The sequence below is a fragment of the Panulirus ornatus genome, chromosome 1 (assembly GCF_036320965.1).
Source record: "Panulirus ornatus isolate Po-2019 chromosome 1, ASM3632096v1, whole genome shotgun sequence".
Taxonomy (NCBI): domain Eukaryota; kingdom Metazoa; phylum Arthropoda; class Malacostraca; order Decapoda; family Palinuridae; genus Panulirus; species Panulirus ornatus.
The window spans coordinates 52602011-52674099 of NC_092224.1; the positions used below are offsets into that span (position 1 = coordinate 52602011).

General features: G+C 41.7%; 1 long non-coding RNA gene across 2 annotated transcripts; it reads left to right on the forward strand.

Moving 5' to 3' along the window:
- The first annotated feature begins 6475 nt into the window (after positions 1–6475).
- Positions 6476–59666, forward strand: LOC139748977 (uncharacterized). Of its 2 annotated transcripts, none has more exons than XR_011712853.1 (3): positions 6476–6587; positions 54504–54696; positions 59516–59666. It is a non-coding gene; the product is annotated as an uncharacterized lncRNA (long non-coding RNA). The 2 variants fall into 2 exon arrangements; XR_011712855.1 differs by lacking the exon at positions 6476–6587 and adding an exon at positions 17706–17735.
- Positions 59667–72089: the final 12423 nt, after the last annotated feature.

A 72089-nucleotide genomic window follows, 5' to 3' on the forward strand; every position in this document is an offset into this window, starting at 1 on the left:
CCTCTACCACTTCTGAAACCACACTGCTCTTCCCCAATCTGATGCTCTGTACATGCCTTCACCCTCTCAATCAATATCCTCCCATATAATTTGCCAGGAATACTCAACAAACTTATACCTCTGTAATTTGAGCACTCACTCTTATCCCCTTTGCCTTTGTACAATGGCACTATGCACGCATTCCGCCAATCCTCAGGCACCTCACCATGAGTCATACATACATTAAATAACCTTACCAACCAGTCAACAATACAGTCACCCCCCTTTTTTAATAAATTCCACTGCAATACCATCCAAACCTCCTTGTATTTTTTAACTTTCTAAAATGGGAAACAGAAGAAGGAGTCACGCGGGGAGTGCTCATCCTCCTCGAAGGCTCAGACTGGGGTGTCTAAATGTGTGTGGATGTAACCAAGATGTGAAAAAAAAAAAAAAAAAGGAGAGATAGGTAGTATGTTTGAGGAAAGGAACCTAGATGTTTTGGCTCTGAGTGAAACTAAGCTCAAGGGTAAAGGGGAAGAATGGTTTGGGAATGTCTGGGGAGTAAAGTCAGGGGTTAGTGAGAGGACAAGAGCAAGGGAAGGAGTAGCAGTACTCCTGAAAAAGGAGTTGTGGGAGTATGTGATAGAATGTAAGAAAGTAAATTCTCGATTAATATGGGTAAAACTGAAAGTTGATGGAGAGAGATGGGTGATTATTGGTGCATATGCACCCGGGCATGAGAAGAAAGATCATGAGAGGCAAGTGTTTTGGGAGCAGCTGAATGAGTGTTTGTGGTTTTGATGCACAAGACCGGGTCATAATGATGGGTGATTTGAATGCAAAGGTGAGTAATGTGGCAGTTGAGGGAATAATTGGCATACATGGAGTGTTCATTGTTGTAAATGGAAATGGTGAAGAGCTTGTAGATTTATGTGCTGAAAAAGGACTGGTGATTGGCAATACCTGGTTTAAAAAGCGAGATATACATAAGTATACGTATGTAAGTAGGAGAGATGGCCAGAGAGCGTTATTGGATTACGTGTTAATTGGCAGGCGCGCGAAAGAGAGACTTTTGGATGTTAATGTGCTGAGAGGTGCAACTGGAGGGATATCTGATCATTATCTTGTGGAGGCGAAGGTGAAGATTTGTGGGGGTTTTCAGAAAAGAAGAGAGAATGTTGGGGTGAAGAGAGTGGTGAGAGTAAGTGAGCTTGGGAAGGAGACTTGTGTGAGGAAGTACCAGGAGAGACTGAGTACAGAATGGAAAAAGGTGAGAACAATGGAAGTAAGGGGAGTGGGGGAGGAATGGGATGTATTTAGGGAATCAGTGATGGATTGCGCAAAAGATGCTTGTGGCATGAGAAGCGTGGGAGGTGGGTTAATTAGAAAAGGTAGTGAGTGGTGGGATGAAGAAGTAAGATTATTAGTGAAAGAGAAGAGAGAGGCATTTGGACGATTTTTGCAGGGAAAAAATGCAAATGAGTGGAAGAGGTATAAAAGAAAGAGGCAGGAGGTCAAGAGAAAGGTGCAAGAGCTGAAAAAGAGGGCAAATGAGAGTTGGGGTGAGAGAGTATCATTAAATTTTAGGGAGAATAAAAAGATGTTTTGGAAGGAGGTAAATAAAGTGCGTAAGACAAGGGAGCAAATGGGAACTTCAGTGAAGGGCGCAAATGGGGAGGTGATAACAAGTAGTGGTGATGTGAGAAGGAGATGGAGTGAGTATTTTGAAGGTTTGTTGAATGTGTTTGATGATAGAGTGGCAGATATAGGGTATTTTGGTCGAGGTGGTGTGCAAAGTGAGAGGGTTAGGGAAAATGATTTGGTAAATAGAGAAGAGGTAGTAAAAGCTTTGCGGAAGATGAAAGCCGGCAAGGAAGCGGGTTTGGATGGTATTGCAGTGGAGTTTATCAAAAAAGTGGGTGACTGTATTGTTGACTGGTTGGTAAGGTTATTTAATGTATGTATGACTCATGGTGAGGTGCCTGAGGATTGGCGGAATGCTTGCATAGTGCCATTGTACAAAGGCAAAGGTGATAAGAGTGAGTGCTCAATTACAGAGGTATAAGTTTGTTGAGTATTCCTGGTAAATTATATGGGAGGGTATTGATTGAGAGGGTGAAAGCATGTACAGAGAATCAGATTGGGGAAGAGCAGTGTGGTTTCAGAAGAGGTAGAGGATGTGTGGATCAGGTGTTTGCTTGAAAAATGTATGTGAGAAATACTTAGAAAAATAAATGGTTTTGTATGTAGCATTTATGGATCTGGAGAAGGCATATGATAGATTGATAGAGATGCTCTGTGGAAGGTTTTAAGAATATATGGTGTGGGAGGCAGGTTGTTAGAAGCAGTGAAAAGTTTTTATCGAGGATGTAAGGCATGTGTACGTATAGGAAGAGAGGAAAGTGATTGGTTCTCAGTGAATGTAGGTTTGCGGCGGGGGTGTGTGATGTCTCCATGGTTGTTTAATTTGTTTATGGATGGGGTTGTTACGGAGGTAAATGCAAGAGTTTTGGAAAGAGGGGCAAGTATGCAGTCTGTTGTGGATGAGAGAGCTTGGGAAGTGAGTCAGTTGTTGTTCGCTGATGATACAGCGCTGGTGGCTGATTCATGTAAGACACTGCATAAGCTGGTGACTGAGTTTGGTAAAGTGTGTGAAAGAAGAAAGTTAAGAGTGAATGTGAATAAGAGCAAGGTTATTAGGTACAGTAGGGTTGAGGGTCAAGTCAATTGGGAGGTAAGTTTGAATGGAGAAAAACTGGAGGAAGTAAAGTGTTTTAGATATCTGGGAGTGGATCTGGCAGCGGATGGAACCATGGAAGCGGAAGTGAATCATAGGGTGGGGGAGGGGGCGAAAATTCTGGGAGCCTTGAAGAATGTTTGGAAGTCGAGAACATTATCTCGAAAAGCAAAAATGGGTATGTTTGAAGGAATAGTGGTTCCAACAATGTTGTATGGTTGCGAGGCGTGGGCTATGGATAGTGTTGTGCGCAGGAGGGTGGTTGTGCTGGAAATGAGATGTTTGAGGACAATATGTGGTGTGAGGTGGTTTGATCGAGTAAGTAACGTAAGGGTAAGAGAGATGTGTGGAAATAAAAAGATTTTGGTTGAGAGAGCAGAAGAGGGTGTTTTGAAATGGTTTGGTCACATGGAGAGAATGAGTGAGGAAAGATTGACCAAGAGGATATATGTGTCAGAAGTGGAGGGGACGAGGAGAAGTGGGAGACCAAATTGGAGGTGGAAAGATGGAGTGAAAAAGATTTTGAGTGATCGGGGCCTGAACATGCAGGAGGGTGAAAGGCGTGCAAGGAATAGAGTGAACTGGAACGATGTGGTATACCGGGGTCGACGTGCTGTCAATGGATTGAACCAGGGCATGTGAAGCGTCTGGGGTAAAACATGGAAAGCTGTGTGGGGTCTGGATGTGGAAAGGGAGCTGTGGTTTCGGTGCATTGATTCATGACAACTAGAGACTGAGTGTGAACGAATGTGGCCTTTGGTGTCTTTTCCTAGCGCTACCTTGCACACATGAGAGGGGAGGGGGTTGTTATTCCATGTGTGGCGAGGTGGCGATGGCAGCATATAAAGGCAGACAGTATGAATTATGTACATGTGTATATATGTATATGTCTGTGTGTGTATATATATGTGTACATTGAGATGTATATGTATGTATATTTGCGTGTGTGGACGTGTATGTATATACATGTGTATATGGGCGGGTTGGGCCATTCTTTCGTCTGTTTCCTTGCGCTAACTCGCTAACGCGGGAGACAGCGACAAAGCAAAATATATATATATATATATATATATATATATATATATATATATATATATATATATATATATATATATATATATTTATATATATATATATATATATATATATATATATATATATATATATATATATATATATATATATATATATATATATATATATATATATATATATATATATATATATATATATATGTATATATATATACCCCTGGGGATAGGGGATTAAGAATACTTCCCACGTATTCCCTGCGTGTCGTAGAAGGCGACTAAAAGGGGAGGGAGCGGGGGGCTGGAAATCCTCCCCTCTCGTTTTTTTTTTTTCCAAAAGAAGGAACAGAGGGGGCCAGTGAGGATACTCCAAAAAAGGCTCAGTCCTCTGTTCTTAACGCTACCTCGCTAATGCGGGAAATGGCGAATAGTTTAAAAGAAAAAGAAAGAAAAAAAAGAAATATATATATATATATATATATATATATATATATATATATATATATATATATATATGTATATATCTTTTTCTCCCTAAAATTTAATGATACTCTCTCACCCCAACTCTCATTTGCCCTTTTTTTCACCTCTTGCACCTTTCTCTTGACCTCCTGTCTCTTTCTTTTATACATCTCCCACTCAATTGCATTTTTCCCTGCAAAAATCGTCCAAATGCCTCTCTCTTCTCTTTCACTAATACTCTTACTTCTTCATCCCACCACTCACTACCCTTTCTAATCAACCCACCTCCCACTCTTCTCATGCCACAAGCAGCTTTTGCGCAATCCATCACTGATTCCCTAAATACATCCCATTCCTCCCCCTCTCCCCTTACTTCCATTGTTCTCACCTTTTTCCATTCTGTACTCAGTCTCTCCTGGTACTTCCTCACACAGGTCTCCTTCCCAAGCTCACTTACTCTCACCACCCTCTGCACCCCAACATTCACTCTTCTTTTCTGAAAACCCATACAAATCTTCACCTTATATATATATATATATATATATATATATATATATATATATATATATATATATATATATATATATATATATATATATATATATATACCCGTAGAGTAAAGAAGTCCCTGAGAGAACTCCTGCCAGGCCGGGTCTCTCATCGCCTGTCTTTCCTGCAGTAGCTCCACAGATCCTCAGTAATTCCTTACCGCTGCTGCTGCCGAACCAAGGGATCCGGCAATGCCACATTACACGCGACCCCGGCAATGCTCATTCCTTCTACAGCTGCACTATGGGTCGCAAACATGTCTGTAGCAGCACTATGTGAATCCTGCTTCACTTCTCATCCTATTCTTGTTCCAGCTGTAGCACTCCCCTATTGGCGGCGCATTCCTATGAACACCCCAGTACAGCCTTGTGTTACACACCCTTTTGTGCTCCTCTCCCAGCCCTAACTTTACGAAAGTGTGTTGACTGTTACATGACAGACATCAGAGATAGCCTAACTGTAGTACCTTACGGATGTTTGTTTCACATATGAAGTCTGAGAGAAGAATACCATAAACATGAGTAATACATCACTGCTAAACTCATAAGTAAAGAGAGTGTTGTTCATAGGTAAGCTGCTACTGCGGCAGCAGAAGTTAGGCTGGATTCCCGTAGTGCAGCAGCGACTGCAGGAGAGATGAATCATTGTTGGGTCTCTTAGTGCTGTACTTAGGGGGAGGATTGGCGCTGATGTGGTCTCGTAGTTGTTTGTGCTAGAGGTTATAGGGGGATGGGGCATTGCCCAGATCCCGTTACTGATCTACAATTGCTACAGCACGGAAGGGGGCGTTGCTGGGGCCCCATGGCGCTGCTGCAGGAAGGACAATATGTGGCCAACGTCACATTGTGGCTCAAGACAGTAGCTGAAAGGTTGATTCTCACAGCAACAGCGCCTAGTATATGCTTCTTTATCAGAAGTTTTGAAAGTCGAAGATTTTGAAAGGGGTTTAGAGGAGTGTACTTGGGAGTGTGATTTGGAACAGAAAACTAGGGAAAGAGGACGAAAGGAGCAGAGCAACGGGTGCTGGAGCTCAATTCAGGTGCCCCATCATGACTCCGATCCAGGCCCTTCATAACAAGTACCCCTCATGATGGCAGTCCAGGTGGACGATGAATGAGGACCAGAAGGACTTTTGGAGCGACACTCGCTGAACCCGACTGACTGAAGGGTAGATAATGTTTTCTGTAACAGTCCTCAGTAATGAGACTTGGTAATCTAATATGAAGTTATGACGTCAGCGCCGATCCTATAGTTTATTTTGTTCCAGTCATCAACTAGACAACGTTGAACAGTTCTCCACCATGATTTGGACTCACAGTGCTACAGTTGTGTAACTTTCCCATGCCAGTCACGTGAGACAACGAGCTGCTTAGTCACTTCAGTTGGTCACATGACATCTTGTTACTCATCCTCGACTCCGGACGCAAGGCTGGCCGGCCGTCGGCCTCACCAAGGCAGCACACGCGTAATGCTCGGAATGATACAAAATCAGGCTATATTTACTATCTAAATCTTTTGTTATATTACGTGCATTTTTAGTACATCTTCTCGCACAATTCCCGTTTTTCACACTTGCATGAGCGGCATGATCATAAGATAATTGTTACGTCACGTCATGACGGGGATAAGAATCAAATCATAAGACGTAACATTGCCAACATGGTGTTATGCAACCACCGAGTCAGGGTCAGGCAGTGTCTGCACACCCGCCTTGATGCCGTGCAGTGGACAGCCATGTGAATCATCAGTTGCCCCGACCACTGCTTTGCTGGCCTCCGCGAGGGTCCTCATTTATAAGCCTCAGTCGGCTATCATTCAACAAAAAAGTAAGTGTGATACATGATGATAAGCTTTAAAACCTGTTATCTTATCAGAACAGAAAATCTAAACACCCGTCATTAGTTTTTTGTATACAATGGCCCAGCCAAACTATCGGTTCGACGGTCAATTTGCTGGTTATGAGCATTTGCTACATGGCATCGCCAACCTCACCATGTGTACAGTCAGTCCTAACCTGCCAGGAGGTAGAACGTGAGATACGTAAAGTGACAATAAAATACGGAATATATCTTAGCGCAAGTGAGCTATTTTCAGGAAAAATAGGAAATTAAATGGTGTAACAATGATAGAAATAGTGTTACATTTCAGGTGATAGAAAATTACATTGAAAATACAAGTGGTTAGTTTGTGTTCGTGAACTCACATATCTGGCTCATGTAGTGATGATGCAAACTGCAATATTCAGGTTTGTGTGGGACCAGGTCAAAGTGATCTGTGGCTTGGGAACATTAGTTGTTCCAGCGATGAATATCGTCAATTATACCTGTAGCTTTACTCAGCTGCCAGACAGTGAACTCACAGTGATTCATGGTTTGAAATGATAGAAAACAATTTGTAAAACAAGAATGAACACCGAAGATAGTTTATATGAACAAATGGTAAAGAAAAGGAAGGGAATAATTATAATGTATTTGGTGAATATCAAGATGAAAATATCGTTGTGTAAAGTGATGATAAGTGGCGTCAGTGTAACAGAGACTTTGGAAGGATATATATTATCTGAATATAGTCTGATTACTACAAAAATATGTCGGAGCGGTTCCCCGAGTCACTGCATATCCCACCAGCTGCCGGGCGGCGGAAGGTGATGTATTTATTTATCAATCCATTTACTGGTCGGGTTTCTTCAAGGTTTAGGTACGATGACCGGACGTCCCGCCTTCAGCTACATATTCCTGCTTCAGTCCCGCTCTTCCCTGCAAATTTTAAGGGACATGAAAATCTCCGGCTTTATGAGTTAATGAACTTAAATATCCCGCTTTATCAAAACAACTGCCTTTAAAGCATGTGATTGCATGGATCTTTTGCCGCTGTGTTGTAAGTATAAGTAAATATCAATAGTGTGTGATTTGAATTTATAGATAATGTCTGTTGATAATGGTAAGAAGAATAATGTCATAGCCAAATTATATTTTGATACCCCGCCTATATCATCAAGGCCATAAATTGATTCATCGTATTATCAAAGATGAGTTTGTGCTTTAAGAATTTAGCTTAACACTGTCTCAAAAAATCATCACCCGCGTCCACTGACCACTGTACTGTGAAATTGTTATGTATTGGTTTCCGTTCATGGGACAAATACTGGTCAAATTACCATAACCGACGAAATATACAATAAATTTGGTTTATTCAAAAAGGATGTTTTTAATGTCATCAACATTTTTGACATTTAGATTTTTTCCACTTATTGTTCTTTCTATATATATTTTTCCTCTTTAAGGTTAAACCTTATTACAATACATTATGCAAGCACCTTGACCATACCCTAGTAGCTTATTGCAAATTTTATGAAAATTTACACAAGGCTTATATATATATATATATATATATATATATATATATATATATATATATATATATATATATATATATATATATATAGATAGATAGATAGATAGATATTTTCCGCTGTCTCCCTCGTTTGCGAGGTAGCGCAAGGAAACAGACGAAAGAAATGGCCCAGCCCACCCCCATACACATGTATATACATACGTCCACACACGCAAATATACATACCTACACAGCTTTCCATGGTTTACCTCAGACGCTTCACATGCCCTGATTCAATCCACTGACAGCACGTCAACCCCGGTATACCACATCGATCCAATTCACTCTATTCCTTTCCTTCCTTTCACCCTCCTGCATGTTCAGGCCCCGATCACACAAAATCTTTTTCACTCCATCTTTCCACCTCCAATTTGGTCTCCCACTTCTCCTCGTTCCCTCCACCTCCGACACATATATCCTCTTGGTCAATCTTTCCTCACTCATTCTCTCCATGTGCCCAAACCATTTCAAAACACCCTCTTCTGCTCTCTCAACCACGCTCTTTTTATTTCCACACATCTCTCTTACCCTTACGTTACTTACGCGATCAATCCACCTCACACCACACATTGTCCTCAAACATTTCATTTCCAGCACATCCATCCTCCTGCGCACAATTCTATCCATAGCCCACGCCTCGCAACCATACAACATTGTTGGAACCACTATTCCTTCAAACATACCCATTTTTGCTTTCCGAGATAATGTTCTCGACTTCCACACATTCTTCAAGGCTCCCAGAATTTTCGCCCCCTCCCCCACCCTATGATCCACTTCCGCTTCCATGGTTCCATCCGCTGCCAGATCCACTCCCAGATATCTAAAACACTTTACTTCCTCCAGTTTTTCTCCATTCAAACTTACCTCCCAATTGACTTGACCCTCAACCCTACTGTACCTAATAACCTTGCTCTTATTCACATTTACTCTTAACTTTCTTCTTTCACACACTTTACCAAACTCAGTCACCAGCTTCTGCAGTTTCTCACATGAATCAGCCACCAGCGCTGTATCATCAGCAAACAACAACTGACTCACTTCCCAAGCTTTCTCATCCCCAACAGACTTCATACTTGCCCCTCTTTCCAAAACTCTTGCATTCACCTCCATAACAACCCCATCCATAAACAAATTAAACAACCATGGAGACATCACACACCCCTGCCGCAAACCTACATTCACTGAGAACCAATCACTTTCCTCTCTTCCTACACGTACACATGCCTTACATCCTCGATAAAAACTTTTCACTGCTTCTAACAACTTGCCTCCCACACCATATATTCTTAATACCTTCCACAGAGCATCTCTATCAACTCTATCATATGCCTTCTCCAGATCCATAAATGCTACATACAAATCCATTTGCTTTTCTAAGTATTTCTCACATACATTCTTCAAAGCAAACACCTGATCCACACATCCTCTACCACTTCTGAAACCACACTGCTCTTCCCCAATCTGATGCTCTGTACATGCCTTCACCCTCTCAATCAATACCCTCCCATATAATTTACCAGGAATACTCAACAAACTTATACCTCTGTAATTTGAGCACTCACTCTTATCCCCTTTGCCTTTGTACAATGGCACTATGCACGCATTCCGCCAGTCCTCAGGCTCCTCACCATGAGTCATACATACATTGAATAACCTTACCAACCAGTCAATAATACAGTCACCCCCTTTTTTTAATAAATTCCACTGCAATACCATCCAAACCTGCTGCCTTGCCGGCTTTCATCTTCCGCAAAGCTTTTACTTCCTCTTCTCTGTTTACCAAATCATTTTCCCTAACCCTCTAACTTTGCACACCACCTCGACCAAAACACCCTATATCTGCCACTCTATCATCAAACACATTCAACAAACATTCAAAATACTCACTCCATCTCCTTCTCACATCACCACTACTTGTTATCACCTCCCCATTTGCCCCCTTCACTGAAGTTCCCATTTGCTCCCTTGTCTTACGCACTTTATTTACCTCCTTTTTATTCTCCCTAAAATTTAATGATACTCTCTCACCCCAACTCTCATTTGCCCTCTTTTTCACCTCTTGCACCTTTCTCTTGACCTCCTGTCTCTTTCTTTTATACATCTCCCACTCAATTTCATTTTTTCCCTGCAAAAATCGTCCAAATGCCTCTCTCTTCTCTTTTACTAATAATCTTACTTCTTCATCCCACCACTCACTACCCTTTCTAATCAACCCACCTCCCACGCTTTTCATGCCACAAGCATCTTTTGCGCAATCCATCACTGATTCCCTAAATACATCCCATTCCTCCCCCACTCCCCTTACTTCCATTGTTCTCACCTTTTTCCATTCTGTACTCAGTCTCTCCTGGTACTTCCTCACACAAGTCTCCTTCCCAAGCTCACTTACTCTCACCACCACCCTATATAGGGGATAGGGGATTAAGAATACTTCCCACGTATTCCCTGCGTGTCGTAGAAGGCGACTAAAAGGGGAGGGAGCGGGGGGCTGGAAATCTTCCCCTCTCGTTTTTTTTTTTTTTTTTTTTTTCAAAAGAAGGAACAGAGAATTGAGCCAGGTGAGGGTATTCCCTCAAAGGCCCAGTCCTCTGTTCTTAACGCTACCTCGCTAATGCGGGAAATGGCAAATAGTTTGAAAGAAAAAAAAGAAATATATATATATATATATATATATATATATATATATATATATATATATATATATATATATATATATATATATATATATACATGTGTGTGTGTGTGTGTGTGTGTGTGTGTGTGTGTGTATTATTTGTTATACTTTGTCGCTGTCTCCCGCGCTAGCGAGGTAGCGCAATATACATATACATGTATATACATACACGCCCACACACATGCACATATACATACTTATACATTTCAATGTATACATACATATACATACACAGACATATACATATATACACATGTACATATTCATACTTGCTGCCTTCATCCATTCCCGTCGCCACCCCGCCACACATAAATTGGCACACCTTCCCCCCATGCGCGCGCGAGGTAGCGTCAGGAGAGGACGGACAACAAAGGCCACATTCGTTCACACTCAGTCTCTAGCTGTCATGTATGATGCACCAAAACCACAGCTCTCTTTCCACATCCAGGCCCCACAAAACCTTCCATGGTTTACCCCGGACGATTCACATGCCCTGGTTTAATCCACTGACAGCACGCCTTTCACCCTTCTGTATGTTCAGGCCCCGATGGCTCAAAATCTTTTTCACTCCATCCTTCCACCTCCAATTTGGTCTCCCACTTTTCGTTCCCTCCACCTCTGACACATATATCCTTTGTCAATCTTTCCTCACTCATTCTCTCCATGTGACCAAACCATTTCAATACACCCTCTTCTGCTTTCTCAACCACACTCTTTTCATTACCACACATCTCTCTTACTTTTTCATTACTTACTCGATCAAACCACCTCACACCACATATTGTCCTCAAACATTTCATTTCCAACACATCCACCCACCTCCGCCCACGTCTCGCAACCATATAACATTGTTGGAACCACTATTCCTTCAAACATATCCATTTTTCTCTCTGATATATATATATATATATATATATATATATATATATATATATATATATATATATATATATATAGAGAGAGAGAGAGAGAGAGAGAGAGAGAGAGTTGCTGGTTTGGGTTGCAGAAGCGCTGCTAGTGTTGCTGTAGATTCCGTGTTGTAGATTCCGTGCCAGGAAGATGAAATGGCAGGAGTCACTAAAGGAACCTCTACTGACGGAAATGCCCTAAGGGCGGCTTGGGAGCCTGGAACTACCTGGCCATGACACCACCCGGGACAGTCAGCGTTGTTAATCCTCCTCGTTAGGTGTGAACCCTGGCAGTATCGCCTTGCTCGCCCCAAGGTTTCATTGTCCGGAGTTTTGCTCATCATGTCCAGGTCGTTACTAACCTTACGTGACGTCTCACTATACGTAATTAACTTCGGTCTCGATAAACTAATAACAAATCATTACGGTGTCACTCCTTCCTCTCCTTGGCATATGAAACTGAGAATGCTAACTAACTCGCGGGTTCGAATCCAAACGTGGCTAAGCAGACTCGTTCTCTGAGCTTAGGCCATAACTATGTAATTCACCCTATGACAACACTGATACACTCATCATGGCATCAGTGTTACATTGACCCAAGTTGGGAATTATAAATATCCCAAGTGGCAATATCTTTTTTAAAGACTAATGATATTGATAAAGTACTTGTTTTAACTCGCAGAGCTGGGGTTGCTGGAGGTGTGAGGGTGGTAGGAAAGAAGCCGTTGTGAGGTGAGGAAAGTGAAGCATGATGAGTCTCTGTTAATCCTATCATGAAGCCGCGAAATGAAGACGTTGACAAAATATTGTATTAAGATAACATTAGCGATAAGGTTACATAATTACCCTCGTGAATGACACCATCTTAATAACAACACTTTATTGATTTCTTCGCCACATTACACACCACTCCAGTTTTCTGCATTGTGGCTTAATGTTTCGTAGTGTCATAGATATAATGGTTCACTGAACAAATTTCTTTCTAAAGGCTGGTCCTGTTGAAGATTCTCACTGTAACCTAATTGTTGTAAATATAAAAACATACATATATAATTGCTGTGCACATAACATGATAATATCCTGAATTTTTATGTTAAAAATCCCAACAGTATTTTTCTCAGGGATGTTACACTCATTACTCAAATTACTTTGGTTTCCTGTAGCTTTGAACTTGTGATGGGGATCAAGAAGTAAGAAGCACAGCATGGTAGAAGACGTTAAGAATAACGAAGTCAATGTTTAGCTTTTTATTTGAGTGAGTGTGGTGGGAGTGTGACGTGAGTGTGGTGGGAGTGTGGCGTGTGTGTGGTGGGAGTGTGACGTGAGTGTGGTGGGAGTGTGGCGTGAGTGTGGTGGGAGTGTGACGTGAGTGTGGTGGGAGTGTGGCGTGAGTGTGGTGGGAGTGTGGTGGGAGTGTGGCGTGAGCGTGGTGGGAGTGTGGCGTGAGCGTGGTGTGAGTGTGGTGGGAGTGTGGTGGGAGTATGGTGTGAGTGTGACGTGAGTGTGGTGGGAGTGTGGCGTGAGTGTGGTGGAAGTGTGGCGTAAGCGTGGTGTGAGTGTGGTGTAAGCGTGATGTGAGTGTGGTGGGAGTTTGACGTGAGCGTGGTGGGAGTGTGGCGTGAGCGTGGTGGGAGTGTGGCGTGAGCGTGGTGTGAGTGTGGCGTGAGCGTGGTGGGAGTGTGGTGTAAGCGTGATGTGAGTGTGGTGGGAGTGTGGCGTGAGCGTGGTGGGAGTGTGGCGTGAGCGTGGTGGGAGTGAGCGTGGTGGGAGTGAGGTCCTGTGGTGGTGGTGATCACCTTGGGTATGGTCACGTATCAGCTGAGAGTCGTCATGAGTGATTCATACAGATATCGAGCCTGGTATTAGTCGATAAGATTACAAGAAACAATTAATATTACTTTGCTAAGGAGATAAGCTTTGAAGTAACTTTACTCAAAACACCCAAAACCATCACATGAACTCAGCATACTTTCAGTACGAACAATAAAACGGTAAATGAGAGTGTTCATTGTCTGGTCAGAAAACATTTATCTATACCCATTTTACCAGTTTACATAATTTGCTTCTCGCGATACTAATTTACCGTCTCTTATTAAACCCCACATATCAACATAATAAGATGAGCTCGTATAAAGCAAACATTCTCATGTTCTAAGTATTGCCCAGAGTTAACAAGGACCACAGGTTATGTTTCTACATGACACAGCGGACACGATGTTATATTCACTTTATCCAGACCAAACCATCACCACAATATAATGTCAACATTACCACAAATAAAGATTACTTACTGATCATAACATGTGGTACACCTGTGTAGTGCTGCTGACCCCACCCATTCTCCTGACCTCACAACATCCCACTATGCACACCGCCACCCTATACTAAATACCTTACTTGTGTTACAGGCTGTAACCTGAAATAATACGTGAAACAGTTGATAGTTGTAAAAATGATATTCCTTTTTCTTATGATATTTACAAAAATGTTTGATAGCTCCCAGGGTAATAATACTGAAAACAAAATGGTTTAGTAATTACTCAAATGCACCTTTACTACTAAGTGCTGCCCCTTGCGATAAACCCAGCATGTGTAAAAATCACTCTCGAGTTGGTGACGTTTGCTTTTGATGGCCTGTGAGTGTGTATGTGCCTGTGTGCTAATCAAACGGGGGTGGAGGGAGTTGCATTATCATGGAATAATTCACACCTCTGCTAAAAGCTGGGAATAATGTCTTAATTTGCGATTGGCGTCACACGCAGAATTTTTGCTTAGTTCCTACTTGTCTTTATATTTGCTTCATAAACTATTGCATTATGTAGGTGTCGGCTGCCAGCGGACTCTTCAGTCACTCGTCCCCACTGTTCCCTCCTCTCCTTGTTATCATTCACCCCCTCACATTCCCGCTACCCCAACCCCGTTCACTAAAGAAAGCTTCCAGGTAGTGAATCGATACTCCCAGGGTTCACACCACGGAAAGAAAGAAGTGACAATGGTGACTGTTCGGCCTTGAAGTAGGGGCAGCCGACTGTCTCATGCCGCCCGTAGGTGATGCCCGGGTATGTAAGGGGCAGAAATGTCAGGTCATGAAAGCTGCTTGGGAGAAGCTATTCCCAAAAGAAATTGGAGATGTTGCAGCCGAATGTCGAATAATAACAGTGGCAGCTTTTGACCTGCCACCGCCGAACATCGAATATGAGTGTCATGGAGTGATACTACAGGTACAACCGTGGGTTGGGCCTCCAAGTTCAGTCCTCTGGGAATTTGTAGGTCAGGTGAGGTCACACGCCGTGACCTACCACCAAATCAAGAAAGAGTCAGTAAGGTGACATTTGTGGAGCGATACTGGACCTTAGGCAACGCCCGGGGCATTGCTACAACCTAAACACAAACCGGGAGCCACCGCTCATACCAGGAGCCTCTATACTCGCCATACCCACCTACGACTGGAGCTACACGTAGGCTTTCCCATGTGCTCCTGCTTCATAACATGCCCATCAACCATCATCGAGGGACTGCCAGGAAGACAACACCCGGCGTGTTGCCGGATGGTAAGGAGAGAGCCTTTGTTAAAACCAGACCTCTCATGGAACTTGGGTTTATGTATCTAAGATGAAACGTCAGGAGTCACGTAAGGGAATTCTGCTGATGGAGAAAGCGCCCCAAAGACGGTTTGTGTCTGGCGGCATATGGCCGAGACTTTAGGTACTGGAGAGGTAAACTTGTCTAAAGCGAGTCAAATGCCTGACTTTCGTCCTTCGTTGTTCGTTTTGTTAAGGCTGTCGCACATTTAGTGTAACACTGGCCTTTGCCTTTGGCGGCCATTTCAGTGATTCCCGCAGGAGCTCTCTGCTTCAATTCCACCAGTTGATTTACAAAAAGACACAACAGGCAGAGCCCACCCGCTGATTTAGAAAAGACAACAAGCAGACCGGACGGGATAAGTGAATATCCCAGTAGACAGTGATGATCTTGTCGGTTGATTAGAAAAAGACAGGCGCACAAGAAGGTGCAGGCCGCTGGTCAGTGACTGCTTACCACCGTCCCTAACTCTTGGATTTGGTCAGGCTCGGAATGGCCTTCTCCTCTGGAGCCACAGGCTGCATTTCCTAGGAACGTTTAGTCTATCCAAGGTGGTAGATATCTTGCGATGACACGGAGCAGTTTTGCACTACATCATTACTCCATTAGTAGTGGTGGTAGCAGCGTCTTGTCCTGACCTCATCTCACCCAGGTCAGCGCCACCTGACCGCCGACCACGTATTGACCTGCTCCATCTATCAAGAAGTGTGGCTTTCCCTCTGCTGATCTGCCATACTGTCTGATATCAGACATCAAGTAACCAGATAGCAATTTTCACAGCTCAGATCATCATCAAGAGATACCACAGACACTTGCACTTTGAGAAAGTAAAAGTACTAGCTACAAGGAATACTCGATGCAGGACACAAGAAGCCACAATCAAAACTATGATTATTATTTAAAAAAAAAAATTTTAAGTTACATGTGCACATCACAGCCAAACATTATCCTTCAGCAATTAAAAGTAATTAAACCCCTATAACTCAAAGTCTCTTGACAGAATTCGGCCCCAAGAAGTACCCGAACGTTATCTTCGAGAGCACAGACTCAGAAATGAACCAAATCCATACAGGCAGCAAAGATAACATGCAACATAACTCACTGTATCAGACCAAAAGAACCGAAAAGTAGGTAATTACATGTACTCAGAGCCTAAACCAGACTTTATATTTTCTACATGCAGTACGCAGCGAGTTTATTGTCTTGGTAACAATATCTTTTGTCCACAAGTTTCTAAACAAGAACATTATATGCAACTTGTCTCTTCTCCCTGTTACTGTACTCTGCACTCTTTACGTTCTATAGGCATGTATACTGTCTACATATTTCACTAAACTCTGTCCAAAATTTGCTTACCATCTGGAGAGAGGCGTCATCGATATAGTCTCTTTTTCGTCTGGGTTACACTATCGAAAAATGTGATATTATGATGAACGTCCACACGTTTAAAATGGCATTTACAGAACAATTTAGTTGATCAGGCCTGGAAACAGACACTCCCTTGTTCTGTCGAGCCACCGTTCATGCCACTTGATTAAACCAGTTTAACTCCACACATGACCTATGAGTCAAACCGATTTGACAAAATCTTTTGACTTGCCGACTGAGCGTGTATTGAGATCCTCCAGAGGACACTTTTTGTCAGTGAAGGAATGTCACGCTCATAAGAATATCTGGTCATTATATGTTTTCAACATTTGCTAAGCTTTCTCCGCAGGTGAGAAAGCGAGACACCAGAGAAATTTTGGGTGACATTTGGTAATCAAACTATGTACATTGTACCACAGCATTATAGAAACGAACAAAAATGCTACGTACATATTCAAGGAAAAAATATGCCGTACTTATTTCTTATATGTTATGCCAATCGATACGGTAGTCAATACGCTATTATGGTTTCTTCATTAATTAGACGTACAATAACGTTTCATGTGTATATTTGTAATGTGACTATATGAATTATCTCGATATATTAGATGGGTATAGAGTAGTGCTAGATTTACTTTAGAGTAATCTTGATTATAGTCATACAATTACAAATAGATTTTACGTTAATTCCCTGAATAAAAAAGGACACTATACGGATGTTTGTGTCAGGCTGCGATAAAACGAAACCGAAAAACCAAAATATTTCGAACTTTTTCTTAATGTTTCACTTTGTTTACATCGCTTCATTACCATAATCGTCAGTATAGGTTATCTTTTAAGCTCTAATCTTCAAATTATTTGCCTAGTTAACCTATGTCTCTTCATAACTGATAAACTGTGTTGTAGGGACGATAATACTTTTAACCAAACAAAGGCAAAATTCACTTGAAGTTGAGAAAATAAGGATAACTGGTATCATGAGCGGCGAGCCGGCCCACAGCTGAGCCAGGGCCAATACCGTTCAACAGGCTTCGGCACGAGCTACACGGGTAGGTCTGAGAAGAAATTTCACAGTATCTCTGTACGAATTAGTTTAATTTTTTTGTTTGAGTAATTTTAGTTTACATCTTGTACGAGATTGGCCTGTGTCGATAAGTCAATTTAGACAGCGAATAACTCATAATTATCCCGTCGAACTCATATATATTGGAGTTTGGTGCCTTAGCAATTTGGTATTTCCACATATACCTCAGAAATGAGTGGGATACATATGATAGTTACACTCCTTCAGGGTTCATATTAAAACAATTGGTCCCACACCCAATACTTTGACTTGACATGAAAACATGTAATGAATTGAAAGTGAATTAGGGGAGTACACAGTTACACCAATGATATGGCGTGACGAGTATAAAACTCCCCACACTGTACAGTTGGGTTGTTGCACTAAAGCCTTCATCTGGTTAAGTTCGATTAAAGTCATAGATTTCTTCACTGGTCGATTTACTCAGTACTAAAGTTAAATCTGAAGGACCTTACCATCTCCCCACGATAATCTCCAGGATATGTCAGTATACAAAATGTATTGTAACCCATCTTAACTTAAGAATAAAACTTTTAAGAGGCGAATCTTCAAAGAATTCCCAAAACCAGTGATCTTGCAGAGTTCCTTGTTATGGTCTTTAAAGATCTGATGAATTATTCACCTTAAAATGCATATTCCAGATGGTTGACTTTATTGTTAAGCTGGAGTGCAGTACTATACATATATTACTCTCGAGTTATATGTAGTGTGGGATGTTAGTAGTAGGACCTCCTGCTGAGACAATAGAGGGATATGTGCACTCCAGATCAACAGGTGAGAGTATAAAAGAGTTAATGCTACCACTTTTGTTTTAGTTTTTGAGATAGAACATGAATATAAAGGACACTTGTGATGGCTCAACATGATTTATTAATGTCCTTTTGCTACATGAGGACATCAGAAAAGTGCTCTTTCTGTGGACAGCTGACTTCAAACATTGACCTGGCACTTTTTAGATTCTTTAGAGCTTTATTTGATGTGTAAATTAATGTATAAACTGAATGACACTGTAATACAAGAAAATTTGCCTGTAGGTTATAGAAATGCTAGATATCTGTGATTATTGATATACTCCAGAAAGTGTTGCCATGTATCATAATATGTTTGAATCTGACTAAGATGTCTATGAAGGTGTAGATATATATTTTGGTGTAATAGGTGACACCTACTGCTGCTATTCTGTAGTAGTTGTAGTTGATGGTAAGCACCCACTGACAGGGAGATATTACCTCCTGGGTTTTGGAAGGGATAGTGGCAGTAGTGCCATGAGCCAGCTATATGATATTTGTTACAAATCCCCCTTCAAGCTCAGAATTCTGCCTTTTTTTCCCTTGCATCAACCACATTTGGGTTGCTGGCATTGAACCGAAATCCCACACCTTTTTGCTCATACACAGCACTGTTCAGCAGTTATCTAACACATATTATATTTTTCATTTTGTCACTTTTCACTACCCAAAATTTATGGGAACACAGTCATCAGATAATTCTCTGGTACTGATTCAGAGCAGTGCCACAAGATGAGAGGTGTTAGGTGGATCCCAGGGCTCACTTGACTGCCATCATGCCACTGGGATCCAACCCATTTACATAGTTACAGCTCTTAGACCTGGCTCTTTTTCTATCCATTTGTGCAACATTATTAGTCTTGATTTTTGCCTTCTCTTTATTGAACACCATTGCTTTCTCTCTTCCCCTGATCTTCTCTCTGAAATACAGTTGTTCAAGGCTGCTTCTCCTTGCACTATCAGGTCTCTTAACTATATTCTCTGTCTTCTATACTTTGCAAGGGTTAAGCTTATGCCTACTTTAGTATAACCACACTTAATGCCTACCTTGTGGATCTTGAGTCCCATAACTTTGATGCCTTCTTTTTCTATCCTTTTTACGTTGGAGGCTTCAGTTACCAACAAAGGTCCCTTCAAAGGCCTTCATTGAAATGTAGAGAGGTTAATGAAAGGGAAAAACAAGAATCGAGGGAAAATGTTTATGAATTTTGGAGGAAGTGAAAAACCTCTTTTAAAATCTGGCCAGGTCATAGTTGTTTGGAAAGACATGAGAGGGTAGAGTTCAAATGTTTCGAGGTGTATGGAAAGAAACGGTTATCAAAATGTTCCACCCTTGAGTTGCCAATGGCCATACAGTAATCACGTCACACAACATCTTGCTGAGTAGTGTGGTGGGGCCACATAGGCCACCAGCACTCAGGAACAAAACCAAAGTGATACCCATAGAAGAGGGAAAATGAACCAACATTGTGGCTAAGGGCAAATGGGTCAAATTATGAAGTTACTCTGGGAGAGTTTATAAGTCAGACTGCTTTCAAATCAACTCTCAAGCAAGGATGGAGAGCTAGAAACACCCCAGATGTGGGAGCAGTACTTCATACAGAGTAACTTTGAAAGAAAAGAAATTTCAACATCTTAACAGGACTCCCAGTTTCTTAGGGGCTAACTTAGCTATTCCCATAATGTGGGGCTATAGAAATAGAATGGATGTTACTGTAATGTGAAGTATGTTCATTGAGTCTTGAGGTGGAAGTAATGAACCATCATAGGTAAGAGGAAAGTGAGGAATTTTTGACATTGATGGGTGTAGACTGGGTTTTGAGAGCATTAGATTTAACCAGATTTCTTCTACCCCATTGAGATATCATGTCTAAGTCCAAGTTTATTGAGGAAGTTGTGTTGCAATGAAATGCTGATCAGGTGAAAGAAGGAGCAGAATTGAAGGCTATGGAGGAATGCCTACTTGAGTCATTAGCATATGAGTGCATTTGTTTATTTGTGGAAGAAAGGAAATCGCTGAAAAAAAAGGCGAGAAAGTATAAGAGACAGGACAGAACCTTGAGGACCCTGCTGTTGATGGAGAGAGGGAATAGAACAACCAGAGAGAAAACTAGATGTGAGGAAAGGAAACCAAAAGAGGGGAGCTTAGAGGTGAAACCCTGATGCCACACCCTGTCAAAAGCTTTGGATATGTCAAGGACAACTTTATAGGACTCCCCAGAATCTTACAGGGATAATGAGCTAGCATTAGTAAGATCAAAAAGAATATCACCATTGGATCTTTCCTTACAGAAACCATACTAGTGACCAGAGAGAAGACTGTGAGATTCAAGATGTCTGAGGATATGGGAGTTGAGGGATTCAGAGACTTTGGATTTGATAGATGTCAAAGCAACAAGATGATAGTTCGAGGGGTTAGAATGGTCACCCTTCTTAAGGACAGGATGTATTAATGCATGCTTCCAAGAGTGGGATAGGATATACCAATGCTTACTTCCAAGAAGAAGGAAATGTTTTGGTTATTGAAGAGAAACCCAACAGAAGAGGAAGACCAGGTGCAAGTATAGAGGCACACTCTTTGAGCACACAGGGATGGATGCTTTCATAACTTTAAGCATTGCTTACATTCAGGAGGTGAAGGTAGAGTCAGAAAAGAAACAGAAACCAAAGAGAGTTGCTTTGTATGTGGGAGAGACAGCTACAGTACCTTCAGAATAGAAAAGTGAAGGAAAAGTATAGTGACAGAAATGATTAGCAGTGCCCTTATCTTAAGAGCAGAAAGATCTAGCACTGGATGACGAGGAGAGATTATCACACTGTATTACACCATTTTTGTATTAAACCCCAAAGAAGATGACAAGCAAGAGGAAAAATCCATCCTAAGTTGATAGATCTGGCAAGAAGCCAATGAAGATGCTCCATTTGGAATTGAAAATTAAGGTGATCACCTAGTACGAGGAAGGAAAAAAGTTTATGTGATTGTGCGTGATCTGCAGTTGTCCCATTTGACAGTCTCCACAATTTGAAAAAGGACAAAGAAAAATACGTGAAGCAGTAAAAGGTTCGGCAAGTATGAAGTTTACCATAATAACAAAGCAACAACAAGGGCCCATCCACGAAATGGAGTTGATGCTGTGGATGGAAAATCAAATGCAAAAATATGTACCACTAAGCATACTAACAATTCATGTGAAGGCTAGAAGTCTTTTTGAGACTTTAAAGGAGCGAGCGGAAGAGGATTACATCGAGAACTTCACAGCAAGTCATGGTTGGTTCACTAGATTTAAAAGAAGATAGAGCTTCCACAGTGTTCGAGTCACAGGTGAAGCAGCAAGTGCTGAAGAAGGAGCTTTTGAAATGTCCATTGAAAGTTTGGATGAATCAATCTGTGAACAAAAGAAACTTATATGAAATTTAAAGAGAAACTACAGAATCATATGATAAAACTGGTTGATGAGAATTGAGGTAATAATGATAGAACTTGATATGGATAAATGAATGCTGCACAGGTGTATGAATTCTGCATGCCACGTTGACATGTCCAACTTACGTTCATTTCAAGATACAATTGGTTGGACAAAACAGAACTCGGATGTATGTCAGGGAGCATCTGTATAGGTCTACATCCTATAAGTGGGCTATCAAAGAGCTGTGTGGCAGTGGTAATGTTTGTCTGGATGTTGATGACAGGTGCTTTCTCTCAAATGTGGATGGTTTCTAATAACTGTAGTCTCCTCCAATCATTACAGCTAGTAATGATTTTGGTGTTATTTACCATAATCTCCCTTGTAAGTTTTGTACCTTGCTGTAGTTCTTGATGTCATTTGATGCTACGTTCTTGTACATGGCATGAGAGGGTGGCTACAGTTACAAGAAATCATTTTCACTCCATCCTTCCACCTCCAGTTTGGTCTCCTGTTTGCCTTGTTCTCTCCACCTCTGACCCACACACACACACACACACACACACACACACACACACACACACATATATATTAATATATATTTATTATTCACCTCCCTAACGACCCCATCCATAAACAAATTAAACAACCATGGAGACGTCACACACCCCTGCCGCAAACCATACATTCACTGAGATCCAATCACTTTCCTCTCTTCCTACACGTACACATTCCTTACATCCTCGATAAAAACTTTTCACTGCTTCTAACAACTTGCCTTCCACACCATATATTCTTAATACCTTCCACAGAGCATCTCTATCAACTCTTATCATATTGCCTTCTCCAGATCCATAAATGCTACATACAAATCCATTTGCTTTTCTAAGTATTTCTCACGTACATTCCTCAAAGCAAACACCTGATCCACACATCCCCTACCACTTCACAAACCACACTGCTCTTCCCCAATCTGATGCTCTGTACATGCCTTCACTCTCTCAATGAATACCCTCCCATATAATTTACCAGGAATACTCAACAAACTTATACCTCTGTAATTTGAGCACTCATCTTTGTCCCCTTTGCCTTTGTACAATGGCACTATGCAAGCATTCCGCCAATCCTCGGGCACCTCACCATGAATCATACATACATTGAATAGCCTTACCAACCAGTCAACAACACAGTCACCCCATTTTTTATAAATTCCACTGCAATACCATCCAAAGCCGCTGCCTTGCCGGCTTTCATCTCCCGCAAAGCTTTTACTACCTCTTCTCTGTTTACCAAATCATTTTCCCTAACCCTCTCACTTTGCACACCACTTAGACCAAAACACCCTATATCTGCCACTCTGTCATCAAACACATTCAACAAAACTTCAAAATACTCACTCCACCTCCTTCTCACATCACCACTATTTGTTATCACCTCCCCATTAGCCCCCTTCACTGAAGTTCCCATTTGTTCCCTTGTCTTACGCACTCTATTTACCTCCTTCCAAAACATCTTTTTATTCTCCCTAGAATTTAATGATGCTCTCTCACCCCAACACTCATTTGCCCTCTTTTTCACCTCTTGCACCTATCTCTTGACCTTCTGCCTCTTTCTTTTATACATCTTCCACTCATTTGGATTATTTCCCTGTAAAAATCGTCCAAATGCCTCTCTCTTCTCTTTCAGTAATAATCTTACTTCTTCATCCCACCACTCACTACCCTTTCTAATCAACCCACCTCCACACTTCTCATGCCACAAGCATCTTTTGCGCAAGCCATCACTGCTTCCCTAAATGCCTCCCATTCCTCCCCCACTCCCCTTACGTCCTTTGTTCTCACCTTTTTCCATTCTGTACTCAGTCTCTCCTGGTACTTCCTCACGCAAGTCTCCTTCCCAAGCTCACTTACTCTCACCACTCTCTTCACCCCAACATTCTCTCTTCTTTTCTGAAAACCTCTACAAATCTTCACCTTCACCTCCACAAGATAATGATCAGACATCCCTCCAGTTGCACCTCTCAGGACATTAACATCCAAAAGTCTCTCTTTTGCGCGCCTATCATTTAACACATAATCCAATAACGCTCTCTGGCCATCTCTCCTACTTACATACGTATACTTATGTATATCTCTCTTTTTAAACCAGGTATTCCCAATCACCAGTCCTTTTTCAGCACATAAATCAACAAGCTCTTCACCATTTCCATTTACAACACTGAACACCCCATGTATACCAATTATTCCCTAAACTGCCACATTACTCACCTTTGCATTCAAATCACCCATCACTTGCCTCTCATGATCTTTCTTCTCATGCCCAGGTGCATATGTACCAATAATCACCCATCTCTCTCCATCAACTTTCAGTTTTACACATATCAATCTAGAGTTTACTTTCTTACACTCTATCACATACTCCCACCACTCCTCTTTCAGTAGTGCTACTCCTTCCCTTGCTCTTGCCCTCTCACTAACCCCTGACTTTACTCCCAAGACATTCCCAAACCACTCTTCCCCTTTACCCCTGAGCTTCGTTTCACTCAGAGCCAAAATATCCAGGCTCCTTTCCTCAAACATTCTACCTATCTCTCCTTTTTTCTCATCTTGGTTACATCCACACACACATTTAGACACCCCAATCTGAGCCTTGGAGGAGGATGAGCACTCCCCGCATGACTCCTTCTTCTGTTTCCCCTTTTAAAAAGTTAAAATACAAGGAGGGGAGGGTTTCTAGTCCCCCCTGCTCCCGTCCCCTTTAGTCGCCTTCTACGACACGTGAGGAATGCGTGGGAAGTATTCTTTCTCCCCTATCCCTTATTATTTATTATACTTTGTCGGTGTCTCCCGCGTTAGCGAGGTAGCGCAAGGAAACAGATGAAAGAATGGCCCAACCCACCCACATACACATGTATATACACACACGTCCACACACGCACATATACATACCTATACATCTCAACGTATACATATATATATACACACACAGACGTATATATATATGTATATATACACATGTACATAATTCATACTGTCTGCCTTTATTTATTCCCATCACCACCTTGCCACACACGGAATAACAACCCTCTCACCCCTCATGTGTGCGAGGTAGCGCTAAGAAAAGACAACAAAGGCCACATTCGTTCACACTCACTCTCTAGCTGTCATGTATAATGCACCGAAACCACAACTCCCTTTCCACATCCAGGCCCTACAAAACTTTCCATGGTTTACCCCAGACACTTCACATGCCCTGTTTCAGTCCATTGATAGCACGTCGATCCCGTTATACCACATCGTTCCAATTCACTCTATTCCTTGCACGCCTTTCACCCTCCTGCATGTTCAGGCCCCGATCACTCAAAATCTTTTTCACTTCATCGTTCCACCTCCAATTTGGTCTCCCACTTCTCCTCGTTCCCTCCACCTCTGACACATATACCATCTTTGTCAATCTTTCCTCACTCATTCTCTCCATGTGACCAAACCATTTCAAAACACCCTCTTCTGCTCTCTCAACCACACTCTTTTCATTACCACACATCTCTCTTACCCTTTCATTACTTACTTGATCAAACCACCTCACACCACTTATTGTCCTCAAACATCTTATTTCCAGCACATCCACCCTGCTCCGCTTAACTCTATCCATAGCCCACACCTCGCAACCATATAACATTGTTGGAACCACTATTCCTTCAAGCATACCCATTTTTGCTTTCCAAGATAATGTTCTTGACTTCCACACATTTTTCAATGTTCCCAGAAACTTTTGCTCCTCCTCCACCTTATGATTCACTTTTGCTTCCATGATTCCATCCGTTGGCAAAACCACTCCCAGATATCTAAAACACTTCACTTCCTCCAGTCTTTCTCCATTCAAACTTACCTCCCAATTGACTTGTCCCTCAACCCTACTGTACCTAACAACCTTGCTGTTATTCACATTTACTCTCAGCTTCCTTCTTTCACACACTTTACCAAACTCAGTCACCAACTTCTGCAGTTTCTCACCCAAATCATTCACCAGCGCTGTATCATCAGCGAACAACTGACTCTTCCCAAGTTCTCTCATCCACAACAGACTGCATACTTGCCCCTCTTTCCAAAACTCTTGCATACACCTCCCTAACAACCCCATCCATAAACAAATTAAACAACCATGGAGACATCATGCACCCCTGCCGCAAACCAACATTCACTGAAAACCAATCACTTTTCTCTTTTCCTACACGTAAATATGCGTTACATCCTCGATAAAAACTTTTCACTGCTTCTAACAACTTACCTCCCACACCATATATTCTTAATACCTTCCACATAGCATCTCTATCAACTCTATCATATGCCTTCGCCTTCTCCAGATCCATAAAAGCTACATGCAAATCCATTTGCTTTTCTAAGTATTTCTTACAAATTTTTTTTTTTTTTTTTTTTTATACTTTGTCGCTGTCTCTCGCGTTTGCGAGGTAGCGCAAGGAAACAGACGAAAGAAATGGCCCAACCCCCCCCCATACACATGTATATACATACGTCCACACACGCAAATATACATACCTACACAGCTTTCCATGGTTTACCCCAGACGCTTCACATGCCTTGATTCAATCCACTGACAGCACGTCAACCCCGGTATACCACATCGCTCCAATTCACTCTATTCCTTGCCCTCCTTTCACCCTCCTGCATGTTCAGGCCCCGATCACACAAAATCTTTTTCACTCCATCTTTCCACCTCCAATTTGGTCTCCCTCTTCTCTTCGTTCCCTTCACCTCCGACACATATATCCTCTTGGTCAATCTTTCCTCACTCATTCTCTCCATGTGCCCAAACCACTTCAAAACACCCTCTTCTGCTCTCTCAACCACGCTCTTTTTATTTCCACACATCTCTCTTACCCTTACGTTACTCACTCGATCAAACCACCTCACACCACACATTGTCCTCAAACATCTCATTTCCAGCACATCCATCCTCCTGCGCACAACTCTATCCATAGCCCACGCCTCGCAACCATACAACATTGTTGGAACCACTATTCCTTCAAACATACCCATTTTTGCTTTCCGAGATAATGTTCTCGACTTCCATACATTCTTCAAGGCCCCCAGAATTTTCGCCCCCTCCCCCACCCTATGATCCACTTCCGCTTCCATGGTTCCATCCGCTGCCAGATCCACTCCCAGATATCTAAAACACTTCACTTCCTCCAGTTTTTCTCCATTCAAACACACCTCCCAATTGACTTGACCCTCAACCCTACTGTACCTAATAACCTTGCTCTTATTCACATTTACTCTTAACTTTCTTCTTCCACACACTTTACCAAACTCAGTCACCAGCTTCTGCAGTTTCTCACATGAATCAGCCACCAGCGCTGTATCATCAGCGAACAACAACTGACTCACTTCCCAAGCTCTCTCATCCCCAACAGATTTCATACTTGCCCCTCTTTCCAAAACTCTTGCATTTACCTCCCTAACAACCCCATCCATAAACAAATTAAACAACCATGGAGACATCACACACCCCTGCCGCAAACCTACATTCACTGAGAACCAATCACTTTCCTCTCTTCCTACACGTACACATGCCTTACATCCTCGATAAAAACTTTTCACTGCTTCTAACAACTTGCCTCCCACACCATATATTCTTAATACCTTCCACAGAGCATCTCTATCAACTCTATCATATGCCTTCTCCAGATCCATAAATGCTACATACAAATCCATTTGCTTTTCTAAGTATTTCTCACATACATTCTTCAAAGCAAACACCTGATCCACACATCCTCTACCATTTCTGAAACCACACTGCTCTTCTCCAATCTGATGCTCTGTACATGCCTTCACCCTCTCAATCAATACCCTCCCATATAATTTACCAGGAATACTCAACAAACTTATACCTCTGTAATTTGAGCACTCACTCTTATCCCCTTTGCCTTTGTACAATGGCACTATGCACGCATTCTGCCAATCCTCAGGCACCTCACCATGAGTCATACATACATTAAATAACCTTACCAACCAGTCAACAATACAGTCACCCCCTTTTTTAATAAATTCCACTGCAATACCATCCAAACCTGCTGCCTTGCCGGCTTTCATCTTCCGCAAAGCTTTCACTACCTCTCCTCTGTTTACCAAATCATTTTCCCTAACCCTCTCACTTTGCACACCACCTCGACCAAAACACCCTATATCTGCCACTCTATCATCAAACACATTCAACAAACCTTCAAAATACTCACTCCATCTCCTTCTCACATCACCACTACTTGTTATCACCTCCCCATTTGCGCCCTTCACTGAAGTTCCCATACTCCTGAAACAGGAGTTGTGGGAGTATGTGATAGAGTGTAAGAAAGTAAATTCTCGATTAATATGGGTAAAACTGAAAGTTGATGGAGAGAGGTGGGTGATTATTGGTGCATATGCACTTGGGCATGAGAAGAAAGATCAAGAGAGGCAAGTGTTTTGGGAGCAGCTGAATGAGTGTGTTAGTGGTTTTGATGCACGAGACCGGGTTATAGTGATGGGTGATTTGAATGCAAAGGTGAGTAATGTGGCAGTTGAGGGAATAATTGGTATACATGGGGTGTTCAGTGTTGTAAATGGAAATGGTGAAGAGCTTGTAGATTTATGTGCTGAAAAAGGACTGATGATTGGGAATACCTGGTTTAAAAAGCGAGATATACATAAGTATACTTATGTAAGTAGGAGAGATGGCCAGAGAGCGTTATTGGATTACGTGTTAATTGACAGGCGTGCGAAAGAGAGACTTTTGGATGTTAATGTGCTGAGAGGTGCAACTGGAGGGATGTCTGATCATTATCTTGTGGAGGCTAAGGTGAAGATCTGTATGGGTTTTCAGAAAAGAAGAGTGAATGTTGGGGTGAAGAGGGTGGTGAGAGTAAGTGAGCTTGAGAAGGAGACCTGTGTGAGGAAGTACCAGGAGAGACTGAGTACAGAATGGAAAAAGGTGAGAACAATGGAAGCAAGGGGAGTGGGGGAGGAATGGGATGTATTTAGGGAATCAGTGATGGATTGCGCAAAAGATGCTTGTGGCATGAGAAGAGTGGGAGGTGGGTTGATTAGAAAGGGTAGTGAGTGGTGGGATGAAGAAGTAAGAGTATTAGTGAAAGAGAAGAGAGAGGCATTTGGACGATTTTTGCAGGGAAAAAATGCAATTGAGTGGGAGATGTATAAAAGAAAGAGACAGGAGGTCAAGAGAAAGGTGCAAGAGGTGAAAAAAAGGGCAAATGAGAGTTGGGGTGAGAGTATCATTAAATTTTAGGGAGAATAAAAAGATGTTCTGGAAGGAGGTAAATAAAGTGCGTAAGACAAGGGAGCAAATGGGAACTTCTTACAAATGTTTTTGAAATAAAACACCTGATCCACACATCCTCCACCACTTCTAAAACCACACTGCTCTTCCCCAACCTGATGCTCTGTACATGCCTTCACCCTCTCAGTCAATACCCTCCCATATAAACCCTCTCAATGAATACCCTCCCATATAATTTCCCAGGAATACTCAACAAACTTATACCTCTGTAATTTGAGCACTCACTCTTATCCCCTTTGCCTTTGTACAATGGCACTGTGCAAGCATTCCGCCAGTCCTCAGGTACCTCACCATGATTCATACATACATAGAATAACCTTACCAACCAGTCAACAATACAGTCACCCCCTTTTTTAATAAATTCCACTGCAATATCATCCAAACCCGCTGCCTTGCCGGCTTTCATCATCCGCAAAGCTTTTACTACCTCTTCTCTGTTTACCAAATCATTTTCCCTAACCCTCTCACTTTGCATACCACCTCGACCAAAATACCCTATATCTGCCACTCTATCTGCAAACACATTCAACAAACCTTCAAAATACTCACTCCATCTTTTTCTCACATCACCCCTACTTGTTATCAACTCTCCATTAGTCCCCTTCACTGATGTTCTCATTTGTTCCCTTGTCTTACACATTTTATTTACCTCCTTCCAAAACATCTTTTTATTCTCCCTTAAATTTAATGATACTCTCTCACCCCAACTCTCATTTGCCCTCTTTTTCGCCTCTTGCACCTTTCTCTTGTGCTCCTGTATCTTTCTTTTATACATCGCCCAATCATATATATATATATATATATATATATATATATATATATTTTTTTTGCTTTGTCGCTGTCTCCCGCATTTGTGAGGTAGCGCAAGGAAACATACGAAAGAAATGGCCCAACCCACCCCCATACACATGTATATACATACGTCCACAAACGCAAATATACATACCTACACAGCTTTCCATGGTTTACCCCAGACGCTTCACATGCCCTGATTCAATCCACTGACAGCACGTCAACCCCGGTATACCACATCGATCCAATTCACTCTATTCCTTGCCCTCATTTCACCCTCCTGCATGTTTAGGCCCCGATCACACAAAATCTTTTTCACTCCATCTTTCCACCTCCAATTTGGTCTCCCACTTCTCCTCGTTCCCTCCACCTCCGACACATATATCCTCTTGGTCAATCTTTCCTCACTCATTCTCTCCATGTGCCCAAACCATTTCAAAACACCCTCTTCTGCTCTCTCAACCACGCTCTTTTTATTTCCACACATCTCTCTTACCCTTACGTTACTCACTCGATCAAACCACCTCACACCACACATTGTCCTCAAACATCTCATTTCCAGCACATCCATCCTCCTGCGCACAACTCTATCCATAGCCCACGCCTCGCAACCATACAACATTGTTGGAACCACTATTCCTTCAAACATACCCATTTTTGCTTTCCGAGATAATGTTCTCGACTTCCACACATTCTTCAAGGCCCCCAGAATTTTCGCCCCCTCCCCCACCCTATGATCCACTTCCGCTTCCATGGTTCCATCCGCTGCCAGATCCACTCCCAGATATCTAAAACACTTCACTTCCTCCAGTTTTTCTCCATTCAAACTCACCTCCCAATTGACTTGACCCTCAACCCTACTGTACCTAATAACCATGCTCTTATTCACATTTACTCTTAACTTTCTTCTTCCACACACTTTACCAAACTCAGTCACCAGCTTCTGCAGTTTCTCACATGAATCAGCCACCAGCGCTGTATCATCAGCGAACAACAACTGACTCACTTCCCAAGCTCTCTCATCCCCAACAGACTTCATACTTGCCCCTCTTTCCAAAACTCTTGCATTTACCTCCCTAACAACCCCATCCATAAATGTGTTTGATGATAGAGTGGCAGATATAGGGTGTTTTGGTCGAGGTGGTGTGCAAAGTGAGAGGGTTAGGGAAAATGATTTGGTAAACAGAGAAGAGGTAGTGAAAGCTTTGCGGAAGATGAAAGCCGGCAAGGCAGCAGGTTTGGATGGTATTGCAGTGGAATTTATTTAAAAAAGGGGGTGACTGTATTGTTGACTGGTTGGTAAGGTTATTTAATATATGTATGACTCATGGTGAGGTGCCTGAGGATTGGCGGAATGCGTGCATAGTGCCATTGTACAAAGGCAAAGGGGATAAGAGTGAGTGCTCAAATTACAGAGGTATAAGTTTGTTGAGTATTCCTGGTAAATTATATGGGAGGGTATTGATTGAGAGGGTGAAGGCATGTACAGAGCATCAGATTGGGGAAGAGCAGTGTGGTTTCAGAAGTGGTAGAGGATGGGTGGATCAGGTGTTTGCTTTGAAGAATGTATGTGAGAAATACTTAGAAAAGCAAATGGATTTGTATGTAGCATTTATGGATCTGGAGAAGGCATATGATAGAGTTGATAGAGATGCTCTGTGGAAGGTATTAAGAATATATGGTGTGGGAGGAAAGTTGTTAGAAGCAGTGAAAAGTTTTTATCGAGGATGTAAGGCATGTGTACGTGTAGGAAGAGAGGAAAGTGATTGGTTCTCAGTGAATGTAGGTTTGCGGCAGGGGTGTGTGATGTCTCCATGGTTGTTTATATATATATATATATATATATATATATATATATATATATATATATATATATATATATGTATATAAAAATAATGAGAGGGGAGGATTTCCAGCCCCCCACTCCCTCCCCTTTTAGTCGCCTTCTACGACACGCAGGGAATACGTGGGAAGTATTCTTTCTCCCCTATCCCCAGGGATACTTCCCACGTGTTCCCTGCGTGTCGTAGAAGGCGACTAAAAGGGGAGGGAGCGGGGGCTGGAAATCCTCCCCTCTCATCATTTTTTTTTTTTTTTAATTTTCGAAAAGAAGGAACAGAGAAGGGGGCCAGGTGAGGATATTCCCTCAAAGGCCCAGTCCTCTGTTCTTAATGCTACCTCGCTAACGCGGGAAATGGCGAATAGTTTGAAAGAAAGAAAGAAATATATTTATATGTTTTATTAGATACAGTAGGTTTGAGGAAGAAGTCAATTGGGAGGTAAGTTTGAATGGAGAAAAGCTGGAGGAAGTGAAGTGTTTTAGATATCTGGGAGTGGATTTGGCAGCGGATGGAACCATGGAAGCGGGAGTGAATCACAGGGTGGGGGAGGGGGCGAAAGTTCTGGGAGCGTTGAAAAATGTGTGGAAGTTGAGAACATTATCTTAGAAAGCAATAATAGGTATGTTTGAAGGAATAGTGGTTCCAACAATGTTATATAGTTGCGAGGCATGGGCTATAGATAGAGTTGTGCAGAGGAGGGTGGGTGTGCTGGAAATGAGATGTTTGCGGACAATATGTGGTGTGAGGTAGTTTGATCGAGTAAGTAACGAAAGGGTAAGAGAGATTTGTGGTAATAAAAAGAGTATGGTTGAGAGAGCAGAAGAGGGTGTTTTGAATTGGTTTGGTCACGGAGAGAATGAGTGAGGAAAGATTGGCAAAGAGGATATGTGTGTCAGAGGTGGAGGGAACGAGGAGAAGTGGGAGACCAAATTGGAGGTGGAAAGATGGAGTGAAAAAGATTTTGAGCAATCTGGGCCTGAACATGCAGGAGGGTGAAAGGCATGCAAGGAATAGAGTGAATTGGAAGGTTGTGGCATAACGGTGTTGACGTGATATCAATGGATTGAACCAGGGAATGTGAAGCGTCTGGGGTAAACCATGGAAAGTTTTGTGGGGCCTGGATGTGGAAAGGGAGCTGTGGTTTTGGTGCATTATACATGACAGCTAGAGACTGAGTGTGAACGAATGTGGCCTTTGTTGTCTTTTCCTAGCGCTACCTCACGCACATGCAGTGGGAGGGGGTTTTCATTTCATGTGTGGTGAGGTGGCGACGGGAATGAATAAGGGCAGACAGTATGAATTATGTACATGTGTATATATGTATATGTCTGTGTGTGTATATGTATGTATACGTTGAGATGTATAGGTATGTATATATGTGTGTGTGTGGACGTGTATGTATATACATGTGTACGTGGGTGGGTTGGGCCATTCTTTCGTCTGTTTCCTTGCACTACCTCACTAACGCTGGAGACAGTGACAAAGTATGATAAAGAAAATGATATATTATTATTTATTATTATATTTTTTATTATACTTTGTCGCTGTCTCCCGCATTTGCGAGGTAGTGCAAGGAAACAGACGAAAGAAATGGCCCAACCCCCCCATACACATGTATATACATACATCCACACACGCAAATATACATACCTACACAGCTTTCCATGGTTTACCCCAGACGCTTCACATGCCTTGATTCAATCCACTGACAGCACGTCAACCCCGGTATACCACATCGCTCCAATTCACTCTATTCCTTGCCCTCCTTTCACCCTCCTGCATGTTCAGGCCCCGATCACACAAAATCTTTTTCACTCCATCTTTCCACCTCCAATTTGGTCTCCCTCTTCTCCTCGTTCCCTCCACCTCCGACACATATATCCTCTTGGTCAATCTTTCCTCACTCATTCTCTCCATGTGCCCAAACCACTTCAAAACACCCTCTTCTGCTCTCTCAACCACACTCTTTTTATTTCCACACATCTCTCTTACCCTTACGTTACTCACTCGATCAAACCACCTCACACCACACATTGTCCTCAAACATCTCATTTCCAGCACATCCATCCTCCTGCGCACAACTCTATCCATAGCCCACGCCTCGCAACCATACAACATTGTTGGAACCACTATTCCTTCAAACATACCCATTTTTGCTTTCCGAGATAATGTTCTCGACTTCCACACATTCTTCAAGGCCCCCAGAATTTTCGCCCCCTCCCCCACCCTATGATCCACTTCTGCTTCCATGGTTCCATCCGCTGCCAGATCCACTCCCAGATATCTAAAACACTTCACTTCCTCCAGTTTTTCTCCATTCAAACTCACCTCCCAATTGACTTGACCCTCAACCCTACTGTACCTAATAACCTTGCTCTTATTCACATTTACTCTTAACTTTCTTCTTCCACACACTTTACCAAACTCAGTCACCAGCTTCTGCAGTTTCTCACATGAATCAGCCACCAGCGCTGTATCATCAGCGAACAACAACTGACTCACTTCCCAAGCTCTCTCATCCCCAACAGACTTCATACTTGCCCCTCTTTCCAAAACTCTTGCATTTGCCTCCCTAACAACCCCATCCATAAACAAATTAAACGACCATGGAGACATCACACACCCCTGCCGCAAACCTACATTCACTGAGAACCAATCACTTTCCTCTCTTCCTACACGTACACATGCCTTACATCCTCGATAAAAACTTTTCACTGCTTCTAACAACTTTCCTCCCACACCATATATTCTTAATACCTTCCACAGAGCATCTCTATCAACTCTATCATATGCCTTCTCCAGATCCATAAATGCTACATACAAATCCATTTGCTTTTCTAAGTATTTCTCACATACATTCTTCAAAGCAAACACCTGATCCACACATCCTCTACCACTTCTGAAACCACACTGCTCTTCCCCAATCTGATGCTCTGTACATGCCTTCACCCTCTCAATCAATACCCTCCCATATAATTTACCAGGAATACTCAACAAACTTATACCTCTGTAATTTGAGCACTCACTCTTATCCCCTTTGCCTTTGTACAATGGCACTATGCATGCATTCCGCCAATCCTCAGGCACCTCACCATGAGTCATACATACATTAAATAACCTTACCAACCAGTCAACAATACAGTCACCCCCTTTTTTAATAAATTCCACTGCAATACCATCCAAACCTGCTGCCTTGCCAGCTTTCATCTTCCGCAAAGCTTTCACTACCTCTTTTCTGATATATATGTTTTAGATATCTGGGGTGCACTTACCAGTGAATGGAACCATGGAAGTGGATGTTTGTCATAGGGTGGGGGAGGGGGTGAAGGTTCTGGGAATGGTGAAGAATGTGTTGAAAAAGAGAACATTATCTCGGAGAGTAAAAATGGGTATGCTTGAAGGAATAGTAGTTCCAACAGTATTATATTGTTGTGAGGCGCGGGCTATGAATAGTATCGTACAGGGGAGGGTGGATATGTTGGAAATGAAATGTTTGTGGGCAATATGTGGTCGTAGGTGGTTTGATCGAGTAGGTTGAAAGGGTGGGAGATATGTGTGGCAGTAAAGATAGTGTGGTTAAGAGAGCAGAGGAGGGTATGTTGAAATGGTTTGGGCAGGTGAAGAGAGAGAATGGGGAGGGGTTGACAGAGAGGATGTACATGTAATGAGCAGAGTGAAAAGGGAGAAGCTGGAGACCAAATTGGAAGTGGGGGGATGGAGTGAAAATGATTTTGAGTGATCAGGACCTGAACATAGGAGGGTTAGAGGTGTTTAAGGAATAGAGGGAATTGGACCAATGTGGCATACTGGGGTTGATGTGCTGTCAATGGACTGAACCAGGGCATATGAAATGTCTGGGGTAAACCAAGGAAAAGTCTGTGGGGCTTGGATTTGGATAGGGAGCTGTGGTTTCAGTGCATTCCACATGACAGCTAGAGATTGAGTGTAGATGAATGTGGCCTTTTTTGTCTGTTTTCGTGGTGGTACCATGTTATACTTAATTGCTGTTTCCCATGTCAGCGAGGTAGCACCAGGAAACAGACGAAGAATGGCCCATCGACGTATATACACGTGTATATGTGTGTGTGAAAAAGAGGGCAAATGAGAGATGGGGTGAGAGAGTATCATTAAATTTAAGGGAGAATAAAAAGATGTTTTGGAAGGAGGTAAATAAAGTGCATAAGACAAGGGAACAAATGGGAACATCAGTGAAGGGGCTAATGGGGAGGTGATAACAAGTAGTGGTGATGTGAGAAGGAGATGGAGTGAGTATTTTGAAGGTTTGTTGAATGTATTTGATGATAGAGTGGCAGATATAGGGTGTTTTGGTCAAGGTGGTGTGCAAAGTGAGAGGGTTAGGGAGAATGATTTGGTAAACAGAGAAGAGGTTATAAAAGCTTTGCGGAAGATGAAAGCCAGCAAGGCAGTGGGTTTGGATGGTATTGCAGTGGAATTTATTAAAAAAGGGGGTGACTGTATTGTTGACTGGTTGGTAAGGTTATTCTGTGTATGTATGACACATGGTGAGGTGCCTGAGGATTGGCGAAATGCTTGCATAGTGCCTTTGTACAAAGGCAAAGGGGATAAAAGTGAGTGCTCAAATTACAGAGGTATAAGTGTGTTGAGTATTCCAGGGAAATTATATGGGAGGGTATTGGTTGAGAGGGTGATGGCATGTACAGAGCATCAGATTGGGGAAGAACAGTGTGGTTTCAGAAGTGGTAGGGGATGTGTGGATCAGGTGTTTGCTTTGAAGAATGTATGTGAGAAATACTTAGAAAAGCAAATGGATTTGTATGTAGCATTTATGGATCTGGAGAATGCATATGATGGAGTTGATAGAGATGCTCTGTGGAAGGTATTAAGAACATATGGTGTGGGAGGCAAGTTGTTAGAAGCAGTGAAAAGTTTTTATCGAGGATGTAAGGCATGTGTACGTGTAGGAAGAGAGGAAAGTGATTGGTTCTCAGTGAATGTTGGTTTGCGGCAGGGGTGCGTGATGTCTCCATGGTTGTTTAATTTGTTTATGGAGGGGTTGTTAGGGAGGTGAATGCAAGAGTTTTGGAAAGAGTTGCAAGCATGCAGTCTGTTGTGGATGAGAGAGCTTGGGAAGTGAGTCAGTTGTTGTTCGCTGATAATACAGTGCTGGTGACTGATTCGGGTGAGAAACTGCAGAAGCTGGTGACTGAGTTTGGTAAAGTGTGTGAAAGAAGAAAGCTGAGAGTAAATGTGAATAAGAGCAAGGGTATTAGGTTCAGTAGGGTTGAGGGACAAGTCAGTTGGGAGGTAAGTTTGAATGGAGAAAAAGTAGAGGAAGTGAAGTGTTTTAGATATCTGGGAGTGGATCTGGCAGCGGATAGAGCCATGGAAATGGAGGTAAATCATAGTGTGGGGGAGGGGGCGAAAGTTGTGGGAGTGTTGAAGAATGTGTGGAAGTCGAGAACATTATCTCGGAAAGCAAAAATGGGTATGTTTGAAGGAATAGTGGTTCCAACAGTGTTATATGGTTGCGAGGCATGGGCTATAGATGGAGTTGTGCGGAGGAGGGTGGATGTGCTGGAAATGAGATGTTTGAGGACAATATGTGGTGTGAGGTGGTTTGATTGAGTAAGTAATGAAAGGGTAAGAGAGATGTGTGATAATAAAGAGTGTGGTTGAGAGAGCTGAAGAGGGTGTTTTGAAATGGTTTGGTCACGTGGAGAGAATGAGTGTGGAAAGATTGACAAGGAGGATATTTGTGTCAGAGGTGGAGGGAACAAAGAGAAGTGGGAGACCAAATTGGAGGTGGAAAGATGAAGTGAAAAAGATTTTGAGTGATCGGGGCCTGAACATGCAGGAGGGTGAAAGGCGTGTAAGGAATAGAGTGAATTGGAACGATGTGGTATACCGGTGTCGACGTGCTGTCAGTGGATTGAACCAGGGCATGTGAAGCATCTGGGGTAAACCATGGAAAGTTCTGTGGGGCTTGGATGTGGAAAGGGAGCTGTGGTTTCGGTGCATTATACATGATGGCTAGAGAATGAGTGTGAATGAATGTGGCCTTTGTTGTCTTTTCCTAGCGCTACCTTGTGCACATGCGTGGGAAGGGGGTTGTTATTTCATGTGTGGCGGGGTGGCGACTGGAATGAATAAGGGCAGACAGTATGATTTATGTACATGTGTATATATGTATATGTCTGTGTGTGTATACATATGTATATGTTGAGATGTATAGGTATGTATATCTGCGTGTGTGGACGTGTATGTATATACATGTGTATGTGGGTGGGTTGGGCCATTCCTTCTTCTGTTTCCTTGCGCTACCTTGCTAACGCGGGAGATGACAAAGTATAATTAAAAAGATATAATATATATATATATATATATATATATATATATATATATATATATATATATATATATATATATATATATATGGAACCATGGAAGCGGAAGTGAATCATATGGTGGGAGAGGGGGCGAAAATCCTGGGAGCCTTGAAGAATGTTTGGAAGTCGAGAACATTATCTCAGAAAGCAAAAATGGGTATGTTTGAAGGAATAGTGGTTCCAACAATGTTGTATGGTTGCAAGGCGTGGGCTATGGATGGAATTATGCGCAGGAGGGTGGATGTGCTGGAAATGAGATGTTTGAGGACAATATGTGGTGTGAGGTGGTTTGATCGAGTAAGTAATGTAAGGATAAGAGAGATGTGTGGAAATAAAAAGAGCATGGTTGAGAGAGCAGAATAGGGTGTTTTGAAATGGTTTGGTCACATGGAGAGAATGAGTGAGGAAAGATTGACCAAGAGGATATATGTGTCGGAGGTGGAGGGAACGAGGAGAAGTGGGAGACCAAATTGGAGGTGGAAAGATGGAGTGAAAAAGATTTTGAGTGATTGGGGCCTAAACATGCAGGAGGGTGAAAGGCGTGCAAGGAATAGAGTGAATTGGATCGATGTGGTATACCGGGGTCGACGTACTGTCAGTGGATTGAATCAGGGCATGTGAAGCGTCTGGGGTAAACCATATGCCTTCTCCAGATCCATAAATGCTACATACAAATCCATTTGCTTTTCTAAGTATTTCTCACATACATTCTTCAAAGCAAACACCTGATCCACACATCCTCTACCACTTCTGAAACCACACTGCTCTTCCCCAATCTGATGCTCTGTACATGCCTTCACCCTCTCAATCAATACCCTCCCATATAATTTACCAGGAATACTCAACAAACTTATACCTCTGTAATTTGAGCACTCACTCTTATCCCCTTTGCTTTTGTACAATGGCACTATGCAAGCATTCCGCCAATCCTCAGGCACATATATATATACGTACATATATATATACATAAATGCCCATACACCCATATATACATACATATATATTTCACTGTATACATAACATGGAAGTAAGGGGAGTGGGGGAGGAATGGGATGTATTTAGGGAATCAGTGATGGATTGCGCAAAAGATGCTTGTGGCATGAGAAGAGTGGGAGGTGGGTTGATTAGAAAGGGTAGTGAGTGGTGGGATGAAGAAGTAAGAGTATTAGTGAAAGAGAAGAGAAAGGCATTTGGACGATTTTTGCAGGGAAAAAATGCAATTGAGTGGGAGATGTATAAAAGAAAGAGACAGGAGGTCAAGAGAAAGGTGCAAGAGGTGAAAAAAAGGGCAAATGAGAGTTGGGGTGAGAGAGTATCATTAAATTTTAGGGAGAATAAAAAGATGTTCTGGAAGGAGGTAAATAAAGTGCGTAAGACAAGGGAGCAAATGGGAACTTCAGTGAAGGGCGCAAATGGGGAGGTGATAACAAGTAGTGGTGATGTGAGAAGGAGATGGAGTGAGTATTTTGAAGGTTTGTTGAATGTGTTTGATGATAGAGTGGCAGATATAGGGTGTTTTGGTCGAGGTGGTGTGCAAAGTGAGAGGGTTAGGGAAAATGATTTGGTAAACAGAGAAGAAGCTTTGCGGAAGATGAAAGCCGGCAAGGCAGCAGGTTTGGATGGTATTGCAGTGGAATTTATTAAAAAAGGGGGTGACTGTATTGTTGACTGGTTGGTAAGGTTATTTAATGTATGTATGACTCATGGTGAGGTGCCTGAGGATTGGCGGAATGCATGCATAGTGCCATTGTACAAAGGCAAAGGGGATAAGAGTGAGTGCTCAAATTACAGAGGTATAAGTTTGTTGAGTATTCCTGGTAAATTATATGGGAGGGTATTGATTGAGAGGGTGAAGGCATGTACAGAGCATCAGATTGGGGAAGAGCAGTGTGGTTTCAGAAGTGGTAGAGGATGTGTGGATCAGGTGTTTGCTTTGAAGAATGTATGTGAGAAATACTTAGAAAAGCAAATGGATTTGTATGTAGCATTTATGGATCTGGAGAAGGCATATGATAAAGTTGATAGAGATGCTCTGTGGAAGGTATTAAGAATATATGGTGTGGGAGGAAAGTTGTTAGAAGCAGTGAAAAGTTTTTATCGAGGATGTAAGGCATGTGTACGTGTAGGAAGAGAGGAAAGTGATTGGTTCTCAGTGAATGTAGGTTTGCGGCAGGGGTGTGTGATGTCTCCATGGTTGTTTAATTTGTTTATGGATGGGGTTGTTAGGGAGGTAAATGCAAGAGTTTTGGAAAGAGGGGCAAGTATGAAGTCTGTTGGGGATGAGAGAGCTTGGGAAGTGAGTCAGTTGTTGTTCGCTGATGATACAGCGCTGGTGGCTGATTCATGTGAGAAACTGCAGAAGCTGGTGACTGAGTTTGGTAAAGTGTGTGGAAGAAGAAAGTTAAGAGTAAATGTGAATAAGAGCAAGGTTATTAGGTACAGTAGGGTTGAGGGTCAAGTCAATTGGGAGGTGAGTTTGAATGGAGAAAAACTGGAGGAAGTGAAGTGTTTTAGATATCTGGGAGTGGATCTGGCAGCGGATGGAACCATGGAAGCGGAAGTGGATCATAGGGTGGGGGAGGGGGCGAAAATTCTGGGGGCCTTGAAGAATGTGTGGAAGTCGAGAACATTATCTCGGAAAGCAAAAATGGGTATGTTTGAAGGAATAGTGGTTCCAACAATGTTTTATGGTTGCGAGGCGTGGGCTATGGATAGAGTTGTGCGCAGAAGGATGGATGTGCTGGAAATGAGATGTTTGAGGACAATGTGTGGTGTGAGGTGGTTTGATCGAGTGAGTAACGTAAGGGTAAGAGAGATGTGTGGAAATAAAAAGAGCGTGGTTGAGAGAGCAGAAGAGGGTGTTTTGAAGTGGTTTGGGCACATGGAGAGGATGAGTGAGGAAAGATTGACCAAGAGGATATATGTGTCGGAGGTGGAGGGAACAAGGAGAAGAGGGAGACCAAATTGGAGGTGGAAGGATGGAGTGAAAAAGATTTTGTGTGATCGGGGCCTGAACATGGAGGAGGGTGAAAGGAGGGCAAGGAATAGAGTGAATTGGAGCGATGTGGTATACCGGGGTTGACGTGCTGTCAGTGGATTGAATCAAGGCATGGAAAGCTGTGTAGGTATGTATATTTGCGTGTGTGGACGTATGTACATACATGTGTATGGGGGGGGTTGGGCCATTTCTTTCGTCTGTTTCCTTGCGCTACCTTGCAAACGCGGGAGACAGCGACAAAGTATAATAAAAAAAATAAAAATGCATAACATATACATGCATAGACATATACATATATACACATGTTCATATTCATACTTACTGCCTTTATCCATTCCTGTCGCCACCATGCCACACATGAAATAGCATCCCCACCCCTCCTCCACCAGCAAGGTAGCACCAGGAAAAGAAAATAAGGCCACAATCATTCACACTCATTCTCTCGCTGTCATGTGTAATGCACTGAAACCACAGCTCCCTTTCCACATCCAGGCCCCACAGACATTTCCATGGTTTACTCCAGATGCTTCACTTGCCCTGGTTCAATCCATTGACAGCACATCGACCCCGGTATACCACATCGTTCCAATTCACTTTATTCCTTGCATCCCTTTCACCCTCCTGTATGTTCAGGCCCTGATTGCTCAAAATCTTTTTCACTCCATCCTTCCACCTCCAATTTGGTCTCCCACTTCTTATTCCCTCCACCACAGACACATATATCCTCTTTGTCTATCTTTCCTCACTCATTCTCTCCACCACACTCTTTTAATAACGACCCTTTTATTACTTAATCAAACCACCTCACACCACACATTGCCCTCAAACATTTCATTTCCAACACATCCACCTTCCTCCGCTCAACCCTATCTATAGCCCATACCTCGCAACCGTGTAACATTGTTGGAACCACTATTCCTTTAAACATACCCAATTTTGCACTCCGAGATAACGGTTTTGCCTTCCACACATTTTTCAACACTCCCAGAACCTTTGCCCCTTCCCCTACCCTGTGACTCAATTCTGCTTCCATGGTTCCATCCTCTGCTAAGTCCTCTCCCAGATATCTAAGACACTTCACTTTCTCCAGTTTTTCTCCATTTAAACTTACCTCCCTATTATCTTGGCCCTCAACCCTACTGAACCTGATAACCTTGCTCTTATTCACATTTACCCTCAACTTTCTTATTTCACACACTTTAACCAAACTCAGTCACCAACTTCTGTAGTTTCTCACCTGAATCAGCCACCAGCACTGTATCATCAGCAAACAACAACTGACTCGCTTCCCAAGCCCCCTCATCCACAACAGACTTCATACTTGCTCCTGTCTCCAAAACTCTTGCATTCACCTCCCTAACCACCCCATCCATAAACAAACAACCATGGAGACATCACGCACCCCTGCCACAAACCGACATTCACTGGGAACCAGTCATTTTCCTCTCTTCCTACTTGTACACATGCCTTACATCCTTGATAAAAATTTTTCACTGCTTCTAGCAACTTACCTCCCACACCATATACTCTTAAAACCTTCCACAGAGCATCTCTGTCAACCCAATCATATGCCTTCTACAGATCCATAAATGCTACATACAAATCCACTTGTTTTTCTAAGTATTTCTCACATACATTCTTCAAAGCATATGTTGATATGTATATGTATGTGTATCAGCATTTATGTATATATATATATGTGTGTATATGAATGGATGGGGCATTCTTCATCTGTTTCCTGGTGTTTCCTCACTGATACTGGAAACGGTGATCAAGTATGATAAGTGAATAAATAACATACATGGATGTGTGTGCAGTTATATACAGATGACCCCCGACTTACGATGATTCTACTTACAATTTTTCGACCTTACAGTGGTTAGATATTAACCACTTTACGATGAAATAGGCTTTGTTTTAGATGATTTTGTCCAACTGTAGGCTTATATAAGTTTTCTGAGAACGTGTAAGGTAGGCTAGGCTATGAATGACTTCGATCACTTCCCAACGCACTCTGAAGATTATCCAACATAAAGTAGACAAGAATCCACTCATTTCAGCATGACAGTTAAGGAAGACAAACCTAGGTTACTTGGTCATGTGTCTGATAACTTCCCAACGCACTCTGAAGATTATCCAACATAAAGTTGACAAGAATTCACTCTTTTCAGCATGACAGGTAAGGAAGACAAACCTAGGTTACTTGGTCATGTGTCTGTACATGCTATTCATAAATTCAAGAGGTGTATGCCTCATAAGAAACCACTTCTGACAGACTGCCAGTGCAAGAAGAGACTCGCATTTGGCAAGAAATATTTGCAGTGGGATGACAAAAAGTGGAAGAAAATGTGATCTGGTAAGGCTACATTTGGTCATGTGTCTGATCACTTCCCAACGCACTCTGAAGATTATCCAACATAAAGTTGACAAGAATCCACTCATTTCAGCATGACAGTTAAGGAAGACAAACCTAGGTTACTTGGTCATGTGTCTGTACATGCTATTCATAAATTCAAGAGGTGTATGCCTCATAAGAAACCACTTCTGACAGACCGCCATTGCAAGAAGAGACTCACATTTGGCAAGAAATATTTGCAGTGGGATGACAAAAAGTGGAAGAAAATGTGATCTGGTAAGGCTACATTTCATGTTATTGGCATCTGTAGAGGCAAAGTGAACTGGAGGCCAGGTAGTTACCTACACAACCCTAAGTATATTCGAGCAACTGTGAAATTTCCAGACTCGCTAATGGTTTGGGGGTCTTTTGGTTATAATGGTGTTGGACGTCTTCTGTTTTTACTTTAAAATATGACTATGAATCAGAATCGATACCTGGAGCTGATGTGTAATGAATTACCTGACTGTTTTGAGAAGACTGGTTGTGATATTTTTTATTCAAGATGGTGCACCGTGCCACACTGCTAAGTTCATACATAACTGGTTTGCATTTTGTGGTGTGACTTATTCAGGACTGACCTGGTAATTCACCTAACTTTAACCCTATTAAGAACTTGTGGTCGATTGTAAAGTTGCAGTTGTGTGAGCAAGATACATCCAGCTTTTCTAAGCCCCAGGCTGCCTTCTAGGATATTTGGGACACCCTTAACCCGACATACTTTAACCATCTTGCAGCATCTATTCCCAAGAACCTCCAGGTGTTAAAGCCAAGGGACGTCATACAAAGTACTAGAGGTGGTGGAAGTACCTTTCTTGTTTATTGATATTTTTATGTGTCACACTGTAAGTAGGGCACGCCAGTTTTTTTGCTGACACTGTAGTTACACATGTACATATTCATACTTACTCACCTTCATCCATTCCTAGTGCCATCCTGCCCCACATTAAACAGCATCGCCACCCCATGTCAGTGAGTAGAACCAGGAAACAAACGAAAAAAGGCTACATCTGTTCATGCTCGGTTTCAAGCTGTCATATGTACATACAGGAAGAAATGAAGGTATTGCCTCATTGGCTAATATCATTTCTCTAGTTGTCATGTGTCTTGCACTGAAACCACAGCCTCCTGGTCCATGGTTAAGCCCCACAGACCTTTACATGATTTTCCTTGACCACTTTATATGCCTTTGTCCAGTCAATTTACAGCATATCATCTGCATACCATATCACTCCATTTCTCTCAGTTTCTGTGCATACTGTACACCATTGTACATGTTCAAGTCCCATTTCCTTTAAACAATTTCCACTCCATTCTTCCATCATCAGTTTGGTCTCCCTTTTCTTGCCACCTTTATTTCTGGCACATATACCCTCTTCTTCTACCAATTCTCTCTCATTCTTTCTAAATTTCCATACCATTTCAGCATACCATTTTCACCTCTCTCAACCATATTCCCATTATCACATCTTTCTTGCCCTATCATTTCTTACTCAACATAGTGTCTTCACACATTTTATTTCCAATACATTTATTTGCTTTTGTTCATTCTTATCAAGATCCTTTGCTTTGCATGCCTACATCAACACTGGGACTACTTTACCTTTAAACATGCCCACCTTTGCCCTCCCAATTAGTGACCTATCTTTCCTAATATTCCTTAATGCTCCCAGTGCATTTGTGCCCCATTCTACCTATGATTCACTTCAGCTTCCATTGTTTCATTGGTGCCATATCCTTTCCCAGGTATCTGAAATACTTTACTTCCTCTAAGTGTTTTCTGTTCAGACTGGTACCCCATTGAACTTGACTTTCCCAGTGATAAACTTAATAAACTTCCTTTAATTTACATTTGCTCTCCCAGACAGAAACCATCTTCTTCATCTTATGACTTGAATATACCACCAGTGTTGTGTCATCAGCACACTCTTAAATGACTTGCCTTTCAAGCCCCTTCACCTCTGATAGTGCAAACCCACTTCACCCTCCAAGACCCTTGCATTCACCGCCTTCGTAATACCATCCACACTTTCAGAAACACAAAGATCTGATTGTGAGAGTACAGAGATCCAGTAAGATTGTACCTTAATCAGGGGGACTGAATTACAGAGAGACTGAGTGCCACAAAGCTATTCACTATGGTGGGAAGGAGAAGGGGGAATGGGTAACCAGCTAACAGCCTTAAATTGTTTAGATTAGCTGGATGTTATAAACAGTGAGTAGGTTTTCAAGAGATGCTTCACTAGACACCTTCACAAAAAGTGGGCAAAAAGATGGAAAGGATGTTACATAGTTCTTGTTAAGCATTAGGGTGTTGGCTCACTGACCAAGAAAACTGTGAATACCGGAAGTTTACAGAGGTTTAAAAAGCTACTTGACTGCATGGCATGTTCAGGAGAAGGGGTCATGAGTGTACAGCTTCCTCCTCATTCTGGACAAGACATATAGATGATTACATGCACATGGCCTTAAGTTTCAAGAAATACTGGAAGAAGGTATCCCATTTAAGGTAGTAACTGTAGGAAAGAAGGCATAGTGGTGTTAATTTTATATTTGATACTTCAAAGAATTGTTAAAACTAGAAAAATATGCAGGTATTACTGTGAAGGAATAGTTGGGATGGTACATGAAGTAGCAAAATGTGCACTTCTTAACATTGGTAAAATACTTATAATGGGATATTTCAGTTGTAAGGAGACAGACTAGGTGAACATGGATTCTTGTGAAATACAGAGTCACGAAGGTACAAGATCTTAGAGTGTATACAGGAAAGTTTGCAAATGATTATTTCACTGAGTATACTAAGATCAGATTAACAGACACACCATGATTACTAGATCATGATATTTTTTAAATATTATAGCATGGAAATTAAGATTCTCATATGTGATAGAAAAAGTGACCATTTGATGCTTGAGTTTGATTATATGGTAAATAAGGAAGTTAAAGGGGCTGAGATGAAACAGGACTCAAAGAGGATATATGATTATGGAAACTACAAAGAAGTCAATGACTTTTCTGGTGAAATAACATAAATTAGGAAATGGAGTGTTCTAGCCAGGAAACAGAGCAGTGTGAGGGAAAGTTTTGTAAGAGTTACAGTGGAGGAATAGCAACATGTATACTTTTAGCATTCAAAACAGAGGGAGGGTTAAGAAAGAGGAAAGAGTCATTCAGTAAAAGATGAGAAGAACTGAAGGAGCCCATTGATGTGCTGTGGAAAAGGTATAGGCAGTGCCCTAGCCACCCAGCAGTTGTGAGGTATAAGAGAGCAAGCAGCGAACAAGATAAGAAGAGGGGAACAGAAACTTTGTAAAGAATGTTATTGACATGGGAAGATAATTCAACCGTGAACATAAAATATGTAGGAGTAAATTGAGAGTTGAAAAGCATCTAATCAAGCTAAATGATGCACAAGGAGAGATGCTTAGGATAATGTAAGATTATATGAGAAACTGAATGATGAATTCAGAAGTGTATTCACAGTTGGAAACACTGTGCTGTTGCCACACCAACAGCATTGGAAGGGGGGGAGGGGAATCTTTGAAAGCATCGAGATATTCAAAAAAGACAGTAAGAGAATACTAAAGGTTCTTGACTGATATCAAGCTCCTGGTCCCAGTGAAATTTCTATTCTGAAAGTGTGTGTATATTTTCTTGAAAAACCACTTGGAATAGAGTTAGATACCCAATTAATGTGTCTGTTCTTTATCTTTCTACATTACTAGATTGATCAGTCAGCCCCTAATGTGACAAGGTGATAAGAGCATGGCTTGAGGAAGATCACTAGGGGGAGGATGGACCTTCCCAGTGGGGGGCTGAAATCCCTCATCTAATGTGTGTGTTCCTTATATAGTTCTTTATTGATCACCCAGCACCTGATTTGACATAGTGTGACAAGATGACATGAGGAAGGTCATTGGGAATTGAAGACTCCTCTGATATGCATCTGTTTCTTATATGTATCTTCATTTCTTGATCAGTCAGCAACGAACTTGATACAGTGATACAGGAGGACAAGAAAAAGGTCATAGGGGAGTTTGGATTTTGGAACCCCTATTCTAATTTCATAGGAGGAAGATTTCTGTCCACCCTCCTGAAAGTTACCACATTTCATGATCAGTCAGTACTAGACTTGACTGAGTAATGCAGGACATCTTGATACAAGTCATAGGGAGGGTGGGCTGAACCTTGCCATCTAATGCGTGTCTATTCTTCATATGTTTCCAGTTGACACAGTGGTACAGGATGGCGAGGAAGGTCATGAAAGCATATGAGGATGGTTAAGAGAGTTTTGAGGTTTATACCACCTTTCAGGCAAATGGATACTTTGGCTAGTAACAGGATACGAAAGGAGGAATAAAGAATCGGCTAATAACAGGATATGAAAGGAGGAATAAAGAAACTTTAAAAAGAATATTGAGGGTAAGTCATTAGAAAATTCAAAACTTTGCCATGAATTCGTCTGGAGTAAATTTCCAATTAAAGAGGAGCTAACAGGATTAAGGACTCAGAGGTTAGACTTAAGGAGGAAAATATAAGGATAGTGAAAAGCTAAATAAAGAGTTAAAAAGTGTTTTCTCAGTGGAAGACACGATGACCTGTATACCAAAGAGGTGGATCTGGGTACGGATCTATACTCATGACAAACCTCTTGAAATGATGCCCAGGATGTCACTGGAGAAAGACAGTGCCAAGGGAGTGGCAAATGGTAAATGACATACCTGTTTATAAGAATGGAGACTGAGAAGAGGCTCTAAGCTACAGAGTGGTGTCCCTGATGGGTAAGGTAATGGAATAGACAATCACAAAGTAGATGGGTGACATCCTACAGAAATTATTTCACCTTCATAAGAGACAACATGGTTTCAGGGAAAGGAGGCCATATGTATCAAACATCTTAGATTTGGACAAAAGAGAAGGGTGGATGGATTGTTTCTGTCTAGACTGCAAGAAAGCATTTGACTCAGTACTGCATGGGAGAATGATTAAGTAGCAGGGTAACCAAGCATGACTCAGGGGGAACCTTCCAATGTATATGAGATTATCTTGGTGGAAGGGAACAAAGAACATATGTCAGAGGAGCCTTTTTGGATTGGATTGAGGTTACTAGTAGAGTTCTGCAGGGTTATGTTCTGAGTCCTTTAACCTTTTTGATTTATGTGAATGACTTGCCATAAGGTGTGCACACTCATCTAAATATGCTTGCAGGTGATGCTAAGGTGATGAGGGAATTGAAAAGCATGGAAGATTGCATCAGGTTTCAAGGTAACCTTGACAGACTCCAAAGTTGGTTTGTTACGTTGAGAGGTGACCTTATTATAACCTTTTGAAGTTTTTAAAACAGATTGATGACACATACAGTGAACACTTCTCCAAAAGATGTCAGGTTAGAATACCCAGAGAACATACCATGAAATTAAGCAAGTAGCTTGTTAAAGATGTGAAGGCATACTTTTATAGTTTAAGGATAGCGTGTAAATGCAGTATGAAGGAAGACATGGTTGTTATGAACGCACACAGAAATTTAAAAGCTTTTGTGATGTTTATGAATAGTCAAGAGATGGGACCCCTTGAGTGTAAGGCTCCTTCCTTGTACAGTTCAAATATGTAATTACACACACACACACACACACACACACACACACACACACACACACAATCAGTAAAGTGAATTGTATGTCAATTTTCTTGTACACCTTTTAGGACCAGTTAATGCAGTTGATGGTATTTGTTATGAATAGAGCATGTATATTAATGCACTTAAAATCGTAAAAAGAGCAGACAAGGAGGGAAGAGAAGCAGCCAAAAGAGGGTGGTGAGAGTAAGTGAGCTTGGGAAGGAGACTTGTGTGAGGAAGTACCAGGAGAGACTGAGTACAGAATGGAAAAAGGTGAGAACAATGGAAGTAAGGGGAGTGGGGGAGGAATGGGATGTATTTAGGGAATCAGTGATGGATTGCGCAAAAGATGCTTGTGGCATGAGAAGAGTGGGAGGTGGGTTGATTAGAAAGGGTAGTGAGTGGTGGGATGAAGAAGTAAGAGTATTAGTGAAAGAGAAGAGAGAGGCATTTGGACGATTTTTGCAGGGAAAAAATGAAATTGAGTGGGAGACGTATAAAAGAAAGAGACAGGAGGTCAAGAGAAAGGTGCAAGAGGTGAAAAAGAGGGCAAATGAGAGTTGGGGTGAGAGAGTATCATTAAATTTTAGGGAGAATAAAAAGATGTTCTGGAAGGAAAGTGCGTAAGACAAGGGAGCAAATGGGAACTTCAGTGAAGGGCGCAAATGGGGAGGTGATAACAGGTAGTGGTGATGTGAGAAGGAGATGGAGTGAGTATTTTGAAGGTTTGTTGAATGTGTTTGATGATAGAGTGGCAGATATAGGGTGTTTTGGTCGAGGTGGTGTGCAAAGTGCGAGGGTTAGGGAAAATGAGTTGGTAAACAGAGAAGAGGTAGTAAAAGCTTTGCGGAAGATGAAAGCCGGCAAGGCAGCAGGTTTGGATGGTATTGCAGTGGAATTTATTAAAAAAAGGGGGTGACTGTATTGTTGACTGGTTGGTAAGGTTATTTAATGTATGTATGACTCATGGTGAGGTGCCTGAGGATTGGCGGAATGCGTACATAGTGCCATTGTACAAAGGCAAAGGGGATAAGAGTGAGTGCTCAAATTACAGAGGTAAAAGTTTGTTGAATATTCCTGGCAAATTATATGGGAGGGTATTGATTGAGAGGGTGAAGGCATGTACAGAGCATCAGATTGGGGAAGAGCAGTGTGGTTTCAGAAGTGGTAGAGGATGTGTGGATCAGGTGTTTGCTTTGAAGAATGTATGTGAGAAATACTTAGAAAAGCAAATGGATTTGTATGTAGCATTTATGGATCTGGAGAAGGCATATGATAGAGTTGATAGAGATGCTCTGTGGAAGGTATTAAGAATATATGGTGTGGGAGGCAAGTTGTTAGAAGCAGTGAAAAGGTTTTATCGAGGATGTAAGGCATGTGTACGTGTAGGAAGAGAGGAAAGTGATTGGTTCTCAGTGAATGTAGGTTTGTGGCAGGAGTGTGTGATGTCTCCATGGTTGTTTGATTTGTTTATGGATGGGGTTGTTAGGGAGGTGAATGCAAGAGTTTTGGAAAGAGGGGCAAGTATGAAGTCTGTTGGGGATGAGAGAGCTTGGGAAGTGAGTCAGTTGTTGTTCGCTGATGATACAGCGCTGGTGGCTGATTCATGTGAGAAACTGCAGAAGCTGGTGACTGAGTTTGGTAAAGTGTGTGAAAGAAGAAAGTTAAGAGTAAATGTGAATAAGAGCAAGGTTATTAGGTACAGTAGGGTTGAGGGTCAATTCAATTGGGAGGTGAGTTTGAATGGAGAAAAACTGGAGGAAGTGAAGTGTTTTAGATATCTGGGAGTGGATCTGGCAGCGGATGGAACCATGGAAGCGGAAGTGGATCATAGGGTGGGGGAGGGGGCGAAAATTCTGGGAGCCTTGAAGAATGTGTGGAAGTCGAGAACATTATCTCGGAAAGCAAAAATGGGTATGTTTGAAGGAATAGTGGTTTCAACAATGTTGTATGGTTGCGAGGCGTGGACTATGGATAGAGTTGTGCGCAGGAGGATGGATGTGCTGGAAATGAGATGTTTGAGGACAATGTGTGGTGTGAGGTGGTTTGATCGAGTAAGTAACGTAAGGGTAAGAGAGATGTGTGGAAATAAAAAGAGCGTGGTTGAGAGAGCAGAAGAGGGTGTTTTGAAATGGTTTGGTCACATGGAGAGAATGAGTGAGGAAAGATTGACCAAGAGGATATATGTGTCGGAGGTGGAGGGAACGAGGAGAAGAGGGAGATCAAATTGGAGGTGGAAAGATGGAGTGAAAAAGATTTTGTGTGATCGGGGCCTGAACATGCAGGAGGGTGAAAGGAGGGCAAAGAATAGAGTGAATTGGAGCGATGTGGTATACCGGGGTTGACGTGCTGTCAGTGGATTGAATCAAGGCATGTGTATGGGGGTGGGTTGGGCCATTTCTTTCGTCTGTTTCCTTGCGCTACCTCGCAAACGCGGGAGACAAAAAAAAAAAAAAGAAAAAAAAAGCAATAATTATTTTACTTCATCAAAAAATATTTGTACAAATAGTATGCATAACATTACAACACAAATAGTAAGATAGATTGTTGTTAGCCAGTCAGCTGGTTGGAAAAAAATTTATTTCATTTATTTTGCTTTGTCGCTGTTTCCTGCGTTAGCGAGGTAGCGCAAGGAAACAGACGAAAGAAGTGGCCGAACCTACCCGCATACACGTGTATACACACACGCAAATATACATACCTATACATCTCAATGTATACATATATATACACACACAGGCATATACATATATACACGTGTACATAATTCATATTGTCTGCCTTTATTCATTCCCATCGCTACCCCGCCACACATGAAATAACAACCCCCTCCCCCAAATGTGCTCGAGGTAGCGCTAGGAAAAGACAACAAAGGCCACATTCGTTCACACTAAGTCTCTAGCTGTCATGTAATAATGCTCCGAAACCACAGCTTCCTTTCCACATCCAGGCCCTACAGAACTTTCCATGGTTTACCCCAGATGCTTCACATTCCCTGGTTCAATCCATTGACAGTGCGTCGACCCCAGTATACCACATCGTTCGAATTCACTCTATTCCTTGCACGCCTTTCACCCTCCTGCATGTTCAGGCCCCGATCACTCAAAATCTTTTTCACTCCATCTTTCCACCTCCAGTTTGGTCTCCCACTTCTCCTCGTTCCCTTCACCTCTGACACATGTATCCTCTTGGTCAATCTTTCCTCACTGATTCTCTCCATGTGACTAAACCATTTCAAAACACCCTCTTCTGATCTCTCAACCACACTCTTTTTATTACCACACATCTCTCTCACCCTGTTATTATTTACTCGATCAAACCATCTCACACCACATATTGTCCTCAAACATCTCATTTCCAGCACATCCGCCCTCCTGCCCACAACTCTATCCATAGCCCACGCCTCGCAACCATATAATATTGTTGGAACTACTGTTCCTTCAAACATACCCATTTTTGCTTTCCAAGATAACAAACAATAGCTAGTTATAATTTTTTCATGGAATCTTTGCTACTTCTGTGATAGAAAATGTGTGCAAAAAAGAGTTGCATTTACGGATTACATGAGCAGCAATAAAAAAGCTAGTCAATTCTCCTATCTTAACTCTCTCTTATATTAGAAAATACAGGAAGCAGTCAACAGTTTTTGTGCACATATTGAAAAAATAGAAATTCTCAAAACAGACACTATTTCCATTTGAAGAAAATATGACCAAAATAAGAGTACATTCACTGGTTTCAGAACGTAACAATTTTTTTCTTTATCAATTTTTTTCTTTATCAAATTCTCACAGTTTACACTTTGTCCCCTTCAAAAATATGTAGAAAATAGCAGACAGTTTTTTACATTGAATGAAAGCATGGTTCTTAGAACATCAAACTTTATTCCCTTTCAAAGCATGCTTCTGAGAACATAAAACTTTGTTCCCATTTCAACAAAAATTGAGATTACCAACTAAAGCAGTATTATATGGTGTAAGAAGGCATGTACTCTGTTAACCTGTTCTGCAAACAGTGGCAGGTTAGAAGTCTCTAAATGTTGAGAAACAAAGTAGCACTTTTTGTGGTTTGCTGATTTTTTGCACACTTTATGAAATAATTTTGCTGTATCTGTCAACAGCACATTGCTGCCAGCCTCTTTAATTAAATTGTTAACTTTTGAAGAAGCATCTCAATTTAGGCAGTGTCAGTAAGATGTGTCCAGCAACATTTCAGAGAAAACCAAGCAACTGAAACAGTATATTCCAGACTCATGAGGGCGAAGTGCTGTGCCAGGATATGTTGATGCATATTGTACAGGTTATACACACATACAGCACCCATCAGTATCATGCTACAGGACAGCCAATAACACTTAGCAGTTTCCATTACAACAAGATGATTCAAAAACAATAAGAAAAAAAGAATATAAGTGATTTAAGACTAGAGTAGACAATCTTATGTTGAAATTTCAAAAAATAGGCATTTATGACATTTTAACTGAACATCTAGGCTCAGGTAATGAATCAGTGGTGATTTTTGATAAAGAAATTTAACTTTGTAATTTCATAATGACAAGATTAGAAAGAAGGAGCTCTCTATTTACCATGACCTGGGTTCTCTTGACATGTCTATCCATCTTTTATCTACAGATTTCTGTATATGCCTGTTATTTTCAGTTTTTGTGAATGAGCATACCATGTTTGATCTATAAAACATAAACAAAAAAAGATACAAAAGATTTTACCACTATTTTTCTTTTACTTATATGAAAGTTTTGTGTAGGATTCATGCTTAAGAAGTAAAGGGTTGGAAGTGTCTCAATTATTTTTGCATAGACCTCCTCATGGCTATTATTGTTTTGTAATAGAAGTTGTTATTGTCATAGATAAGTTGGGAATCCTCATTAGTTCCTCTACAGTGGATGGTGTGTCTTACAGTAAGATCATCTGCAATTGATATGTGACCAGTATTGACATAGGACATTGTCTTGTCACTTTCAAAATACCTGTAAAATAAAGTTGTAGCTTAGTACTTTCTTCTGTGGTGCAAAAATAAGTCTTTCAGATAAACTGCTTCAGACTTTAAAGTTATCCAGTTGAACTGCCCAGATAAGTAGAATTCATTTTAAGTGGCTGGGTGATTTGACTAATGTAGCCTCTTCCCATGATTTATCATCTTTGAAAATGTTTCAGGTTGAGTCTGAAACAAGTTATTATGAGGTGGCAATTATTGGCAGTAGCCCTTGTGGCTGTTGTAGTTGAGGCTAGAGGGCCATTCCGCAAGATGTTTCCCAACCATGGGAATTTAACCATCCCAGCAGCCTTGCAGGAGAGTGCTGGAGACCCATTGTTTTTGACTCCACTGATAGAAGCTGGGAAGATAAAGGTATGAGGAGCTGTGTTTACAATATATTTAGGATTCTTATAAAATCCTATCATTTATTTTACTCCTCTTGAAAGTATGATTGATTGATTTTATCACTTCATTTAATTTTTTGTTTTGACGTGTCATATTGACTGGTCAAGATGTCTTTAATATGTAGCTATGTTCTTGTAATACACCTTGAGGACCTCTCTTTTAGCCTTATATAGCTTTAATACTCCCTTACATCTGATGATCATACACACTTGATGAAGGTTTAACTGCTTGCAGGTTGGGTCTTGGAAGCAGTGAAAAGCTTTTATCGAGGATGTAAGGCATGTGTACAAGTAGGAAGAGAGGAAAGTGATTGGTTCTCAGTGAATGTCAGTCTGCGGCAAGGGTGCGTGATGTCTCCATGGTTGTTTAATTTGTTAATGGATGAGGTTGTTAGGGAGGTAAATGCAAGAGTTTTGGAGAGAGGGGCAAGTGTGCAGTCTGTTGTGGATGAGAGGGCTTGGGAAGTGAGTCAGTTGTTGTTTGCGGATGATACAGCGCTGGTGGCTGATTCGGGTGAGAAACTGCAGAAGCTGGTGACTGAGTTTGGTAAAGTGTGTGAAAGAAGAAAGCTGAGGGTAAATGTGAATAAGAACAAGGTTATGAGGTACAGTATGGTTGAGGGTCAAGTCAATTTGGAGGTAAGTTTGAATGGAGAAAAACTGGAGGAAGTAAAGTGTTTTAGATATCTGGGAGTGGATCTGGCAGCGGATGGAACCATGGAAGCAGAAGTGAGTCACAGGGTGGGGTAGGGGGCAAAAGTTCTGGAAGTGTTGAAAAATGTGTGGAAGGCGAGAACATTATCTCGGAAAGCAAAAATGGATATGTTGAAGGAATAATGGTTCCAACAATGTTATATGGTTGCAAGATGTGGGCTCTAGATAGAGTAGTGCGGAGTAGGATGGTTGTGCTGGAAATGAGATGTTTGAGGATAGTATGTGTTGTGAGGTGGTCTGATCGAGTAAGTAATGAAAAGGTGAGAGAGATGTGTGGTAATAAAAAGAGTGTGGTAGAGAGAGCTGAAGAGGGTGTTTTGAAATTGTTTGGTCACATTGAGAAAATGAGTGAGGAAAGATTGACAAGAGGATATATGTGTCAGAGGTGGAGGGAACAAGAAGTGGGAGACCAAATTGGAGGTGGAAAGATGGAGTGAAAAAGATTTTGAGCGATCGGGGCCTGAACATGCAGGAGGATGGAAGGCGTGCAAGGAATAGAGTGAATTGGAATGATATGGTTTACGGGGTCGACGTGCTGTCAATGGATTGAACCAGGGCATGTGAAGGGTCTGGGGTAAACCATGGAAAGTTTTGTGGGGCCTGGATATGGCAAGGGAGCTGTGGTTTCAGTGCATTATACATGACAGCTAGAGACTGAGTGTGAACAAATGTGGCCTTTGTTATCTTTTCCAGGCCTTATCTCACGCACAAGCAGGGGGAGGGGATTGTCATTTCATGTGTGGAGGGGTGGCAGTGGGAATGAGTGAAGGCAGCAAGTATGAATTATGTACATGTGTATGTATGTATATGTCTGTTTATATATATATATATATATATTTTTTTTTTTTTTTCCAAATTATTCGCCATTTCCCGCATTAGCGAGGTAGCGTCAAGAACAGAGGACTGGGCCTTTTTCGGAATATCCTCACCTGGCCCCCTCTGTTCCTTCTTTTGGAAAATTAAAAAAAAACGAGAGGGGAGGATTTCCAGCCCCCCGCTCCCTCCCCTTTTAGTTGCCTTCTACGACACGCAGGGAATACGTGGGAAGTATTCTTAATCCCCTATCCCCAGGGATAATATATATATATATATATATATATATATATATATATATATATATATATATATATATATATATATATATATATATATATATATATATATTTTATTTATTTATTTATTTTGCTTTGTCGCTGTCTCCTGCGTTAGCGAGGTAGCGCAAGGAAACAGACGAAAGAATGGCCCAATCCACCCACATATACATGTATATACATACATGTCCACACACACAAATATACATACCTATACATCTCAATGTACACATATATATATACTCACACAGACATATACATATATACACATGTACATAATTCATACTGTCTGCCTTTATTTATTCCCATCGCCACCTTGCCACACATGGAATAGCAACCCCCTCCCCCCTCATGTGTGTGAGGTAGTGCTAGGAAAAGACAACAAAGGCCCCATTCGTTCACACTCAGTCTCTAGCAGTCATTTAGAATGCACCGAAACCACAGCTCCCTTTCCATATCCAGGCCCCACAAAACTTTCCATGGTTTACCCCAGACACTTCACATGCCCTCGTTCAATCCATTGACAGCACGTCGACACCGTAAACCACATTGTTCCAATTCACTCTATTCCTTGCATGCCTTTCACCCTCCTGCATGTTCAGGCCCCAATGACTCATAATCTTTTTCACTCCACCTTTCCACCTCCAATTTGGTCTCCCACTTCTCCTCGTTCACTCCACCTCTGACACATATATTCTCTTGGTCAATCTTTCCTCACTGATTCTCTCCATGTGACCAAACCATTTCAAAACACCCTCTTCTGCTCTCTCAACCACACTCTTTTTATTTCCATACATCTCTCTTACCCTTACATTACTTACTCGATCAAACCACCTCGCACCACATATTGTCCTCAAACATGTCATTTCCAGCACATCTACCCTCCTGTGCACAACTCTATCCATAGCCCACGCCTCGCAACCTTACAACATTGTTGGAACCACTATTCCTTCAAACATGCCCATTTTTGCTTTTCGAGATAATGTTCTCAACTTCCAAACATTCTTCAAGACTCCCAGAATTTTTGCCCCCTCCCCCACCCTATGATTCACTTCCGCTTCCATGGTTCCATCTGCTGCCAGATCCACACCCAGATATCTGAAACACTTTACTTCCTCCAGGTTTTCCCCATTCAAACTTACCTCCCAATTGACTTGACCCTCAACCCTACTGTACCTAATAACCTTGCTCTTATTCACATTCACTCTTAACTTTCTTCATTCACACACTGTACCAAACTCAGTCACCAGCTTCTGCAGTTTCTTACATGAATCAGCCACCAGCGCTGTATCATCAGCGAACAACAACTGACTCACTTCCCAAGCTCTCTCACCCACAACAGACTGCATACTTGCCCCTCTTTCCAAAACTCTTGCATTCACCTCCCTAACAACCCCATCCATAAACAAATTAAACAACCATGGAGACATCACACACCCCTGCTGCAAACCTATATTAACTGAGAACAAATCACTTTCCTCTCTTCCTACACGTACACATGCCTTACATCCTCGATAAAACTTTTCGCTGCTTCTAGCAACTTGCCTCCCACACCATATATTCTTAATACCTTCCACGGAGCATCTCTATCAACTCTATCATATGCCATCTCCAGATGAATAAATGCTACATACAAATCCAGGATGTAAGGCATGTGTACGTGTAGGAAGAGAGGAAAGTGATTGGTTTTCTGTGAATGTAGGTTTGCGGCAGGGGTGTGTGATGTCTCCATGACAGAATGAAATTATCATCATTCCAGTTGATGTTCCTTAGGACATTACATATATGCAGTCTGGAATTTTTTTTTTATAAGTTTGAGAAGATATATTCTATTGGATCTAAGTCAAAGTATTCTAGATCATTCAGTGATAAATCCCTGAAGTTGGCAAAGAACACATTTCATAGAGTTAAACCCAAATCTCCCCTTGATGGCAAGAATCTTTTAATTCTAAGCTTATAGTGATAATTTTTCATTACTTCTCAGGTTGCTTAAATCCTTTAATGTATATGTATCCTTCAGCAATAACAATACTATAAGTAAAATCTTAATCAAAAGCCTACCAGAAAATACTGTGGGCTGTGTTTACAGAATACCTTGTGAGAATTGTAATATGTTTTATGTTGGGCACACTTTTAAAGATCTTTATGTTAGACTTAAGGAACATGATTCAGTATAAGAACAGGACAAGAATCAATTGCTGTGTTTAATGATGTTAGGAATTATGACCATTGTATTGACTGGAGTAATGCTAATTCAATTATTAACTAACTCCTTTACCAAGTGAAATATTTAATCCTCTCTCACTCCCCTTATGTCATTTGCTCTCGCCTTATCATTTTCAGTAGCAAGAAGATAAAAGTTATAAACCACCCAAAACAGAACACTCAGAACTATCACTGGCTGTCTTGCAACCACAAACATTTCAACACCTCAACAATGAATCAAAAGTACTTGTAATACAATTTCATCTTGATATCCTTGACATTCATTTTCTTGTATTGATGCAAGACTTTTCCCCTCTGTCATTTTTCTTACCTTACTACAGTACCCCAGCAGTTACTATATTTGTAGATATTTTGAAGGTTATTTTATTTTTCATTCCAACTATTTCACAAATGGTACTTGGATTCTTGAGATTTTAAGATGTTTCCATTTCCTGTCTATTCTTAAGAAGTTCATGGTCTGACTATCCTGTTTCCATAAAGTTTGTTCTCCAGATTCTCTCTTTTAATTTTAATGACTTAGAAAATATGCATACACTCCAACAGAAACTTTATCATATGCTTGTCGTAACATTTCTTAACACAGTGTCATGTGCCTTTGTCTCATAATATCCCTGTAACTTCTTGAAGATTGGTTTGTTTCTTGATTTTGTTGTATTTTCATATTTTCCATTTACAGTGTCTTGAAGGTATAGAAATATTATATAGAAAAGATATGATGTTATGAAAGTATTGATACAGAATCTTGATGTTTATCAGGAGGCAAGGAGTCTGAGTCGTGTGAAGCTAGGACACCGCTATGGCCACAGTTTCTCCGGCTTTCTGACAGTCAATAAAACATATGAGTCAAACCTCTTCTTCTGGTTTTTTCCAGCAAGGGTAAGTTCTTTTTTGGAGATAATTATGAAAAATATGTAGTATACAGCTGTAAGTAGGTATTAAGAATGATTTGTGAATGAAGCAAATGTTGTGGTTTGACTTACAAAGCAGGTAATGTTTTGACTGAGGACATTTTCATAGCATCATCTGACTGATGAGTCATATTTCTCTGTATGAGGTACTGCATACTATAGGGCCTTAAGAAAAGGAAACAGTAAAACTGTGAAGACTTCAGGATTTACATAATTTTGCAACATCTCCATGGAAAGAAAGTTGTAATCTATAAAATACAGCCAGCTTCATGTGATGTTTAAGGATGGTGGTCACCATCATAAGATCTTTGAACTCATCCTTTTTCTCTTTTCTGCAACATGTCCTGTGAGTATGAGATATTCTGTTGGGAAAATCAGGTTAAGGCTATTCTTTTCATGTAGAAATAGTTAGGAATCTGTCTTGTTTACATTTTTCATTCAATTTTCCAGTCACCAACAGGGTTTACTCTTGGTTAGTCAATGACTACTGCTCGGCTGATGTCACCAACCCACTGGCTCATAGGCATTCAGAGCTGTAGAGTTACTTAGGATCATTATGTTTTGTCATTCTGTGAAGTTAGTCATCTCCTTAGAGAAAATGCCCCTTTTCTTGTGTATCATAATGATTTTGTGTTGGTATTTATGTGGCATACCACATCATTTCAATTCACTTTATTCCTTGCAGGCCCTGATCGCTCAAAATCTTTTTCATTCCATCATTCCACCTCCAGTTTGGTCTCTCGCTTCTCCTTGTTCCCTCCACCTCTGACACATATATCTTCTTTGTTAAAGAGAATCTGTATATATGACATGACATGACAGCTAAAAACTGAGTGTGAATGAATGTGGCCTTTGTTGTCTTTTCTTAGTGCTACCTCGCGTGCGTGTGGGGGAAGGGGGGTGTCATTTCATATGTGGCAGGGTGGTGACAGGAATGATAAAGGCAACAATTATGAATTATATATATGTGTATATATGTATGTCAGTGTCTGTATATATATATTTATTTTGCTTTGTCACTGTCTCCCGCGTTTGCGAGGTAGCGCAAGGAAACAGACAAAAGAAATGGCCCAACCCACCCCCATACACATGTATATACATACACGTCCACACGCGCAAATATACATACCTATACATCTCAATGTACACATATATATACACACACAGACATATACATATACACATGTACATAATTCATACTGTCTGCATTTATTTATTCCCATCGCCACCTCGCCACACATGGAATAACATTCCCCTCCCCTCGTGTGTGCGAGGTAACGCTAGGAAAAGACAACAAAGGCCCCATTTGTTCACACTCAGTCTCTAGCTGTCATGTAATAATGCCTGAAACCACAGCTCCCTTTCCACATCCAGGCCCCACAGAACTTTCCATGGCTTACCCCAGACGCTTCACATGCCCTGATTCAATCCATTGGCAGCACGTCGACCCCGGTATACCACATCGTTCCAATTCTCTCTATTCCTTGCCTGCCTTTCACCCTCCTGCATGTTCAGGCCCCGATGACTCAAAATCTTTTTCACTCCATCTTTAAACCTCCAATTTGGTCTCCCACTTCTCCTCGTTCCCTCTACCTCTGACACATATATCCTCTTGGTCAATCTTTCCTCACTCATTCTCTCCATGTGCCCAAACCATTTCAAAACACCCTCTTCTGCTCTCTCAACCACGCTCTTTTTATTTCCACACATCTCTCTTACCCTTACATTACTTACTCGATCAAACCACCTCACACCACATATTGTCCTCAAACATCTCATTTCCAGCACATCCACCTTCCTGCGCACAACTGTATCCATAGCCTACGCCTCGCAACCATACAACATTGTTGGAACCACTGTTCCTTCAAACATACCCATTTTTGCTTTCCGAGATAATGCTCGCAACTTCCACACATTCTCCAAGGCTCCCAGGATTTTCGCCCCCTCCCCCACCCTATGATTCACTTCTGCTACCATGGTTCCATCCGCTGCCAGATCCACTCCCAGATATCTAAAACACTTTACTTCCTCCAGTTTTTCTCCATTCAAACTTACCTCTCAATTGACTTGACCCTCAACCCTACTGTACCTAATAACCTTGCTCTTATTCACATTTACTCTTAACTTTCTTCTTTCACACACTTTACCAAACTCAGTCACCAGCTTCTGCAGTTTCTCACATGAATCAGCCACCAGCGCTGTGTCATCAGCGAACAACAACTGACTCACTTCCCAAGCTCTCTCATCCCCAACAGACTGCATACTTACCCCTTTCCAAAACTCTTGCATTCAAATCCCTGACAACCCCATCCATAAACAAATTAAACAACCATGGAGACATCACACACCCCTGCCGCAAACCTACATTCACTGAGAACCAATCACTTTCCTCTCTTCCTACATGAACACATGCCTTACATCCTCGATAAACTCTTTTCACTGCTTCTAACAACTTCCCTCCCACACCATATATTCTTAATACCTTCCACAGAGCATCTCTATCAACTCTTATCATATGCCTCCTCCAGATCCATAAATGCTACATACAAATCCATTTGTTTTTCTAAGTATTTCTCACATACATTCTTCAAAGCAAACACCTGATCCACACATCCTCTACCACTTCTGAAACCACACTGCTCTTCCCCAATCTGATGCTCTGTACATGCCTTCACCCTCTCAATCAATACCCTCCCATATGATTTACCAGGAATACTCAACAAACTTATACCTCTGTAATTTGAGCACTCACTCTTATCCCCTTTGCATTTGTGCAATGGCACTATGGAAGCATTCCGCCAATCCTCAGGCACCTCACCATGAATCATACATACATTAAATAACCTTACCAACCAGTCAACAATACAGTCACCCCCTTTTTTAATAAATTCCACTGCAGTACCATCCAAACCTGCTGCCTTGCCGGCTTTCATCTTCCGCAAAGCTTTTACTACCCCTTCTCTGTTTACCAAATCATTTTCCCTAACCCTCTCACTTTGCACACCACCTCGACCAAAACACCCTATATCTGCCACTCTATCATCAAACACGTTCAACAAACCTTCAAAATACTCACTCCATCTCCATCTCACATCACCACTACTTGTTATCACCTCCCCATTAGCCCCCTTCACTGAAGTTCCCATTTGCTTCCTTGTCTTACGCACTTTATTTACCTCATTCCAGATCATCTTTTTATTCTCCCTAAAATTTAATGATACTCTCTCACCCCAACTCTCATTTGCCCTCTTTTTCACCTCTTGCACCTTTCTCTTGACCTCTTGTCTCTTTCTTTTATACATCTCCCACTCATTTGCATTTTTTCCCTGCAAAAATCGTCCAAATGCCTCTCTCTTCTCTTTCACTAATACTCTTACTTCTTCATCCCACCACTCACTACCCTTTCTAATCAACCCACCTCCCATGCTTCTCATGCCACAAGCATCTTTTGCGCAAGCCATCACTGCTTCCCTAAATACATTCCATTCCTCCCCTACTCCCCTTACCTCCTTTGTTCTCACCTTTTTCCATTCTGTACTCAGTCTCTCCTGGTACTTCCTCACACAAGTCTCCTTCCCAATCTCACTTACTCTCACCACCCTCTTCACCCCAACATTCTCTCTTCTTTTCTGGAAACCCATACAAATCTTCACCTTCGCCCGCACAAGATAATGATCAGACATCCCTCCAGTTGCACCTCTCAGCACATTAACATCCAAAAGTCTCTCTTTCGCACGGCTATCAATTAACACGTAATCCAATAACGCTCTCTGGCCATCTCTCCTACTTACGTACGTATACTTATGTATATTTCGCTTTTTAAAGCAGGTATTCCCAATCACCAGTCCTTTTTTCAGCACATAAATCTACAAGCTCTTCATTTCCATTTACAACACTGAACACCCCATGTATACCAATTATTCCCTCACCTGCCACATTACTTACATTTGCATTCAATCACCCATCACTATAACCCGGTCTTGTGCATCAAAACCACTAACACACTCATTCAGCTGCTCCCAAAACACTTGCCTTTCATGATCTTTCTTCTCATGCCCAGGTGCATATGCACCAATAATCACCCATCTCTCTCCATCAACTTTCAGTTTTACTCATATTAATCAAGAATTTACTTTCTTACACTCTATCACATACTCCCACAACTCCTGTTTCAGGAGTAGTGCTACTCCTTCCCTTGCTTTTGTCCTCTCACTAAGCCCTGACTTTACTCCCAAGACATTCCCAAACCACTCTTCCCCTTTACTTTTGAGCTTCGTTTCAATCAGAGCCAAAACATCCAGGTTCCTTTCTCAAACATACTACCTATCTCTCCTTTTTTCACATCTTGGTTACATCCACACACATTTAGACACCCCAATCTGGGCCTTGGAGGAGGAGGAGCACTCCCCACGTGACTCCTCCTTCTCTTTCCCATTTTAGAAAGTTAAAATACAAGGAGGGGAGGATTTCCGACCCCCCGCTCCCATCCCCTTCAGTCGCCTTCTACGACACGTGAGGAATACGTGGGAAGTATTCTTTCTTCCCTATCCCCAGGGTGTTTTGAAATGGTTTGGTCACATGGAGAGAATGAGTGAGGAAAGATTGACCAAGAGGATATATGTGTCAGAGGTGGAGGGAACGGGGAGAAGTGGGAGACCAAATTGGAGGTGGAAAGATGGAGTGGAAAAGATTTTGAGTGATCGGGGCCTGAACATGCAGGAGGGTGAAAGGCGTGCCAGGAATAGAGTGAATTGGAACGATGTGGTATACTGAGGTCGACGTGCTGTCAATGGATTGAACCAGGGCATGTGAAGTATCTGGGGTAAACCATGGAAAGTTCTGTGGGGCCTGGATGTGGAAAGGGAGCTGTGGTTTCGGTGCATTATTACATGACAGCTAGAGAGTGAGTGTGAACGAATGGGGCCTTTGTTGTCTTTTCCTAGCACTACCTCGCACACGTGAGGGGTGAGGGGGTTGTTATTCTGTGTGTGGCGAGGTGGCGATGGGAATAAATAAAGGCAGATAGTATGAATTATGTACATGTGTATATATGTATATGTCTGTGTGTGTATTTATAAGTATTCATTGAGATGTATAGGTACGTATATTTGCATGTGTGGACTTGTATGTATATACATGTGTATGTGGGTGGATTGGGCCATTCTTTCGTCTGTTTCCTTGCGCTGCCTCGCTAATGCGGGAGACAGCGACAAAGCAAAATAATAATGATAATAATGATATATATATATATATTTTTTTTTTTTTCTTTCAAACTATTCGCCATTTCCCACATTAGCGAGGTAGCGTTAAGAACAGAGGACTGAGTCTTTGAGGGACTACCCTTACCTGGCCCAATTCTCTGTTCCTTCTTTTAGAAAATTAAAAAAAAAACGAGAGGGGAGGATTTCCAGCCCCCCGCTCCCTCCCCTTTTAGTCGCCTTCTACGACACGCAGGGAATACGTGGGAAGTATTCTTGCTCCCCTATCCCCAGGGATAATATATATATATATATATATATATATATATATATATATATATATATATATATAAACAAATTAAACAACCATGGAGACATCACACACCCCTGCCGCAAACCTACATTCACTGAGAACCAATCACTTTCCTCTCTTCCTACACGTACACATGCCTTACATCCTCGATAAAAACTTTTCACTGCTTCTAACAACTTTCCTCCCACACCATATATTCTTAATACCTTCCACAGAGCATCTCTATCAACTCTATCATATGCCTTCTCCAGATCCATAAATGCTACATACAAATCCATTTGCTTTTCTAAGTATTTCTCACATACATTCTTCAAAGCAAACACCTGATCCACACATCCTCTACCACTTCTGAAACCACACTGCTCTTCCCCAATCTGATGCTCTGTACATGCCTTCACCCTCTCAATCAATACCCTCCCATATAATTTACCAGGAATACTCAACAAACTTATATTTTATTTATTTTATTATACTTTGTCGCTGTCTCCCGCGTTTGCGAGGTAGCGCAAGGAAACAGACGAAAGAAATGGCCCAACCCCCCCCATACACATGTATATACATACGTCCACACACGCAAATATACATACCTACACAGCTTTCCATGGTTTACCCCAGACGCTTCACATGCCTTGATTCAATCCACTGACAGCACGTCAACCCCGGTATACCACATCGCTCCAATTCAATCTATTCCTTGCCCTCCTTTCACCCTCCTGCATGTTCAGGCCCCGATCACACAAAATCTTTTTCACTCCATCTTTCCACCTCCAATTTGGTCTCCCTCTTCTCCTCGTTCCCTCCACCTCCGACACATATATCCTCTTGGTCAATCTTTCCTCACTCATTCTCTCCATGTGCCCAAACCACTTCAAAACACCCTCTTCTGCTCTCTCAACCACGCTCTTTTTATTTCCACACATCTCTCTTACCCTTACGTTACTCACTCGATCAAACCACCTCACACCACACATTGTCCTCAAACATCTCATTTCCAGCACATCCATCCTCCTGCGCACAACTCTATCCATAGCCCACGCCTCGCAACCATACAACATTGTTGGAACCACTATTCCTTCAAACATACCCATTTTTGCTTTCCGAGATAATGTTCTCGACTTCCACACATTCTTCAAGGCCCCCAGAATTTTCGCCCCCTCCCCCACCCTATGATCCACTTCCGCTTCCATGGTTCCATCCCTTGCCAGATCCACTCCCAGATATCTAAAACACTTCACTTCCTCCAGTTTTTCTCCATTCAAACTCACCTCCCAATTGACTTGACCCTCAACCCTACTGTACCTAATAACCTTGCTCTTATTCACATTTACTCTTAACTTTCTTCTTCCACACACTTTACCAAACTCAGTCACCAGCTTCTGCAGTTTCTCACATGAATCAGCCACCAGCGCCTTATCATCAGCGAACAACAACTGACTCACTTCCCAAGCTCTCTCATCCCCAACAGACTTCATACTTGCCCCTCTTTCCAAAACTCTTGCATTTACCTCCCTAACAACCCCATCCATAAACAAATGAAACAACCATGGAGACATCACACACCCCTGCCGCAAACCTACATTCACTAAGAACCAACTTATACCTCTGTAATTTGAGCACTCACTCTTATCCCCTTTGCCTTTGTACAATCGCACTATGCACGCATTCCGCCAATCCTCAGGCACCTCACCATGAGTCATACATACATTAAATAACCTTACCAACCAGTCAACAATACAGTCACCCCCTTTTTTAATAAATTCCACTGCAATACCATCCAAACCTGCTGCCTTGCCGGCTTTCATCTTCCGCAAAGCTTTCACTACCTCTTCTCTGTTTACCAAATCATTTTTTTTGCTTTGTCGCTGTCTCGCGCATTTGCGAGGTAGCGCAAGGAAACAGACGAAAGAAATGGCCCAACCCACCCCCATACACATGTATATACATACGTCCACACACGCAAATATACATACCTACACAGCTTTCCATGACTTACCCCAGACGCTTCACATGCCCTGATTCAATCCACCGACAGCACGTCAACCCCGGTATACCACATCGATCCAATTCACTCTATTCCTTGCCCTCCTTTCACCCTCCTGCATGTTCAGGCCCCGATCACACAAAATCTTCTTCACTCCATCTTTCCACCTCCAATTTGGTCTCCCTCTTCTCCTCGTTCCCTCCACCTCCGACACATATATCCTCTTGGTCAATCTTTCCTCACTCATTCTCTCCATGTGCCCAAACCATTTCAAAACACCCTCTTCTGCTCTCTCAACCAAGCTCTTTTTATTTCCACACATCTCTCTTACCCTTACGTTACTTACTCGATCAAACCACCTCACACCACACATTGTCCTCAAACATCTCATTTCCAGCACATCCATCCTCCTGCGCACCACTCTATCCATAGCCCACGCCTCGCAACCATACAACATTGTTGGAACCACTATTCCTTCAAACATACCCATTTTTGCTTTCCGAGATAATGTTCGACTTCCACACATTCTTCATGGCTCCCAGAATTTTCGCCCCCTCCCCCACCCTATGATCCACTTCCGCTTCCATGGTTCCATCCGCTGCCAGATCCACTCCCAGATATCTAAAACACTTCACTTACTCCAGTTTTTCTCCATTCAAACTCACCTCCCAATTGACTTGACCCTCAACCCTACTGTACCTAATAACCTTGCTCTTATTCACATTTACTCTTAACTTTCTTCTTTCACACACTTTACCAAACTCAGTCACCAGCTTCTGCAGTTTCTCACATGAATCAACTTGCCTCCCACACCATATATTCTTAATACCTTCCACAGAGCATCTCTATCAACTCTATCATATGCCTTCTCCAGATCCATAAATGCTACATACAAATCCATTTGCTTTTCTAAGTATTTCTCACATACATTCTTCAAAGCAAACACCTGATCCACACATCCTCTACCACTTCTGAAACCCTACTGCTCTTCCCCAATCTGATGCTCTGTACATGCCTTCACCCTCTCAATCAATACCCTCCCATATAATTTACCAGGAATACTCAACAAACTTATACCTCTGTAATTTGAGCACTCACTCTTATCCCCTTATATATAATATATATATATATATATATATATATATATATTTTTTTTTTTTTAATTTTCCAAAAGAGGGAACAGAGAAGGGGCCCAGGTGAGGATATTCCCTCAAGGGCCCAGTCCTCTGTTCTCAACGCTACCTCGCTAATGCGGGAAATGGCGAATAGTATGAAAGAAAAAGAAAAAGAATATATATATATATATATATATATATATATATATATATATATATATATATATATATATATATATATATATATATATATATATATATTGCGCTACCTCGCAATACGCGGGAGACAGCGACAAAGTATAAAAAAAAAAAAAAAAATATATATATATATATATATATATATATGGGATGTATTTAGGGAATCAGTGATGGATTGCGCAAAAGATGCTTGTGGCATGAGAAGAGTGGGAGGTGGGTTGATTAGAAAGGGTAGTGAGTGGTGGGATGAAGAAGTAAGAGTATTAGTGAAAGAGAAGAGAGAGGCATTTGGACGATTTTTGCAGGGAAAAAATGCAATTGAGTGGGAGATGTATAAAAGAAAGAGACAGGAGGTCAAGAGAAAGGTGCAGGAGGTGAAAAAAAGGGCAAATGAGAATTGGGGTGAGAGAGTTTCATTAAATTTTAGGGAGAATAAAAAGATGTTCTGGAAGGAGGTAAATAAAGTGCGTAAGACAAGGGAGCAAATGGGAACTTCGGTGAAGGGCGCATGTGGGGAGGTGATAACAAGTAGTGGTGATGTGAGAAGGAGATGGAGTGAGTATTTTGAAGGTTTGTTGAATGTGTTTGATGATAGAGTGGCAGATATAGGGTGTTTTGGTCGAGGTGGTGTGCAAAGTGAGAGGGTTAGGGAAAATGATTTGGTAAACAGAGAAGAGGTAGTGAAAGCTTTGCGGAAGATGAAAGCCGGCAAGGCAGCAGGTTTGGATGGTATTGCAGTTGAATTTATTAAAAAAGGGGGTGACTGTATTGTTGACTGGTTGGTAAGGTTATTTAATGTATGTATGACTGATGGTGAGGTGCCTGAGGATTGGCGGAATGCGTGCATAGTGCCATTGTACAAAGGCAAAGGGGATAAGAGTGAGTGCTCAAATTACAGAGGTATAAGTTTGTTGAGTATTCCTGGTAAATTATATGGGAGGGTATTGATTGAGAGGGTGAAGGCATGTACAGAGCATCAGATTGGGGAAGAGCAGTGTGGTTTCAGAAGTGGTAGAGGATGTGTGGATCAGGTGTTTGCTTTGAAGAATGTATGTGAGAAATACTTAGAAAAGCAAATGGATTTGTATGTAGCATTTATGGATCTGGAGAAGGCATATGATAGAGTTGATAGAGATGCTCTGTGGAAGGTATTAAGAATATATGGTGTGGGAGGAAAGTTGTTAGAAGCAGTGAAAAGTTTTTATCGAGGATGTAAGGCATGTGTACGTGTAGGAAGAGAGGAAAGTGATTGGTTCTCAGTGAATGTAGGTTTGCGGCAGGGGTGTGTGATGTCTCCATGGTTGTTTAATTTGTTTATGGATGGGGTTGTTAGGGAGGTAAATGCAAGAGTTTTGGAAAGAGGGGCAAGTATGAAGTCTATTGGGGATGAGAGAGCTTGGGAAGTGAGTCAGTTGTTGTTCGCTGATGATACAGCGCTGGTGGCTGATTCATGTGAGAAACTGCAGAAGCTGGTGACTGAGTTTGGAAAAGTGTGTGGAAGAAGAAAGTTAAGAGTAAATGTGAATAAGAGCAAGGTTATTAGGTACAGTAGGGTTGAGGGTCAAGTCAATTGGGAGGTGAGTTTGAATGGAGAAAAACTGGAGGAAGTGAAGTGTTTTAGATATCTGGCGGTGGATCTGGCAGTGGATGGAACCATGGAAGCGGAGGTGGATCATAGGGTGGGGGAGGGGGCGAAAATCCTGGTGGCCTTGAAGAATGTGTGGAAGTCGAGAACATTATCTCGGAAAGCAAAAATGGGTATGTTTGAAGGAATAGTGGTTCCAACAATGTTGTATGGTTGCGAGGCGTGGGCTATGGATAGAGTTGTGCGCAGGAGGATGGATGTGCTGGAAATGAGATGTTTGAGGACAATGTGTGGTGTGAGGTGGTTTGATCGAGTGAGTAACGTAAGGGTAAGAGAGATGTGTGGAAATAAAAAGAGCGTGGTTGAGAGAGCAGAAGAGGGTGTTTTGAAGTGGTTTGGGCACATGGAGAGGATGAGTGAGGAAAGATTGACCAAGAGGATATATGTGTCGGAGGTGGAGGGAACAAGGAGAAGAGGGAGACCAAATTGGAGGTGGAAAGATGGAGTGAAAAAGATTTTGTGTGATCGGGGCCTGAGCATGCAGGAGGGTGAAAGGAGGGCAAGGAATAGAGTGAATTGGAGCGATGTGGTATACCAGGGTTGACATGCTGTCAGTGGATTGAAGCAGGGCATGTGAAGCGTCTGGGGTAAACCATGGAAAGCTGTGTAGGTATGTATATTTGCGTGTGTGGACGTATGTATATTCATGTGTATGGGGGGGGCTGGGCCATTTCTTTCGTCTGTTTCCTTGCGCTACCTCGCAAACACGGGAGACAGCGACAAAGTATAATAAAAAAATAAAATATATATTTTTTTTTCTTTTTTATATATATATATATATATATATATATATATATATATATATATATATGTATATATATATATATATATTATGTGACATTCATTTTTTCATTTCATTTCAAGCTAGAAGTTTCAGTTTTCTAAATTGTTTCTTACATTGCTCATATGTATATATATGTATATGTGTGTGTGTGTGTGTGTATGTGCGAATGTATGTGTATGTATGTATATATGTATATATATATATATATATATTATCCCTGTGGATAGGGGTGAAAGAATACTTCCCATGCATTCCTCGCGTGTCGTAGAAGGCGACTAGAGGGGACGGGAGCGGGGGGCCAGAAATCCTCCCCTCCTTGTATTTTTTAACTTTCTAAAATGGGAAACAGAAGAAGGAGTCACGCTGGGAGTGCTCATCCTCCTCGAAGGCTCAGACTGGGGTGTCTAAAAGTGTGTGGATGTAACCAAGATGTAAAAAAAAAAGGAGAGATAGGTAGTATGTTTGAGGAAAGGAACCTGGATGTTTTGGCTCTGAGTGAAACGAAGCTCAAGGGTAAAGGGGAAGAGTGGTTTGGGAATGTCTGGGGAGTAAAGTCAGGGGTTAGTGAGAGGACAAGAGCAAGGGAAGGAGTAGCAATACTCCTGAAACATGAGTTGTGGGAGTGTGTGATAGAATGTTAGAAAGTAAATTCTCGATTAATATGGGTAAAACTGAAAGTTGATGGAGAGAGATGGGTGATTATTGGTGCATATGCACCTGGGCATGAGAAGAAAGATCATGAGAGACAAGTGTTTTGGGAGCAGCTGAATGAGTGTTAGTGGGTTTGATGCACGAGACCGGGTTATAGTGATGGGTGATTTGAATGCAAAGGTGAGTTATGTGGCAGTTGAGGGAATAATTGGTATACATGGGGTGTTCAGTGTTGTAAATGGAAATGGTTAAGAGCTTGTAGATTTATGTGCTGAAAAAGGACTGGTGATTGGGAATACCTGGTTTAAAAAGAGAGATATACATAAGTATACGTATGTAAATAGGAGAGATGGCCAGAGAGCGTTATTGGATTACGTGTTAATTGACAGGCGCGCGAAAGATAGACTTTTGGATGTTAATGTGCTGAGAGGTGCAGCTGGAGGGATGTCTGATCATTATCTTGTGGAGGCTAAGGTGAAGATTTGTATGGGTTTTCAGAAAAGAAGAGTGAATGTTGGGGTGAAGAGGGTGGTGAGA